This window comes from Pseudopipra pipra, chromosome 1 (genome assembly GCF_036250125.1).
Source record: "Pseudopipra pipra isolate bDixPip1 chromosome 1, bDixPip1.hap1, whole genome shotgun sequence".
Lineage (NCBI taxonomy): Eukaryota > Metazoa > Chordata > Aves > Passeriformes > Pipridae > Pseudopipra > Pseudopipra pipra.
Genome location: NC_087549.1, coordinates 10,696,246 through 10,768,334, shown reverse-complemented (window position 1 = coordinate 10,768,334; position 72,089 = coordinate 10,696,246). Strand labels below are relative to the sequence as shown.

Sequence of the window (72,089 nt, the reverse complement as noted above, 5' to 3'; positions counted from 1 at the left end):
ATCACAGAGTCATCAAGTTTGGAAGAGACCTTCAAGATGATCTCGTGTCCTACTGTCAACCCAGCACCACCATAAACAGCCCTAAACCAACCTAAGTGTCACGTTCAGACACCTCTTGAACACTTCCAGGGACAGTGACATCACCACCTCCCTGCGTTGAACTATTCCAATGTCTGACCACTCTTTTCATGAAAAAAAAGGAAAATATTCTAATATTGAATCTGAACCTCCTCTGATGTAACTTAAGGCCATTTCCTTCTTGTGATTTCACTTGAGACATGGCAGAAGAGACTGACTTACAGCTTGCTACAACCTCCTTTCAGGGAGTTGTAGAGAGTGATAAGATCTTTTAGAGCCTCCTCTTCTACAGACTAAACAACCTCAGTTCCCTCAGCCATTTCTCATAAAAAATATTTTCTAGACCCTTTGCCATTATCATTGCCCTTCTTTGGCCACGCTCCAGCTCCTCCATGAAATAGGAAAGGAACTCATGAGACTGACACTAAGAAGATCCCACTGAAATTACCTACCTCCAAGGTGAAAAGTGTTGTCTGTTAAATGAAAACACTGTGAATCTATAATTTCACGTAAATCCTGCCAATTTAAAAACATCAGTGGAATGAGAAGTGTATTTTAGCGGAGATTGTTGAGAAAGCAAAGTGATAGTTAAAATTAATTTGGAGGAGTAGGATTAACCCATATTTGCTCATAATCATCTTTGCTCTGGGAGCTTCACTGACTGGAGAGCCAGGACATCCCACTTCTTGTTTGCTGGATGGTCACCAAATTATCTGAAGACGGAATTTTATATGATTTGCTGAAGGTGTTCCCAGTTTCTAGTCTGCTTGACTTTTCAAGCTGGTATAAAAATAAATCCCCTCAGGTTTCTTAGCACAGTGGAAAATTATCCAGTTTCGTGCACTAGCCATGTTAATGAGTTTTGTCTGTGTGTTCTAGTTCCTGTTTTCTGGACATAAGCCTGTATCTATTTTCATAGGTTAAGCAGGCAATTTGTGCACAGTGTCATACATTAGATGCAGCTCCTGAAATAAGTGACTATCTATTAATACAGCCCACTGTCAGAAAACCCAAAGAGTTGAAAATACCTAAAATGCTTGACACTGAAAAGGTGCTTGTAGCTTGAGTGGTCGACTGATTTGTTATTTTACTGGGGATTGTCCTTTCCAGGAGGAACTACTTTCTGCCTTTGTGCTACTTATTTCCTTGGTAAATGAAACAAGAACACTGTTCTGCTTGAACTCAGTCATTTTATCATTCCTGAGAAACACGAGCAGATTTATTTGTTAAAAGTGGTGTGACATCATTACATTTTAAAGAGAATGCATTAAAATATTTTTATTTAAGGTCCAACCAAAGCCAATTAGCTTCTTCCTTTTCCTGCATAACAAGATCCAGCATCCTTTACAATTTTGCATTCTTTAAAGTATGGGTTTTTGAAACTACTCACAATTTTCAGTTTATTTGAAAAAAATTAATATTTTCATGTACATTTGATTAAAATTTGAAGAAATTTAAATGGTTGCATGAGGTAGATTTCTGATGGAATAGAAGGTAAGAGAAAAACACCCTCTTAGATGCAGCAGAAATTTTTTTATGTTCCTACAGTTCATACTTTGTTATTAGTTTTGTATTATTTTTAGAAAGTGTTCTCTGGTACATATTTTCTAATTCAGTAATTATTAGAAGTACAGATCTGTTCACGTAAAACCTTAACTAAAGAAGAAGTTAACCATATTGTTCTGATCACTGCCAGCTCTGGGAACAGCTTAGACCCTACACTAGAACTTGTCCTTTAGCTCCACAAACCCCTAAGTTCTGAATATTTTATAATCCATTAATTTATTATATTAAAATACCAAAGCTTGACTTTGCTTCTAGTTTAAAAATTGTCTATAGTGAAAGAAGAATTAGAAATGAAATCTACGGTGTGAGAGACCTGCTCTGTTTCCTCAGCATTAAATCTGTTGATTGCAATGACTGCAGTAGATTTTCACTGCCTTCACATTTAGAGGATTAGTGTATCAACATGAATAAGTGAAAGATCTTATTTTCTTCTTATTAATTTTATTCTTTGCTAAGAATACACTTAGCAAAGAATAAAATTCTACCAACATGGGGTAGTTTGCAGTGACCACTAGTTTCATGATCATCTGCAGTCTGTTATTTTTTAACAGCCAAATCTCTGCATTTTTTAAGAGGGAGTGTCATTTTTAGAGTTCTGTTTCAAACGTGTAGTTTAAAATTGCCTAAATTTTACTTGATATTTCAATATTTTGATTTTTTTAAAAGGAAAATTTGTCTCCTTTTTTTTTTTAATGATACAGTAATGTTTTATGGTTTTAATATAATGAGGGTGAAGCTGAAACAAGACATGCTTGACTGAGGCTGGCTATCAACCTTTCTAACATTTTTAATTTGCAAAAGTTCTACCGTCTTGAATTTTATCATCAACATGTAATAGAAAAAAATATCAGAATTTCAACAATCAGTTCTAAGATAGGAAAAACAGCTAGCCTGGCAGACTGTGCATTGAGCTGACAATGTTAAAAGCTAAGAAATATTGGCTGAGTGGGGATTGTTGATTAAATACTCCTAATCTATGAAAGGACAATAAGTGTGTAATGTTATCATGGTGGCTTTATACACTTCATTTTAAAGGAAAACTGTGGTTTAATGAAATCTTAATTTAGAAAACAGGGAATTAATTCTTCCTTCTTTCCTTCCTAAATTTACAGGAGCCAAATAAAACTAGAGTCTTTCTTTGAACATTTTAAAGATTTTACTACTCTTGGACTGCCTGGATACTTGCCTTTATTAATATTTTATCCTGCCTCTTCCCTTGAATTACATTTTTTGTGGCAATGCTTTAATTAAAGGAAGCTGGGAAGTAGAAGAATTGTTCTTCAAATCTTCAATTGAAATAAAATGATTTTTTGGTGCTGTCAACTTGAGACTGAACAGTTTACTCTTGAGGTTTAATTTATATCAATTATAATGACCATCCTGTGAGTATAACGTAGGTAAATGTTAAGCAGAATATAACTGCTATAATTTTTCACACACAGGAGTGTATAGTTTGCAGAATCTTTAACACTGGGTAGCTAAATAGGTATTAATATGATGTGATAACAGCCACCTATTTGAATTGGGTTGCAACATGCCATCCTTACTAACTCCTGTATGTCCTTCTTGCATGAGAATAAAATGAAGGGAACATAAATATATCTGACAAAGTCATCAGGGATTAGAAAACAGAATCCAGCAATAAATATGGTAATTAGGCAATTTGAGACTTAAAGCACAGGGTTCTTTGAAAATGCAATTTCGGGACTGAGAACCAGCACTGAAATTTTTACCATTAAGGAGAATTATGATAGAACTGAAACTTTTTAATGACATTTAAACATTTTTTATTGGGAATTTAATAACTTTTCTGCTCATGCTAGGGAAATTTTAATGATGAAGCTACGTATAGAGAGTCTTCCGTGCACACCAGTCCTCCCTACTCCATCTAATCTCAAGCAGCTGAATTTAGACTCCTCCAACGTTCCTTCTATTGCAATATGATGATGGGGGACTACTTAGTTAGAAATGAGAATGTGGAGTTTCATGATTAACAGTAACTTTGGACAGATAACACTAGCTAATTTCATGGATTTGATAACCTTAAATAAATTTTGCCATTTTTCATTATTATGTTCCTCATTAATATCTACATACATTTTTGTGGTTGGTGTTTTCCATTATGATAGCACGTCAATAAAGCTAATAGCTTGAGGCTTTGTAAGTAGGTGTTTGCTATTAAAGAAGGCTTGATGACTTTTTAAAGCAGAGTTTGAATAACCAAAGATTCAAAGTCTAAATGCATGATAGCAGCAAAAGTTTCTTTACATCCATGAGATTTTTCTGCCGTGTTCCTCTCCGCTCTCCAGTCTGCTCTCAGCTGCTTAACTGCTCCTCAACCCATGGGGAAATCTCTTGGTCTTTCAAGCAATGGCAAAACTCAAATAAGAGATCTGTGCATGGCACCTTTGGGGAATGTAGATGTTAATTCGGCCTTGGTGATGAACAATAAATTCTCTGTCACACTTGTGGGGACCAAATCAAGAAAATTGCAGACTTACACTCTTTCATTTCTCCAGAGTGTGAAGGGGTGAATTCTCCAGAGTGTGAAGGGGTGGGTGGTGGAGCCTTTTCCAACAGTATTTGCAGCCACGCTATGTTTAATTAGAGACCATTACAGATCACTAATAAAAACATAACTAAGCAAGCCTCACTGGTAGTTGCAAAATTATTAAAACTAGCCTTGAAAACTGAGGCAGAGGGAGCCCTGGGGATTAATGATCTGTGCTGGGCATCAGTTGCATTTTGCCTGGGTTTAGCTAAACATGATGTAAAGTTCTCAGCTTGGCAGGACAGCTATAGTCCCACAAGACCACCTTATTTCTGCAGGAACCCCTTTCTCATACGCTGAATGCAAGTGTTTTGGTGTAAAATGCCTATGTGCAGGCGAGGTGTGCTGTGCTGCTTTTGAAACTGTGCAATTAAAGATAAACACTCTGAACTGATTCCTAGACCCTAAATCTGTACACAGAAAGTATACAGCTACTCAAACAAACAGGTCAGGAAGTTTTCAACCCTTTTGCCAGAGGCAGAGTAACCAATATATCTGTTTCCCGAAAATATCTTTTCTTCCCATCTGATTGCAATGAAGTAGACAGGATGGAGAGAATTATGTGCTGTTAGAAGTTAATGAATACTTTGTGTATGCCTCAGAGAACAACCCCCCTTGATTTTTAAATCTCTTCTATGTCACTTCAGTTCCCTAGACTGATCAGTATCTCTCAGACAAGGTTTTGTCATTGGATTGGGGCCAAAACATATTTTAGCATAGGCAGTACTAACAATCTGCCACTCTGTGGATAAATAAACATTTGCATCATTGTGTGTTTAAAAACTAATCCTGAAAGGCATTAACTTGCATTTGCAAATGTCCTCAGTGCCAGTCTGGGTGTTCCCAATGTCCTCAAGATAGTTATCCACTGAGCTCCCTTTCCTGCATTTCACAGGGGGTGTGATTTCTATCTGAGTACCAGGTGATACTTACTCCTGTTTTTCAACATAAAAAATCCCAAACTGAGTCATGTGAGTGTAATTCAGCTATCACCACTTTGCTGTCACTGCTTTTGTGCAAAGTTCACGCCAAGTTAACAATCATCTCAACTGGAAAGCAAATCTACAGCCCATCTGATATTTTGGGATTGCACCTGCAGTGCAGGTGGAACAATACAGTGATGGGAGAAGATTTTTGTTGTATATATATCTATTGCACCATTACAGTTTTCAAAGGGGTGAACTAACCTTTTCCATGAAAAGGGACCACAGAGCTTGACACCTCAAAACCTTCCAAAGCCCTAAAAAAATCTATACCGAATTCTATCCTGAATTCGTGTACTCCCTTGAAATAATGGTGCCTTTTTTTGATGTTTGATGATGTTTACAGTAAATGTTTTATGGCAAGGATAACAAACCCAGAAAGAAGTGAAACAACATCGATCTCAGAATACACTTGCTTTCCTGGAAAAAATCCTTATAAGCTGGTACACTCTGATCTTGTGTTGCTTTTCGTCCCTCAGTTTTAGCAGCACCACAGTTTGGTTTCCCATATCCTCCTGTCTCTGTGGAACTGCAGGTTCATAAACCAGTGAATGAATTATATTCATCCATTTGTTTAGTTTTATCATCTGTGGCAGATAGGATAAGGAAAATAACTTTGTGTAATAAGGAATCTGTGACTGATGCTGTGTAAGTTGTAAATATATAAGTCATGGATGGACCTGTATGTGCCACTGAGCCTAGTTTGGTGTAAAAAATTGTAGGAATGTACTGATTTATGGCATTTCTGCAGCCTGTAACTGCAGCCACCCTTTATGACTGTTTCCTTGTTCTCAGTGCTTCCTAGTGCTCCCCCCTTCCCTCTGATGCTCTTGGTTCCTACTTACCCTCTGGCCACACATCTGCAGCCGCTTCCTAGCTGTAGGAGAGGGCAGGAGCTGCTGTGGGACCTAAGCACATGTATCCCCAGCCACATGCCTCTTGCCCCAGCTTTCCCAAGGAGCTGGATCCAGGTGCAAATGGCTTTTCTGTGAGCAGCTGCACTCTCCCATGTTTTTCAGAAGAGGTTCTGCAATGGCTTTGTGGTACAGCAAGAATGGCCACAAGTGGTCCCTAGAGAGACCCTGCAGCCCAGGGAGGGCCCTGCACCAGAGCAGGGGGATATTTCCTTCAGGAACTGTGGCTTTGGAGGACTCCAGTGGGAGCAGCTGTCCCTGAAGGGCTGCAGCCTGGGGAAGAACTCTCTTCCCTGCCGCATGCCACAGACTAATTTTGTGTATTCAGTGTCTTGAGAATAATCAGTAGTGACAGGTTATTGTAAAGACCATGATGTCTCCAGTGGGCGCCCCAGTGGCTTCTGGGAAGAGTCTAAGGGATGTCTTGAACTTTCCATTTGGGGCATTTTCATTCTACTTAATATTACTTAATTACCTAATAACAGTTTTTCCATCACAGAGACCAGCTAAGCCAGGGCAATAGCAGAAAACACACAAAGATCTCAAAGTGATGTCAGGAGTTTGGGCCATTTTACATTGAGAGTGGTAAATGCATTGGGAGTATTTGAAGTGGCTTGTTTACACAAGGTGAGATGTTCCCATTTAACCCTGCACACTGGATCTGACAGGAGGTTGTTTATTTCTTTTTTGATTCTATTCTATTCCATAATTCCATGATTCTGTGACATTGTGCCATGACTTTGCTGTTGAGAGCTGGCTCAGTGCTGGAAAGTCAAAACTCAAACTCCAATACTCTAGCTTGAAATAAATGAAAAATGTACAATGCATTTTGTAGCAGTTCTTGGAATATGAGAGCTTGGAAGCTTGGTACCTGCCTGGAGGTCAATATCTGTTTTAGTTCATATAGTATAATTAATCCTGTGCATTTTGCTTAGTCTCCAGGCATTACTCCAGCTGTTTGTCATGAGGAGAGTAACACTATCCCTTCTGAACAAGCCTAAATCATCCAAGATTTTTTAGGCTAAGACAAACACCTTGGTTTCTAACTGGAAGGCAAATGGCAAGCAGTGATGACTGTGAATTTCTAACCTTATCGTGTTCCCCAGTGAACCACTGCATTTAATAACCAAGCTACATCCTGCCTTTGCTCCAGTGCCCAAGCAGTCCCAGAGCAGGGTCCAACGTGGAGATTTCAGCAGCCTCACTAATTTAGTTAAATTGGAGGAGGAGCTGGTCAGTTAAAATAAGAAAAAAACCAACACCCACAAAGTACTGCTGTGTATGACTTGGATGTTAAGGATGGGATTAGAATTTGCAACAGCTAAGACTCTTCAATACATTTGCATATATTATGTAAATGTCCTTGAAATTATATTGACATATATTAAAAACGTGAACTCTGTAATTTATGGTACAATCTCCTACACTGAGGGAGTTTCTGTGTGGAAGCTAGTTAAGTTTAGCTTGAAAGTATGCATGCAAATGTTTATGTAATTAGCCAGACATACAAACTGTAAGGTTAATTATTTTAATTGATTAATTTCAGTTGTGTAGAGCAATTCTTAGAGTAATTACTTGACAATTCTTAATTGATTAGTTTACTTTTTTGGAAGGGATTATTAAAGGTACCATTCCCTGGGGGGATCTTCATTTCCGAGAGAAATATATATCATTTATAGCTAATGTCCCAGGCACTGGCACAGCTCATGCTGTTCAGGGACAAACTTAGCCAGCCCAGGGAGCCTTTCTCACCAGCCAGTGTTAAAGGTGTTCAGATGAACGGTGTGGAAAACACCTGCTCCTGCAGAGAGTAATTCTAAAATATCCAGTGCTTGTCTGAGCCTGGAAATGGCTGAGGAAAGAGCAGGAGTTGCTGCTGCACTGATATGTGTGCAGAGGATGTGGTAGCATGAAAAGCAAAAGCTGTGTTTTCTGCGTAGGAGCAGTCTGAGCTGCATAATTTTACTTGAAATGTAAGGTTTTGGGGAGCTTCACCAAGGAAACAAAACTTTTCCCAGCAAAGTCAACAGGAAAATATTCCAACTATTTTGGTGGTAGTAGCATTTTGCCTGAAATCTTTGGATCATGGCTGCATATCTCTATAAAATAAGGCTGTGATTTGCTCCAGGAGTATTTGTGTGTATGTATGCCTCTACACTAGCTAAAGAGGCAGAATATTAAAGTTTCTGGTTTGCATTTGCTGTGGTTGTATTACTTCCAAATTATTTTATGTCTTTAGGCAAGTTGTTCTAAAAACACAGAACGCAAAAGCCAATTCTACACAGGAAGGTTCATGCTTTGTTCACAGTGGTTTTATTGTTCGTGAGATTATCTTATGGATTAGAAGTTGTGAACCTGTTAATTTAATTCACTCCACCACAGCCTTACTACCAAAATGCAACACCTTTGTGACAAATGCAAAGATTTACAAAAAGGAAATTAACATCAGGAAATATATTTATTTCTGTTTTTATTATTACTGTTTTGCTTTATTCTCAGAAGTAGCAGGATATTTACTGAAAATCAGGGAGAAAAAATTAGTCTCAGGCAAGACACAAGCATGAAATGCTTTAGCCCAAGTGGATAAAATGAGATATAAGCAACTGAAAATAGAGACTTAGCACGGGAAATGTTAAGCAACCTTATCTCTCTGTGTTGCTAGCAGCTCCATCTGTTATATAGTAAAAATACTGAAACCAGAAAAACAAACACATCAACAATCAACTTTATTTATTGAAATAAAGATGCATAAAACAACACTTCTATATCAAAACATCCTAGAGGAAGAAAACCAATCTCACTAGGCAAGGTTTCCCAATACTGAAAGAACTACGAAGGGAGTTACTGGAGGCAAAGAGCTGCATTTTTTGTAAGTAGTGATAGACCCTGAGATACAGAGGACAGAAGGATTTTTAACACAGCAGAGGATTTCTATAAAGTATTCCAGTTTGCATTTTCTACAGCAGTATTAGAGACACTGTCTATTCTACTCTCTTTTATTGAAAGGAGTTGTTCTGAAAGTGTACTGGTCAAAGAGATTTGCCCTTTCCCTAGGAGATTATAAAGAGGGAATCTATTTTGATGGTTAATCATTAAATTGAGTCCTTTCCATTTTCAGGCACAGAATGTTTCCTAAAAGAAACAGTGACTGACGTGAAATGCTCTGTATTAATGCAACTCTGGTTTGCAAATAAGCTGAAAGTTATGCAAGCAATGGCACATATGAGTCAGGTACTGTCTGAATAAGCAACTGGAACCATTTTGTTTGCAAATAGTGAACTGACCCCAATGGCACCTTAGGAAACAGGATGTTGTCATCTGAGATATCTAAAATATGTTTTTTGCTGTGCTTGCTTCAGATGACAACATTTTTTGTTCTATGCATTCCTAGACAACTTGGAAATCCACTTATGATATAAATAATCATCCAAAAGTATAATTTTTTTTTTCTGTAAAGAAGGAGTAGACACTGTAGGTAAACGGACTGATTCAGCTCCCTTCCCCAGCACTGCTGAAAGGAGGCTGCAGAAACTGTACTAAGCATTGATACTTCCATTTGCAGCATCTAGTGCAGATTCCCTCAATCAAGGATTTAAATCAAATGAAAACTCTGCCCAAAGCAAAAATCAGTCCTACAGAGACAAATACATAATTGCATTTGATTCAGGTGATTGCCCATTTTCTGATCAAACACAAAAACCATCTTCTTCCTGTTAACCAGTTCCTTTCTCACCCAGATCTTGTCAGTGATTTTATAATATACTGTACATAGTTATGCTAAATTTTATGGCTGTCTGCTTAGCTGAAGAAAATTTTGTAATTTTTTGTAGAAATACACACTCAAAGAAATGTATATGACTTAAATGTTTCCAGGACTAGTGCTCAGGTGTTGATATTTGTATCTTTGCCCAGAAAGATTTTTAAAAGAGCCCCTGAAAAAGTCTGAGTTCCAATATAACACACCAGAATATGCTGAATTACCTAGCTGCATCAGCAAGTGTGGCTGCTGTGTGTGGATATGTACGTGTTTGTGTGCAGAGAGAGCAATTTCTATTAAATTAAAAACAGGAAATAAAAGAGGCGAGGCTCTGCTCCACCAAACAGCTGCTTTACTTTGATAACCCCAGTGACAACTCTACTGAAGTTTCAATGTAGAACCCAGGTGCAGTCTTTGCCATTGAGTATCAGCTCTCCACACCTGCAGGATGTTACTCTGAAGACACTCTGTGCTTCCTTGATCTTCTGTCACTGGCATGTGGTCATCACACAGAAGACTCAGATACCACGCTGTGGATTAACCCCAACCTGATTTCCTTGTACAGTTTGAAGAAGCTCTAATCTGCCTCAGTGCTGAGAAATAAAGCAGAGCCGTGGCACAGGGCCGTGGTCTGTCCTGCAGATGATGCCTGCACTGTTTAATGATCAGCACAATCCTTAGTGGGGGCCTGGCCCACACCAGTTTGTGGTTGCCCACAGATGGGTCTGGCACTGTTCATGGCCAACACAGGGCAGCTGTTGTGGGCTTGAGCATTTTGTGCTAAGGCCAGGGGCTTGGAGAGGGGAAATCAGCTGTATGGATAAGTCCATAGTACCACTTACTTTGCTTACTAGGACCAGAAAGAATGGTCTCTAGCAGGTTTTATCTAGAGACATGATCTGAAAGATATGAGTCCAGCTTTTTTTTCATTCAGCTTTGGCATCACTAAACTACAAAACCCACTTTTTTCAAGAAAGTTGGGGTTTTGCTTCCATAATATTTCACTTCCTCACTGGCATCAATAAGTCTCCAAATTAGCTTTCACTTTCCATCACATCATTGACACTTGGGCTTCACTTGCTTCTGTCAGAATTCCTGTTCTGTATTTTGGAATGAACACAGCTAATGAACGAGCTGTGTTGCCAGGGTTTCACTAATCATTTTCAGCTCTAGGAAGCTACTGGGAAATGTGAATGTGCCATATTGCTCATAAAGTCTTTATTCTCATAGACTGCTTGTGTCAAGTACTGTGGTTGGTCTCCAGCAGCAAAGATCTGTCTGAGCTTGCATGGATTGTGGAGGTAACTGAAACTGTCACCTTTTCTCCCCATTTCAAATGTGAAAGCATATTTTTCTCATGTCTGCCTGTTATGCCTGAGCTCTACAGACAATCCTGCTGCCCTAACTTTAAGAGTTAGGGTTATTTGTTTGATGAGGTTTTGTTTTCTTTTTCCAGCTACCACTGATGCTTGGTTGTCATAAAAGAGTGAACCAATTTTTTCTGAGATTGGTACTCCTGTAAATCTTCCAGGAGTTCATTTGCTAGAATGATTTACATAATTTCCTGCACTCACTTACGTATAGCCTGCTCCAGTTTTGTAGGGATTGGTTTAAATTCACCTTGTGCATCCATATCATAGGAAAATATTCCTTCAGATATTGATGAAACCATGGTGATAATTTAAGTAGCTTTGGCATGCTAGGAGTGAGGCAGGCAGAGAACTGCTGCTTGTGACTTTGCCCCCTTGTTAAACCTGTAGTGAGGTGCCTGAGGGGAAACATCTCCAGCGCTGAGAAGTGCATGGAATCCTGTCTGTGATGAGGATAATCTCAACCCAAATCAAATTTTAATTAATCTTCCCCGTGTCACTGCAAAATTTTATGATACTCCATTGGTATGAACCCTAGTTAGCATTTGCACAGGCAGACTCTCTCTCCCTAGTTTTTACATCCACCACACTACATTTTCAGAACTTTTAGTATTTACCTTCCATTTCCAGAAAACCTTCAATCTAAATCAGATTATGAATTTGTACCTTTGTAATTCTCACAGAGGTGGAGGGTCTTGAGTTGCTCTGCTCATGAACTTTCCAGGCTTAGGGAGTGGAAAAGGCCTGTAAATTGTTTTCTTTCTTTTCCACTGGGTTTAATTTTGTTTTCCTGAGGACACCATTAGGAGATACAGTATGATTTTGGCTCTTCTGTTGTGATAGGATGAATACTAATGCACAGACAGCATCCACTTGGGCAGGAACAAGCCCGTATCTATAGACGCCTGGTTCAGCTTGGTGCTATTGATAGAAATGGTTACTGGTGAGAGAAACCAGCTCCTTTAGAGTCTTCATTAGAACTAATTAGTTCCACTACTGCTTTGTTGGTTGCGGTTGCTTTTATTTATGATATAGGGTACATTGACCCCTCTGCCTTTCCTCCTCAAAACAAAAAAATTAATTTTTCCCTTTCCTTTGTTATCTGAAGGTACAGATCACCCTCAAGGCAGATGCTAGTTATTGTCTACCACTTATGGTCCTGCTCTTGACCTTGATGTGATACTTATAGATAATTCACACCTACAAGTTTTCGTAAAATGAACCCTTGCACTAGAGACAGAAAAACTCAGGGCATGACTCATGATCTTCAGAGCTGGTTTTATGTTTTGCTTTGTTTATTGAGTCACTTTGTGTGTCCCTGCATTCTGACTACTGCTTCTGGCATTGCTGATCAAATATCTTTTAGTCAAGTTCTGTTTCCCTTTGTCACATAAAACCTTTGAAGTCTTTCATCACTAATACTGCACAGCTGCACTGAAGCATGGTCTCCATGACATTTCTAAGTACTTGTTTATTTTGGTTTTTTTTTCGCTGTGGTATTAATCTCCTTCCTCGTTCTATTATGAAATTTGAAGATATCCACAATGCTGCCTAGCTTTGGGCATACAGTGCTCTGCTGAGAACTTTTACAGCTCTTGTAGACAGACATATGGTTCCTGGTTTCTGAGATTGCAACAAGGCACTTCATAGGGCGTTAACATTTACTGCCATAGATAGTGAGAAAATTGCTTTCTGTTTATCTTTATCTATAATCTTATTTGCGAGAAAATAGTGACTCAACTTTTTTAACCTTCTGAACTTCCGTGCTCTCAGACAGCTGCTATGTTTCACTGTCTTTCTTTTTTATAATCAACCTGTTTATGAAGTGTTATCTTCTGTTCCCAAACAGAATTTCAGTCCTCAAATTACTGTGACTGGATGCAAAATAGGTAATATTTAACCTCTGCTTGTATGAGTAACAGAGTATTCATCTATCACTGGTCACAGTGAGTGCTGGATATGCTACATGAGCATTTCTTTTACACAATGGATCCAGTTTGAGGATGAAATATCTGTTATTTTCTTTTCACTCTGAACTTCTGCTTTGGCTCTTTGGTAAGTGGGTAAGTAAATCATCTTCACAGATTGAATGATGGAAATACCAATAAAATTAAAAAGAAAAAAAAGAAAAAGAAAAGCATTGCTGTTCATATATAGAATTTAAAGTAGGCTAGACTTAGGCTAAATGTTTTTAGTGTCCAGCATTTTTTACCCTGTTTTTGCCATTCTGTCTGTTTATTTAGTTATACCTAAAAGGTTAACTAATGCTGCACCATGCTATTGTGGCTTGCATATATCATAGTATATCACAGACCAGATGCTCTACAGATGTAAATCTACAGAGCATTATTGGTTTATTAATCAATATATCAACTGAAGACCTGTCACACATCTTTTATGTATGTAGAAGTACATTCATACATAAAAGAACTATAGATAACCCTACATATCCTATATATCTATGGTCATTGAGTTGTCAAGTTCATGACACTTGACAAGGAGAATTGATAGATGAGGTTTAAGTGTCCTGATGATTTTGTGGAACAGCATTTTTATTTTACAATTGACAGCACAGAGCAACAAATTCTGCAAAGACTCTGCTCCAGACAAAGTTCAATCCTAACAAGGAATATGTGTGTATACATCATATTATGTTTGTGTGTGTATGCACACAAACGTGTCTTTAGAGTGATGTGCATATGCATACATGTGTGCTATGCAATATATACATAATATAAATTAGAGTATCAGCTTCCCCTACAGCAGAACTGGAAACATGAACAGGAGCAGAAAAATGTGTGAAAACAGCTGTCTCCAAAGAATTCCTTGCCTCTCCTGACTGCAGGTTGCCAGTGTTTCCTAGAGACTGTGCACGCTGCAAGGTTGTGCATTATTAAAGAGGAAGGCACATAAATCCCTTATGAGGATTCAACACAAATGTGCTCTTTAAAGAGACAGGTTGATGATGTTTATGCTAAACATGTTATAAAACTGCACGTGTTGAAATCTGGCTTTTTTCTGTGCCAGCAGAGTACATGCACTGAACAGTCATGTGATGCCTCAAAAACATCTGTGGCAAGATACCTCATTCAATGTCATCCTTTACCTTGCCAGGGTTTTTGGAAGGCATTTCCTGATGAACACAACGTACTCTTCAGCTTCCTCCTGAAACCCTCGGCAGCTCTACCAGATACTCCACTGCCCATATTTACTGGAGGATATCAGCAAATGCAGAATTCATGACAAAATGTACTATAATATTCCTAATTATCCACATAAAGGAAATAGAGACTTCGTCTATTAGGAGTCTTTAGCATTTTCTATATGCAAGAACATTCATGGTACTTCCCACGTGGCCTATGGAGGTGGAGGAGGTGACATTGAGGCACCAAATTTAAAGATGCCCAGCACAGCATGTTCACCACAGCCTGTTACAGATGCAGCTCTAGTTTAGCAGCCCTCTTTTATGGTGCTGTTTGACGTGCTGCTGAGAAAATTGCATAGCCATTGTGAGGCTGCTAGAACCCAAACCTTACCTTCAGGGCTGAGAAGTCTCTTGGCTTCCAGGATCTGTTTGTGGCTACTGTCATTGCTTGTCTTGTGTGGGTGCAGTTACAAAGGTGTTTTCTCCCTGGTAGTTACCAAGACAGTGGTTCCACTGACTAATCAGTGAGTTTCTGTAAATGTTTTTTTTTGTACATTTTCTGCTTGGAGATCAAGCCAAGCAGAATGACAGCCCTTGATCTGCTCTCTGTTCAACATGAGGGAGGTAAATTAACACAGAGGTGGGTGGAAGAATCAAGAACTGAAGTCTAAATCAAGAGGAAAGGCAGGTTTTGAGATGAGCTGATAAGTGATACAGCAGGTTATGAGCAGCTAGGGAAGGAGGATGAAGCAGCACAAGAAAGGCCATCTCAGAACAATTGGTGAGTGCTCACTTTTTTCTTTTTTTTTTTTTTTTTTTTTGCTAGTTATGAGCTCCCCTCTCTGCTGACTTGCTAGGACATCTCAGAACAGACATGCAGTTCACTATCACCTCCACTACTAGATTTGATGTAACAAAGCCACTGAGCACCTCTGCATGTCATATCCTGTTTATGTGCTGGACTAAATATCCCCATGCTTCCTAAAAACTGATTCATCCTCAAGGGGAGAAGAAAAAAAGTTCATCAACCCTGCAAAGGTATTAATGGGCTGCAGAAATAAATATCAACAGAGTGAAAGTGGATAAAGTTTGGACAAACTGAAATACTACAGCAATGAGTTTGAAACATTAACAAAGACAGAGGGAAACACGTGAAACTAGCTTTATGGAGTGAGAGAGTTAACAGAAATAACTCACTAGTGGCACAGAGATAAGCCATTTAGACTGTCAGCACATGATGTATTCACCAAGCCATCTTAGCTTAGATATGCTCAGTAAACCTTTACCATCATAGAGATTTACCATCTCTGCAGTTTGTTTTGGCTATTTTTTCAGCACCTCCTGATTTCAGAGGAGTTACAGAGAAGAATCTACTCCAGTCTCTGGCCTGGCTGTTTATACTGCAGCTAGAGGTTAGCTTTTTGCCTGAACAGAATCCTCATCAAGCTAAATGCTCTTTTTTTGTTTGTTTGTTTGGTTTTTTTTCCCTCAGGCATCAAAGCTTTGGCATGAGACAACCTGAGTTGAAAGTTCATATTGAGGACAATGACATAATGAGCAACATACAAGCATGAAAAATAAGTTATATCTATTGTTTTACCAAGACTAAAACCCCATTTTTTTATGGACACTGGAAGTAACCAGCTCCACTCAGTAGTAATGGTGATAGCTCTTCAAACATTCAACCATAGCTATTAGAGTGTAAATATAAATGTACACACCAGGTTGAATTTTGTTGTAGTGTCTATAGATTTCCACAGCATATGTAGGCTTACCCTGCAGTAAGAGTAAGCAAATAATTAATAACCTAGAGTTATCTCCTTCTGGTAGACTATTAAAAGAATGAGGAGAACTGCAACTACTATTAGTGGAAGTAGTATCTGCCCATATTCCAATATTTACTCCTTGTTCTTTATGTGACTCTTCAAATGGAGGATTGGACATAATCTCTGAGGCCCAGCAGTCTCATTTATATGGAAAGATGAGGGAGTTAATTTTGGTCAGTGATGCTGTGGCTTTGTTGTATTCTGACTCTCTGTTAAAGTCACCCAGTGACAGCAGTGCATGCAGAGCTGCTTAAAAATCACTGGCTGCCACATGAAAACTAGGGACTATGGTCGGGATTTGGAACTGCCACTTCAGGGATATATGTATCACCTAAATTCTGTGCTCTCCTTTAGCCAAACTGCTTTGGATTTTTAACTAGAAAATGAGGGAAGACAGCAATTGCTCTAATGTAGTATTAACCAATCTTATTGGGATAACATGTTGTGCAGCTACAGAGCCTTTTACTCAAGACTCTCAGCCATCACAATTTAAGGAATTCCCTTAAATCCCAAGAGCTGCATTAGGTAATTGGAGAAGTATTTGCAGTAAGATAAGCCTGGCACTCTTGATATTCATGGTATTTCTTATGTAGGTAAGGACTGCAGAGGCAGAGTTTGCCTGTTATCTCTGGTTATATTTATTAATCTTAAAAGATGGTGAAACTCAATGATAACAGTCACACTATCATAACAATATTGTTACTAAGAAGTAAAACATTTTGTGTTTATCTGATTGAGACAGAGTAGCTCCAGCCCAAGCTTTTCTGTAACTGGAGCAGGATATATATTTACTTTATACCATGTATTGCAGTGACCTCCAAATGAGAGTCACAACATTGTTCTCCTGCATGTGGGAAGCCAAGTCATCTTCCCTGAGCACTGCACAGAGTGCATGTGGCTCAATAATGCTCATGCATTTTACATTGGTATCAGCAGACTTTTGTTTCCCAACTGTGCTAAAAAGAGAACTGAATGCAGCCACCTCTGTGTCAGAGGGAACTGATGTGCCAGGGCACAGCCCAGGATGGAAGGAAGGGATTTGTCTGGTCTAAAAGCGTTGCAGCAGAAAACCCCATGCAAAATGATCCCACAGACACGTGCAGGGAGACCCAAATGCTGATCAAGGGAGGCTCTGACGAGTCCCTCAGCTGGTCTGTGGAGAGCCAGGTCTTGAGTACTGTGATAATTTACATGAGCTGAAGATATGACTACATATCTCCCAGGTATGATATTTAGTTTGCTGAACCATGTATTAACTCTGTAATTACCAGCTTCTATTTAAAGCCATATAAATATTATTCTGGATTTATCCAATGTAAGTGTGGGTGAGGGTCCTGGATTCAGAGTGCATCTTGCAGAGGACTGTTAGGACGTGCACACAAAAATATGCGTGTAACCTGTATGCTCCCACAGACACAGAGTGTATACACATATAATTCTTTCCTTGAGTGTGTGTATGTGTTCCTGTGTGTCTGTGTATACATGTATATTTACTGAGAGAAAAAGAAAAATGAGAAAATAATTCAGTTCTCCTAAGATCTGAAATACCCTCTGGATGCATTTGCCTCTCTTTGCTAAGCACAGAGAAAACCTAGGGAGACTGAAAAAAGGCTATTTTTAGTAATAAATTTCCTATCTTGTGCTGCTAATACTGAGGTAATTTATTACACTGAAAGGTGTTTGGAATTTAATTAACTTGGCTTTTAATTCTGATTGTTTGCTTTGTTGTTTCTTCCACTGTGGGCAACAAAAATGAACTGTGGACTTTCACCTTTATTACCAGTCAGTGCCCAATCACTTTCATGTTTGCATTCTCAGACAGGTACACAGTGCTCTATGCAAGAATACAGACATTTCTCCTGAACTCAACAACTCTTTTTTTAGTAGAAAGAATTGAATAAATAAAAATACAGGGAACCTTTCTGCTTTGTAAAACAATATCTTTTATACTATCTCCGTTGCTCACAATTCAAACCACTCCAGTTCAATTCTGCCTTTAAAACCTGTTGTTTAACACACTGCTGGTCTTACTCTGGGGGAGAGATAGTAGTCTGAGGTCCATGCAGAACACATCATACTTCCTGCACTGAAATGCTTCTTAGGACTGGGACTCAGGGCTGCAAGACTGAGTCAAACAAGTGAATTCACACCACCCAAAGCTCCTTTCAGCTCCAGCCAGTCCGGACTTGTTTTTGTACACTTTGGCAAGACCCAAATGCAGAAGACGTCACAGTGATGCTGAGTACACAACAGAGCACCTTCTATATCTTATTTCTAATATCTATATCTTCACTAATTGTTAACATTTTAACCTCTTAATTTAAAGCCTGTATGTGAGGTGACTGCTTCTTCAAGAAGGAGGAACGTTTCCTCAGTTCTGCCATCAGGTGTTGTTATTTAATACAGGAAAATTGTATTGGTAAAAGACTGGCTAAAATGGCAGTGCCTACCTGTTGATAAATCTATTGCAGCAGTATGTCCTTAAAAGAACAGGAAAACATAATTGCATTTAGTGACTATTTGACACATGAAAATAAGGGTGTTTAGTTGCCCCTTTTCCCTGGTCTTAGGGTAGAATCTCTCAGGGCTACCAACAGCCACAAGAGTTCAGTGCAAGAGGCTGAAGAAAGAACTTAACTCTCTGCTCCTTATTCATAGCACTCAGCTTGTTATTCAGAACCTGGTATGTTTGAGAAAATACCTATCGATTAATGTTTCAATTTTGTGGAGTTTTAGCCAAGTAAATTGTGTTAAATTTTATGACGGTTAATGTTTAACTGAGAAAGTCCAATTTCTCCTGAATCTGAGTGCTGAAACTGCTTCTTGATCTCACATCAACTTTCTGTGCATGAATGGTGCAATGCTGCTGACATCCACAGTGACACTTCCATGCAGCCACTGACCTGCTGTGGAGGACAGCCTGAAACTTCCTCAAACCAAAATTTTATTTCTGTGCACAGGTGTCTGCACCTTATTAGCTCCCCAGTCCACTTTCCAATTCATAGATGAGCCTGCTGGTAGAAACTGGAAAGAAGAAAATCTTAATTTCAAGATTGCACTGGATTTAGTTCACATCACTGTGGGATCTTTGACTCAAAGCGATGAAATAGTGGGCGCTGCTATCAATAAAAAATTGTATCTTCCAAATGCCCTTTCCTTGTAGTAGTAGCTTCCATTTGGCTTTTTTAAAAAGACACCACCTGTCTTTGGTTATACTGTATTTCTGTTTCTCCATCAGAGATACTGAAGTGTATGTTAGTGCCTGAATGGAAATCCCTCTCAGCATTATTTGAAAAATGCTCTGTTTGTTAACTAAACAGTTTGTAGTAGTTATTACAGTCTAAAATTATAACAGACTTTTGAAAATTTATCTAAAGCAAAAATGGCTGCTTGAGATCAAAGTTCAGAGTGCAAACTTCATTCATTTTGTTTTATATACCAGGAATAATGACTCATATTCTCTGTCTCTGTTTCTTTTCATGTACTGAAGTAGTATGCTTCATTTGCAGCCAAAAGAGGACAAAGACTAATGAATGGCAAATTAAATTCTTGAAATTCAGCTTCCTAATCCTTTCCTCAAATTTGCAAAACATTTTTGCTAACACAATCCTTTAAAATCTACAATATATATTTTGGCCCATTTGTAGGTGGGTTTCTTTATTAAATCACAAAACCCGAACGGCAGTATCCTATAATAATAGTCCTAAGAGTGGCAGTAAATTGGCAGGAAAGTACTGTAATTTCCCTTTTTGAAAAAAAAAAAAAACCAAACAAGCAAAACCATCCACAAATTCAAAACAGGTTTGAGTGAAAATACCGAAACTCCCTTTTTTTTTTTTTCCATTCAAGACCTCTATTTCCCATGCTAACATTACACACCACTTATTTGCATTATACTTTTTTTTCAGAAGCTACACAACATTATAGCTTAAAAATATGAACTAAAAGTTTTGTATAAATTTATTAAATTCTCTCTAGAATGACATTCCATAATGTAATGTAATCAATCACCCTATTTTCATCTTTCAAAACAACATTCCAGCTCGCCACAGCATTAGTCTGCAGGAAATATATAGGACATCGGTAGAGCTGTCAGGCTGTTGGAACCATGTTTCCTCAGCCTGCTTCCTTATACTTTAAATGTTCACATTGCTTTAACCTTCATAATTCTCCAAAAGTGCACCAGGGATTTGAAACTTCTCACACCCTCCACAACCACATATTGTCAACACGGTGAAGTCTTTGCCTTTCTGCTTACCAAGCCAGTGGAAGAGGAAAAAGAATGAGGAGTGGGTGAGTGAGCCTTCTGCTCAGATTTGAATAACAGGGAAGAGGAAAATGTCTTGCCTTGGGAAGAGTTAATCCTGACTAGCCTAGCCTAGCATGACTAGCTGCGTCATGGTAACTTCCCTTGCAGGACTGAAAAGTTTGACACCACTGTTTGTTTAGGGCTGTGTCCAAAAGCACAGTCGCACCCTGTCAGGAGCTGGAAGCGTGGACAGCTTTCCCTTGGTGCCAGCTCTTTGTGCAGTCCCACGGGACCAACAGGGAGCACAATCCTCTGGTGAAGCAGAGCTGGAGCAACAGCAAATACTGAGATGAGGTTTTATCACTTAATCGCTCATGTTCAGACTCTTGATTTAGGAGTGTTTTTTCAGGTATAGGCTTACAAAGAAGCAGTAACTTCCACAGAGTGTCAGAGTGTTCTTTCAAGTGCACTTCCCTCTCTAACAGCCTTATGAATTTCCCCGTCAGCTTGGTGCTTACTTCGCTCTGAAATTTGTTTTTTGCTGCAGCAAAGTGGAAAAATTAAATTTGTCAAAAATTAAGCCCTTCCAGGCCTATCCACATTTTTAAGTAAGACCTCTATACTACAAAGCCGTGGCTCTGCTGTTGCAATTTATCTTTATGTGCATGTTTCAGTGTTTGCAGAGCTGAATTCTGTGTCTACAAGTGGCCTGTTTTTCAAAGGCGTGCTGTGAAGACAAAGGTTGAAACTCAAATCACTTCACAGCGGTCTGCAAGTCTGCCTCTCTCTTCAGAAGCTGTAAATGTGTCTAAGCAAAAAGCAACAGTTCTCCCATCGGTAAATAATGGGCTTGGGTGAAATAGCTTGAATACCTGAAAAAGCCTCTTGTTTAAAAACAGAGAAGGAAATTCTGGTTCTGGGCACTAGCCTGGAATACTTTGGGGTTGGATTAGTATGCAGGAAGTAAAGAAATGAAAAGGCAAAGGGTGGCTTAAAAATGTCATTGCACAAACATGCATACATATTCGCTCAGGCCCTGCCTGGTAGTTCAGTAATGCAGGAGGCAATGATAATGATAAAATTTCATAGCTCCTCTAATCCCAGAGGGTGCACAAAATGCTTGACAAACTGATACTCTGTATGAGCAATAGGCTGGGCCTTTCCTTCTCATCTGTAGAGGAGTAGAAAAGATTACAGTACAAATATAACGAAATCTGGTAGCTCAGAAGCAAGGGGAAGCAATACATGTTCCATTTAATGAGCACATTAAAATTTTTAAATAAAAAAATTTTCTTAATAAAGAAATTCAGATGACTTTATGCTTAATTAGCAGACAAGCTAGAATTGTTCCATTTTGATTTTCAGGAAGCAGAGTGATAATAGGAAACCACCTAGAAGACACATAGGCCATTTGTGCACATAAATCTCTGATTCAGAAGAGAATATGGAGGTCTCTGATCTCATTACATATCAGAGAGAGAAAGATCCAGCCCTGGTGAACTTCATTTATGAACCTTATTGTCAAGTTCTAATTTCCCCTACTGTTGTCTTTGCTTGTTGCAGTTTGCTTATTATTTTATGTTATTAAATGACACTTGAGTCATGTAAAAATTTTCCTGAGTATTGAGTCACAATGTGTGAGTGATAGGTTTTATTTATGTGGGAAGTTGAGGTCTAGCAAACTAGATGTTGTTTCTGGTTGAAACCTCTAAAGACAAGCTGTCTTTGAGGGTTTCTTGTTTGGTCAGTTGGATTAATTCTGAGAGAAGTCTGTCCTTTTTCATAGATAAGGAACCTTGTCAGACCAGGTGTATCATTTGCCTGCCTAGCATCAGGCTCACAAAGTACTCTATTGCAACAAAAATTCCTGAATTCAGTGAGCTTCTGGATTTGTATTAGAAAAATCTTAATTCTTAATGCAATGTAAAGTTACATGCTACCAGGTCAAAAGTAGTGTTCGTAAGCTTAATACATTGAGATACATCAGCTACTTAATAAAATATTATTTAATAGGACATCAAAAGCTTGCAGAGAACTTCTTTCTACGCCTCACCATCTCTGGAACAAAGCAGTCCAAAAGGCTAAGAAAGAACATCTTGTGCTTTGAAGATCTTGACACAGACGACACAGCCACTTTGCAATCTGTTGTTTTTCCGTGGCATATTTATGCAAGTATCTTCAAGAGGTGTTTATAATCTCAATGACAATTTCTTGTGGGAAAAAAAAAGAACTCTGAAAGTCTATTGGAGAAATATGAAGCAGCAGCTAATGAGCATCAATATTTTACACAGGAAGGGTGCAGGGGTGGGATGCTGGCACAGATCCCCATGCCCAAGGAATGGTATTTGTGCTGAGGAACCCACAAGACTGTGAGGCTGAGAGTGCCCAACTGAGCAGTGAGCAACATTGGTGCCTGTGCTGGGTAGTGATTCCTCATCTAGCTCTCTCCCAAACGGAGAGCTGAAATCCCAGACAGAACACACATACAACAGCACAGATCGTCAGTCATTTAGTCTCCTACCTCTAAGAAATCAGGCTAAAAATATTCATCATAGGACCACCTGTGGCAGCTGCAATGTCACTGACTATTCAAGGTCTATCAGATGGCAAAGGACAGATGCTGTGGGCATCTGCAGCATTCACAGACTGTTCATCAATGTTATGTATTTATATATCTCCTACAGGTTCTGCTACCACTTGTATTTCATGTTAAATGGCTCAGAGAAGGAAGTACATTCACTAAAGAAATTGCAGTCTCCTATACCTCAAAGTTCAGCCCCAGAGGAAATATCCTATTTTGATGTGGTTCAAGAAGGTGGCAGGGGAAAGAGTAGAAGATTTATAGCAAGACCAGCTTGACTCAGAAGGGGGGCTCTGTGCTGTGAGTTCAAGACTCGTTTGGGTGAAAAAGCCCTAGAGAACAGCAAGGAAATATTCTTGGTCTACAGGTAGAAGTTGTTAAAGGTGCATAGAGTGAGACATTCTGATAATCTCTGTATTATTTGAAGAATGATTCTTTTTATAATGCTTTTATTCCCACAACAATGCTACTGTTCCAATAGCTTTGTCAGAGTTACTGAGTGGCAAGTTAACCCTGCTGTTGCCCTGAGAGAAGTGGAAGCTGCTGAGCTAAAGTAAAGACAGTGGATAGACCTTTTCAAGCTGCAGAAACCATCAGCTCAGCAGAGAGGAAGTGACTAAAAAAGGAGGCTGAGGGAGACCTAATAATGATTCCCTAAGGAAAATTGCTGGTCAGAGAGATTACACAATGAATATAGGAAAGGCCATAATTGAACAGAGAGCAGAGGATTTATTTTAATTCAGTACCTGGGAGCACCTTGCATGGGAAATAAAGGCATACTTTCCCTATCCAAGCAGATCCCTTAAAAAAGGTGGCCAGGGCCACCTTCCAGCCCCAGCTCTTCATTCTTCATTATGGCACATTATGGAACAACTGGAACATTAAGTATGTTACAGTCATTATGCTAGTCACAGCTATGGTCTGCAGATGTGACTGCATGGAATATCTGGTTTCTAACGCAAGCTATGAAGGAATGTCCCTTTTCACCATGGTCAGGAAGGAGCTGATGGGCTCATAGAGACTTCAGAAAACCTCAGCCTTTCAGTTAGCAAGGAGCCCAGTGCTCTCATGTACTCAATTTATTACAAGGGGAATGCCAGGCAATCTTGCATGATAAGGCATTAGCTGCCGTCTGATTTTTTTTTTAAATCACTCTTTGCTGCAGTTCACCAGTGATCAGCTACACACAATAAATCCCTGATCAACTCTCAATGAAATTTTTTTGGTTTTTTTTCCATTGGGCTTTAGATTTAGCTTGTGGGAGGCCAGTTAATAGAGTAATGTACTTGAAAATGAAACATGATTACTAGCAACTATTTTTCTCCATTGAAATTACCAGGTAAATTCATTTAGTTCTTTGTCCTTTAATCAAAGCAGTAAAGCATTTCAACAATCTGTAAATCTGGCCGTATAGAGTTACAAAACAGGGAAAATTCACAATAGTGCCATTTTTCTTTGAAACTCCTTTATCTCAGTGAAAGATATTTGAGCAAACCTGTCACAATGCATACTGCTGTACAATGTTGTATAAATTAACTGATGTTCTTGTTAAGAATTCTTGCCACAGGTTTTGCAGCAGAGGGTAAGGGCAGAGCAGAATCCCGTTGAAAAGCATTGGCACTGGTTGTTAAAAAATCACTGCTCCTTTTTAAAGCCTCAACTTGAGTCTTTACTAGGCTGCACCATGAGACACATACATGCTGTGTTATATTAAAAATTTTAATTAGAAATATGAGTTATGCTTTGCATAATAACAGGAAATCACCATAAAATAATGTATACTCTGATGGTCTCAGACTATCACAGCAGTCATGCGTAAGTTCAAATCCTTTTCAGTGGGACATTGATTAATTCATTCTTTGATGAATCTAGGCCCAGGCATTCAGCAGCTTCTTCCCTTTCTCAGCATGGGATTAGTTATGTGGAGCCAGAAATGGCCTTTGTATGTTTAGACTTTGGGAGCACATTCAGCTGGAATCTAGCCTCACACCTAGGGTTAGACCTCTGCAATAATGCAACTCCGCTAGTTCCAGCTCTGAACAAAGACAAGCAGGGCTATGGAGTTATGTTACTCCCTACAAGTTGAGGAATCAGCTTTCCATGTGGCATTATCCTCTCAAACCCTTTCCCACAGGAATAGCACAATGTAAGTTAAGCTTCTGCCTTTGCCATTATTTTGCTTTAGTGGCTCAGTTCCAACACACAGCCATGTACCACCTCATTATTTATATCCTGCTAGCATCTTATTTAGTACCCTAGATTCCATCACAAACATATTGAGATAACTGGATAAGAGACTCGTTATAATTACAGCTCCTCTGCAGGGGTCAGCACCTCCTCCCCATGAATATGATAAGGTGCTCCAAGTGCCACCTCAACTACAAGTGGTACTTTTCCCTGCAGTCACTTCCCATGGGCTACAAGCTACTATTGAATTTCTGAAGTAATATTTAATAACTTAATTTAAGATTTAACGGCTTTCCTTCCTGTGCTTTGTATTATAATCAATTCATGTGATGGGAACTCATTAGACTTGGGGATCTGAAATGCATCTGGACATGCAAAGGCTGTAACTAGGTAAACCTGAGTTAGAACCTACTGAAGGTGGGAAAATGCAGAGTTGTGCATGGAAAGAATAAACTATTTTATACTTAGGGATAATCAGAAACTACTTTTTTAATAGCTGAGTATGTCTTTTAATCATATCTGTAGTCTGTAGTAGTAATAATGGTAAACCCACCTAAAGTCTGGTCCCCCGACATTTAAGGTGGAATCCTTGACATCCTGGGCCAAGAAGATCTGGCCAAACACCTCCAAACATCATCTGTGTGCATGCACATGAGCTGTGACCACTTCTACCTCTTGGAAACATAGCTCAAACAGACACTACAGAGACCCTTGGAGTCTGACATTGAACAGTCCACCATGGGACTTGTCCTCTCACTTACTTAGAGGTGTGCTGCTGTGTGTATTTCATAGAAAAGTTAAGGACTTTCACTGCCATTGAAAATCTTGAACTTTTGGAATAACTGAAATCTTGGTGTCCCACTTCTCCAGAGAACACTGTAACTGCAAGACTTCTACCTACTTGAAGGTGGAGGTTTCTTGTTCCCTCCTGGTAGTGCTCTTCTGCTTTGACACAATCCAGAGAACATAAATGGGTTCGGCCCTAAGCACTGGTTAGAGCATTTGCTCAAGTTTAGTGTTCAAGACCATGCACTGGATTACTCAGAGCAGAGGTTTGAAACCACCTTCTAGGCAAACTGCTGACTGAGTGTCCATTATCTGCAAGTCTGGGCATGGGTATCTCATTTCTTCAGTCTGCAGTGAGAGCTGCAGAGCCCAGCTCCAGGAGACTGGTTGTAGCACAGAACACCATGGGTAGGTGTACACACAAGTCTGCCCCACCACTGAACATTTCTCTCTTCTGCACATCCCTTTCAAAGGTGCATTGCTTTCATGAGAAACAAGAGCACAGAAAACACAAAGAAGACAACACCTTTGCCACAGTAACACCTTTAGGTGTCAAGGATATACTTCTCATTGTGTATGCAGTGCTGAGGATCCCAGCAAAGCACCTTTTCCCCATTGGACGTGACCAATAGCTCTAATGAAAGCTTTGTAAAGAAGATTGCTGCTGCCAGCTGCCTTCTATGGGGGCTGGACGAGTTGTGCACAGACCTGTTCTCCACAGAGGCAATTTACAAAAGCACTGCACACATTTCTCTGTGTGCTGTCAGGGCGCCTCGATCCTTTCCTCTCTGGAGGCTCATCTTTCTCTGTACAGTTTCTGTGGTGAGCCAGGTACACTTATGTACCTGTTTTGCTCAATTAAACCTTTTTCATGGATGTGAGTCATCTATTTTATGGTCCAGAACATTCTCATTTCATTTCCTCTGCCCTCTGGTGATTGAGTTAATTAATACTTTGTAAACACCTTGAGACCTCATCACACTAACTGCTGTACAAAGAGCAGGCCTTGTCCCAGAACGATTCTTCTGAATAGGACAGGATGGAAGAAGCTCAGGAGCAAGGAAAAAGTAGAGAGCATAGACTTTTATATTATCCTCAATTCTTAACAGTCACAGTCAATTTCTTCTGATTAACTTGATGAAAGCAACAAATTCTGGTTCTGACACAGACTGACCACAGTTCTCAGTGACCCAGAGTGAGACAAATAAGCGTCATTGACCGTGACATGAGTTTCTAGCAAGCTCCAAACTCTTCCAACACACTCTGCTAGATCTTCCTGACCAAAGGGTGTTTTGAGTCCTTCATTTCCATTGGACTCTAGATCAGGTGTTAGGGAGAGACCTATATGGTGGCCAGCCCTAGCACACAGCCAGCAGTGTGTTGTGGCTGACAGGTGCAGTTACTTGCCCAGAAGGGGCCAGAAACTCCACTGTGAGCAACAGAGATGCTCAGCAATGGTGATGTGCCACTGGCATCCAAGAAGGAAGCAGCAGCAGATGGACCCCCTAAAGGGGGCTGGAGAAGGAGGAGGGCAGGAGGGGCTGCAGGCCCAGATCAGGGATCCCCCTCAACAGCCCTGGAGAGACCCAGTTAGAACAGAGACACCCCTGTAGCCCAGGGAAGTGCCTGTACTGGGGCAAGGAGATGGGGAAGGAGGGAGGAGTGGCCTGGAGGGGCTGGGAGGGACCCACCACAGTGCCATCCCCACCCCTGTGCCCCTGGGTGTCGAAGGGGAGAGAGAAAAGGTCTGTTTTAATTTTTGTTTTTCTTTCTCACCATTCAAATCTATTTTAATTGATAATAGATATAATTTTCCCCAATACATGTCTCTTTTGCCTGTGACAGTCATGGGTTACTGATCTCCCAGTCTTTACCTTGACCCACGAGCTTTTCCATGTTCTTGTCTCACTCAGTAGGAGTGAAGGAGCGACTGATGCGGTTGAGCCCTCAGCTGAGGTTGACTCACCACCAAGGACTCAGCTCTGCAGTCTCAGGCTGCAGTGGGTTCCTGGGGCTCCTTTTCTGCAGGTCTGCGCTGGTGAAGCATCCATTGGAACAGGTAAAGGAGCTGCAGCAGGAAGTCAGCAGACTATGGAGCATCACAGATGATAAGAAGGTTGACTGGATGCTCTCCTGGACACAATGGGAGCCTGACCCTCCAGCTGTACTGAAGGAGGGACAGGGAGAATCTCTGCTTATTGGACTGGAAAATAGAGAATGGTCCATTCCTATGTGCAAGAATTCAAGCAGATGATCAAGGAGTCCTTGACAAAACTCAAACACAAAAAACTCTGGCAAATAAGTGGTGGAAGGTTGCTTAGAGAAATTCTCAGTCTCCATCTTTGGAGTTATGGAAAATCTGACTGGATGCAGCCCTTAATAACCTGCTTTAGCTGCATGTGCCTTGAGCAAGGGGGGGTAGATTAGATTCTCTCCAGAGATCCCTCCCACCCATATGGATTTTCCACGGTTCACAAGTCTGCGGCGCCCTGTCCCCTTCCTCTCCACTCTAGTCCTTGGCCACCTTACTCTTGACTACAAGAACACTCTTACTGCCTCCTGGCACAGTGCAGGGCTCTTAGGAAGAGTATAAGGCAACCACTCTTTCAAATTGAAACTTAGGCTATCTTCCTTTGCAAGGATAAGAGGCGGTAGTGGTGGGCAGTAGGTCTTTATACAGTGTCCTAGAGATCTGGGCATGGTTTCAGGATGGAGGAAGACTGAAAATTGATTTTCACTTCTGCCTGGGGATGATGGGGATTCAAACTTCCTATCATTTCCAGATTTTCGTGGGGTGAGGACTTTCATGAATGCTGTATTGGAAGTCATCCAAGTGTATTAAAGAGGGAACTGAAGAAAAAACCTCTCTGCAGAAGTCCTGTAGCTCAGAGCAACCAGTCAGGAGTGCAGAGAGCTCAACACAGTCCACTTCCCTGTACACTCATTTTACACTATCCTATTTCTAGCTCAGGTGCGCTCTGAAATACAAGGGCAGTGAAAATGTCCCTTTCAAGATGCTCCTTTTTGGTATCTAATGTCACATACATTCTGGAAGCAGCCACTGGGATGTGAGCCAGGATCCTACTTGCTGAATATCCCTCCCTGTGGGCACAGGCTGTGAAAGAACTTATGGGCTGCTTTACTTTATGCACTTGGAGAAACTTCAGAGTGAGAAAAAGGCCCAGAACCTCAAGATTACAAAAACACTATGCTAATTAACTAAACACACACACACACACACACACAAATCAAGCTTCAGAGTTCAGCGACCTCAAGCGCCAGGTGACAGCTGAGCAGAGATTTTCAAGTAATGATTCAGTCAACCAGCTTACATTTTTGGTTCTTCATGTTTTCAAATCTAACATCACACATCTGAAAATTCAGGTGCTCTCACAGTCACATTGAGCACAGCTGGGTGCCTCATACATCTTGTTCAAAGTCACCCAAGTCCATGCCAGAGCTACAAATCTGATGTTATGGTAGAGTCACACCTGCAGCCCTGAGCCTTAAAAGCTGCTGTCTCCAATAAAAAATTTGTCTCATACTGTCACACCTAAGAGACAGCTGTCAAGAACAGCTGCAAACCACAGAAGAGAGAAGATCTCCACCCATACTTTCATCAGAAGTCTCATCTTGTTACAACTACATTTCCTCAGGATGGTTTCACTCAAAGAATTCTTACTTAAGCTGACTCAGTGTTTTTGTGCAAGATTCAAATAGCCCTTTCTGGTCAGGATCTCAGGGAGAAGTACAGTTTGTTGGTTCTATCACTGTTTTTGCCATTGTGAATATGCACATAGCGGAAGGCTTTGATGAATTAAGAATGGTTACACTACGGATGTAACATCTTACATGGACTTGTCACCTTGAGTAAGAAACATCTCTACATCTGGTATGGGTAGAACACAGATCCCACACCATCCATGGATCTGCCATGAGACAAAACATCACACAAACTGAACAGTTTTACAGATTTTCCCCAAAACTCCCCTTGAGTTCTGATGTTCTCTCATTTCTCCCTCTAGCAGACACTACATCTGTTCCTTAAGCAGTTGCTGGCAGACAAGACAAGCCTGGGTGCCAGCTAATACTATATGATCTGCCTCTGAATTAATTTTCCACTTAAAAATTTAATTATGGGCCAGATCCTCACTGCATTTAATACAGCTATCACCTATTAAGCATCTCATGGTCTGGCCTTGTATAGAGATTATTCTTCCTCTCTCTTTGTAGCAAGAACACAACCAAAGAGTTAGATTTTCATCTAACATGTGAAGGCAGTGAAAATATTGATTGTTCTGTGTTTGATACATCCATCATGAGAAATTATGAGTTTTCCAAAAAGCTGGAGAAAAACATGCCATTCAAAAAAAAAAACAAAGAAAAGAAAGAAGGTTGTAAAAGATACTATAAATCTTTTATTTCTTTTGAGTTACTATGCAATGCCCTTCATTTTGAAGGAAATGGTACAATCAATGATGTGTACTTCTTTCTCAGGAAAAGAAGATATTTGCACTAACAATTCAACATTTACTGACAGAAGACAGCTTACAGAAAATGCTCATGGTGGAAAAAATCATATTTGTGATTACACTTGTTATAGTGGATGATTTCATGAAGTGTTACAATATCAGGAATTCCAAGTGTGCATTTAAAGAAAGCTTCTAATTCAATATTAATCCAAAGGAACCATCTAAACCACTGGTGTTTGAAATCACCCTGATTTCTTCCCATTCACAGTTTAAAAAAAGTCTAAACTGAAAGTCTAAGCCCATGATAAAATTCTCCTGGCCTTATCACTTCACACTGATTTATAAGAGTAGTCAACACATATTCAATTAACAGTAGATTTCTTACAAATAGAAACTGCTGTTGGAAACAATGTATTTCCTACCTCTACTTAGTTACTAGTCTCTGATCTGTCATACAAAATTAAAATTTTGCTTTAAAAAATATTTGTTCCTACATGGCTGTTAGCTTTACAATTGGTTTTGTTAATTGCCAGAAAAGCACAGGTGGGAAACCGTTCAACAACACACTTCACATACCCAAGGACAGACCTTTGGTAACGCTTAGCCAAAGGAGAAGAGAAACAGAAAACCATTACATTCAAAATCTGAAACAGATTCATCACATAATATTACCTACTTTAGTAGTGAGTGGAATAATGAATTCAAATGAACAAAACTTAAAGAGTTTGCCTAGGGCTTCATTTATACAAAGCAATTTAAAGTTTGCTTCCATAGTCTAGGGTCCTTCAGTCTGAAGAAAGTATTTTTCCAAGTACGAAAATACAGTTTTTGAATTAGCTTTTGGGAATTTTCCCTGCCTACCCTACAATTGCCTACTATATTGGCCAGATGAGATCTAGAGAGTTGCTGTAATCAATATTTTGCATTCACACAGAATCAGAGATAACAAAATAGTCTTCAGTTTATGTCCTTGTTCACTGCCATGGAAGGTGAATGTCTAAATTGTGTTTTAAAAATTACTCGATCAAGGGATAATTGTAGGTTTTACTACAAAGGCTTTTCCAAGATATTATTTGCATGAAACACACGAATACTCCAGGGAAATAAGACTGCTCATCTACATTTCCTAGCTGTAGCTACATTTACACATCTGGGGCTCAGCCTTGACAGCCTTCACATGTGCATACTGATAATCACAGCAGTAGGTATGCCCACATGAGTAAATTCATATAGATGATTAAGTGTTTGCACAATCAAAGGGCTCTTAAAACAAATTATATTAACTTTAAATGTTAAAAACACAAGGGAAAGTTCAAGCATGAGAAGACAAAGATACCAGAGAGCAGTCTGCAGCAGATCATCAGCTTAGCTTACAACTGCTGTGTAACACACCTCTCACCAAATCAGTGCAGCCCCTGGAATTCCAGGGGAAACTGAGGCCAAAGTTTGGGCTGGATTCCGTGACCTTTGTTTGGACAAGAGGCCCTTTGAGGAACAGTTTTCACTGCACTGCTTGTTCTCCCCTATTGATTATGCAACCTCAGATCCTCCATGCTCCCACTAGAGACCTCAGACTGAAATTCCAGACCCTCATTCACTAAGAAATGTAAATATACACTTAAAACATGTGAATAGTCTTACTGATTCTCAAGTGGCTGAAAGTAGGGTCTAGTCAAAACTTTAAACTTCAGTAAAGGCTTAGGACCTTTGCTGAACCACACATTCTGCGGAAGGATCACACCTGCATTCCTTTGTGTTAAAGCAGCAGCTGCAGTGAACAGTACTTTTATCTATTCTTTCCCCCTCTTTTGTGATCTACACAAGAATCCTGAAGTAAACACATACACAAGAGTCAGTTTTTCTGGGATGTCTTTTTCTTTAAAGCTCCAGAATTCCCAGCCCAATCTGCAGACAGTAACTGAGTAAAGTACAGCAAAGACAAGAAACCAAGCAGTTGTGATGTGCTACCACAACAATTCCTGTTCTCACATCCAGCTCATTAGAGGTCCATGGCTTTAAAACCAGACTGCTTAGGAATGTGTGCAGTGGTGTTTAGTAGCACCTATTAAATAACACTGGCTAATCAACAGGTAGGGAAAAAGGAACTGCCTGTTAAAGATTCAACAGCTGCATCTTTATCTGCTGGAATAAGAAATCCCTATGTGGAGGTAGCCCTCTTCCAGACAAAATTTAAAAAGTGCCAAGCTTCCCTTCCTCTTCTACTTTTACACATAATGGAATGCCAGGAGACAGTAAGTCCCCAAACATAGTTTGTAGAGAAATTTAAAAATTCCAGATATCCATGTTTTAAATATCAAACACCTGTATCCCAGGTGTCAGAGGAGCATATGGGTTTTATAACACAGCAGAATTCGTGCCAGACTCTGCTTTGCTATGAGGCAAGCTCTCCCTTCACTCTCTGTCCTAACAAAGCAATTCAAGCTCTGGAATTCTTTGCTAAGGCCCTGTGCCTGTGAGGGAATTTATCCCTAAAGGCATGACCAGTACAGAGAAGCACCAAGATCAGCACAAGACAAGATTTCAGTTGGTCAAAGAAGCTTTGCTCTCCATTCCCAATTAGATTCGGTCCTGTTCTTATTAAAACAAAAAAGTGGAAATAAAGAATTGAAAACATAGCCAGATTACGCAGGATATCTCAGAAGGAGAGAAATAGTTAAGTGTCATAGTTCTGATGTTTCAGACACAAGGGAAAAATATTTTCACAACTAGTTTACTGTTTAGTACCCTGTAGATACATAATATTTGACATTTATAGCAGTTTCTATACTTTATGACCTAGAATATACTTTAGATCACAAATGAAAAATAAACTCATTCGGAGGACTGGAAAATAATGTGCATAACAACTTACTTTCAAATGCAAGGTTATGAAGGGTTTTTTCAAAATTTCAAAAATATCTGTAAGAAAATATTATTTTACATAGCTATATTACACAGTGAAACAAACTTTGTTATGTACAAGGTTTCAGTATGAAAGAAACCACAGCCAGACATTTGTTCATGGTCTAGATAATCTGTTGTCTCATGTCAGTCAGTAGTACAACAGAGAGACTCTCCTTCACTCCTTTTCAGACTATTTCAGTGATCATTTTAGCTTTCAGTAGTTACTAGTAGTTGTATAAAACCTGTGTGCAGATATCCACATATTAACCCTATCACAGTTAGATATGGGTAGTTTTTAAGCTATCAAATCAAGGTTGCACATCTGTTTGACAACCACAGTAACCTGAGTATAACTCAATTGCATATTGGTGAAAAAAACCAACACTTAGTGTAGGCACCTGAGCTATAGCATTTTAAGGAAGCTTGGTGTTAAACTATCCTTTGGATTTGGGTGTTTCACAGGCCAAAGTGAGGGCATGCGAGTCATTAATGGAACAGTATATGATGTATTTGCATAACCCTGAAAATTATTTTTCCTCTGAAGTGAGGATGAAGTAGTCTCTCACAGCTTTTTTCTAGTTTGTGTCTTTTAGACAGAAAACATGACACCACAATCTACTTGGCTCACATTGGCAAAGTTGCTTTTTATAGACATAACTAATCAAAAGCTGGTATCTACCTATTCTTAAACGACAAACTTTGCTCCCTTCTCAGGGGTGGAAAGGACACAGAGTACTTTGCTATTTGTGGTATAACTGTAAACAACTGCGAGGAAGACCGTATTAACCATGCTTCAAGTTTACATCACACTGTTAGCTTCCATTATTTAAATGAACTCGAGCTTATCTTCAAGTTCACATCATCATCTCGTGCTTTAAGGGGAAGGAATTTTGCTTTAGAGACTGTCTCCAAATCACTGCTTGCTCACACAATCCAGATCCCAGGACAAAGATCTGACAGTACTGCTTGTGTGGAAGAGCAGTTCAACAGCTGAAAACAAGTTCAGGGAGCATTCAGGGCAAGTGGCACTGCACTCCCCCTCCCAAAGGACTTGCACAATTTTGGAGGCATGTCCTTTCCTTTTCTCTAATGCTATAGCTCAGCTGCATACCATAAAAATTAGCAAAAAAGGAAACATGAAATTCTTAATGAAGAGGAAACTTCTTTGCAGTAAGGAAAGAAAAAAAGGAACACCCAAAACCCCCTGCCTGTGATATCGTCCAGCATGTGCTCCCTTCCATCACTTTCCATCACAGCTGTGTTTATGGTGATGTAGAACCTGTGACATGCTCACAGCCAGGAGCACCCAGCCAAGAGGTCACCCTCTCGAGGGACAGCTTACTCAAGACACTCTTACACACAAGCAACCTGTTTCTACTGCCTCGATCTGTACTACAGGCATAATCAGGAGCTCTGCCATTTGCTTTAGGAGAAGCCAGGCAGTCTGTAATGAGCACTGGCACAGTTCAGTCTGTAAGAGTCGCAGCACACACCAGTGTGCAGACTCCTTAACTGGGGTGGCAAAGTTTCTCATCCCCTAGGATCCATCACCAATAAAAACATCTTTCTGTCCCCAAAGCCACATGCTGATAGCAAAGGAAAAGGTCCCCCTGCCCACCTGCAAGTTCCTATAACCTGGGAAGGCACCAGGCACACCAAACCCATTTCTTCAAAATTAGTGGAGCTTCCTGCCTTACACCTTTTGGGACACTGGCTCCTAATCCACAAAATTTTGCTCCAGGCAAGCAAGCAAGCTTGTTGTAATACCAACAGAAGCCACGGCTGAAAAGAAACAGTAGCAGAGAAGGGAAAACAATATCCTCATGTTTAGAGCTACATGGTCATGTCCTGAAAATTGTTGGCTCCTTAATAGTATTAAATACTATTAACTTCTGCTGATAAGTAGATGTCAAAGGCATTTAGCATCTTGTAGGGTCAAGCCTACTAGCAGATGGTTGAGGAAAAGGCTATGTGTGAACACAGCAGAGAGGAAGGGAAAGAAGTGGGAGAGGAGAGGGGTAGAATTGCCCTGAGTTTTATCCTCTACAAATAAGTCAGGGGTTTTATCATCAAGCACTGAAGGAGTTAAGCACTAAAGCACAGACACTTAATCAGCTTTCCCCCTTCCTTTCACATGTGATTGGAATGAAGCTGCACCGAAGCAGCCCAAAGGGCTTATAACAGCTCAATTTCGAAGCCTTCAGTTTTAATCCCCATCACCCAGGCTAAGCAGTATGGTGGTGCTGAGGCTGCTATTCCACAGCAGTCTGAGCACCTGGATGATGATGACGGTCTTCCTCCTCCTCTTCCTCCTCCTCTGCAGCCTGCAGGTGGCTGGAGAGCTCCTGGATCACAGCAGCCCTACCGATCTGGTCATTTCTCCTCTTCTCCATAATCAGATCCTCCAGGCTCTGAAATTCCAGCGTGTGACTGCGCTTATCACCCAGCCGGATCTGCAATCGGTAGGGCTGCTTGCCTATGCGCAGCTCCCCGCCGATTTTAAACTCTCGCTTGCCGTACCGGCACCAGGCAGCAAAACACTCAGAGTTTCTCCAGCTCAAGTCCCGATCCTTGCAGCCCACCTGCTCCAGGGCATTGCGCACCACCACGGCTGGGCTGAGGGGTTTGTAGCGGTACAGCTGGTTGGCAATGCGGCCCCGTCTGCCCTGGCTGGCGTCGGTGAGGAAGCTGTTCACCACCTCCAGCCGATGTAGGTGCACAACTTGAAAATCCCCGACATAGACCACCCAGTGCGGATACTGCGCTTGGCACACAAACTCCACCAGGTCACCTGGCTTGCACCTATTCAGCAGGTTCTCCGGGGTGTAGGTGCTCAGATGCCCCCCACCTCCTTCATCACCCTCCTCTGGCTGCATGTCCTCCTCTGAAAAGCTCTTCTGGTAAATACACTCATCCCGGTAATACACTGAGCACTCCACCTCGTGCAGCTGGGGATCGTAGGGCTGCAGGGCAGGGTGCTCACCCCCCAGGTCATGCACTGAATCCTGCTGCTGCTCCAGCTCATCATCGTCGTTCGAAAAAATATAGGAGACCCCGATCCTAGGCCCTTCATCTCTGTCCATACCTGTCGGGTCGGCCGTGGGAACTTCCTTGTAGTTGAGATGGGTCAGCTTCTCCACCTGGTTCCCCATGCCCGCTGCAAAGACAGACACACGGCGGGGCTATGAAGGCAGCGCGGGGTGAGCGGCTCCCAGAGGAGCAGGGGGGGCATAAGCGCGGCTCCCCCCTCAGCCGGCACCCCGGCTCTCCCCGCTCAGCGCAGTCCCTGCCAGAGCCGCCGGGGCTGCGAGAGTCCCTCGGGGCCGGGGGGGAGGGGGAACGGGACACGGCACTTCCCTACCTGCACGGAGGAAGGCGCGGCGGCACCACCACCTGTTAGGCGGCAGCGAGGAGGAGAGAGGCGCAGGAGCCGCCGGGGAGCGGGGCAGGCACCGAGCCACCTGTTAGAGGGGGGCTGCGAGCGCCGGGGAGGCCGGGAGGTCCGAGCTGGGGACGGCCGAGGTGCGCACCTGCCCCGCCGCCCAGGTGAGCCGGGCCGGGCCGCCGGCCAGGGGCGCCTCCCCCCGCCCTCTCCCGGCTCCGGGCGGCCGCGAACTTACCCGGCGGGCCCGGCTGCGCGGCGCCGGGAGCGGCTCTAGGGCGAGCGGGCGGCGGGGCGGCGGCGCGGCTGGATCGCGATCATGGCCCCGGCCCGGCGCGGTCCGCGCTCCCCGCGCAGCGGCAGCGCCCGAGCGCCGCGCCGCCGGCTCCGCGGCTGGGCATGAGCTCCGGAGAGGCACGGCCGAGGGGAGGGACGGAGGCTGGATCCGCTGCGGACGCCCCGGCAAGCACTCAGCCCCCAGCATTTAAAGAGGCAGCTCTTTTTTTTTTCTTTTTTTTTTTTTCCTCCCCCCTCCTTCTCCTCCCTCCGCCCCGCACCTTTTCTCTCTCTTCGCTCCTACATGCCAAGTGCTTTGCTCCTCGCCGAGGCCGCTGGCGGGCGGGGGGCGGGCGCGGGGCTCCGGGCGCAGCTCTGCGCGGCTCCGGGCAGCGGCAGCGGGTGTGCAACGCGCTCACACCGAACTCGCACACGCGCGGCCCCTTTAAGGGAGCGGTGCCAGGAGCAGCCCAGCCCGCCAGTGTGTTCGGGGGGAGTCACCGGGGGTCGGAGTTTGCCCGGGACGGCACCGGGAGGCGATGCTGAGCCTCGGTGGGAACCACCGCGCTGTCCTGCGCCGCTCCGCGCAGCCCCCGCGGGAGCGGCGGGAGGTGCCTCCCTGGGGCCGCGCACAGCGACAGGGGAGTTGTGAAGCGAACAGAACCAAAGCGCCCAGCTCTCCTGGGCTGACTTAGCGCCTTCGATTCCTCCGCGCGTGGAGGGTGTAATTAGTTTAATTTATTTTCTTTCCGACTCCGAAAGATCGCTCTCTTTTTCAGTATAGAAGAATATGATTCCCTCTCCCCTGGAAAGGCATTATCAGAACTGATGGGGATATTTTTCTTTCTTTATGTTTTGGAGAACACAAACCAATATTCTGCTTTTTCATTAATGCCTAGTTAGTCTACGAGGTAGGTTTGTTTCTCATACTATTTTTAACATACACGTAAATTCATGCTGTTAAAATACTGAGAGATAATTTATGGGAGGTAGCAGTAAGGTCTTTAATTTTGTCTTATGTATTCACTTTGTCTGTTGTCTCGTAATTTATAAACCCCACTGCAACGCTGCTGTTTTGAGGATCCACTAAACAGTGGTGAATGAAGGAACAACTAGTGTTCCCGCGGCCCTAGGCACTGCCTGCACACCCCTTTGGGGTGGGGAGAATTGCTGCCTCTGGGGCTGGGGAGGTAAGCACTGTGCTCTGCTTGGGATGGTGGGGCATTGCAAGCAATTGCAGCAGTGACAGACAGTCAGATCAGGACTTTTTTTTGTTTTGGATTCACCTGGTGACTATGTCCATGGGAGCATTTTTGAAATTAATTTCCCAAACACCCACCCCCAATACATATGCACTTCGGTTTGCATCCTGGTGTAGTTTCATGTTCCTCTTGCATCCACCCGAACCAGATGCATTCCAGCTGCAAGGTTGGACCGAGGCTAGTTGAGCAAATGTCCAAAATGTGTTGAATGTAGATGTGATTTTTAGACACTGCCTGTTTCACCCTGCAGTTCCTCTCCTCCAGAGCTGCTGTTGGACAAAAGAGGGCCCTGCTTCATAGTCAGAGCATTGTGAAATTGCCTCAGTAATTAAGGATGTACATGTGTGAAGGTAAGAATATCCTAAAAGGAGGAGCTAGACTGAACACAGAAGTATTTTTTTTATGTTTTCCCATTTGTATTGGAAGTTGTGTCTCAGCACCACACCTTACTATCTTTGAAGCAGTTACATTTCTTGACTAAAATGGTTTGGCAGCCCTATGTTCAAGGCCAACTTTCCTTTTGAATCTGCTGCATGAGTAGAAACTCAGTATGGTCCAGGCAGTCACTCCTGTGCATGCACAGCCACACGGATTTGCAGCTATCGTGTTTTTTCTTTTTTTTCCTTCTCTGCTTTAACTCACCTCAGTGCTTAATTTTCTGCACCTTGTCAGCTGCTTTAATCTCTGATCTCCTTCAGTTACCTTTCCGTGACTACTCCTTGGAATCCACATTCTCTGTTCAGTCTCTGCTTTCTAGGATCAGAAACCATTGGCGAGTATTTTTGTGTCATAAACCACATCCATAATGGATTACTGCACCTGAAGGGTGGAAAATCCATGAAGAATTTACAGTGCCTATATATCACCTGGACTAGTGCCTAAAATTATGATGCTTAAAACTTCTGCATGCTTAACCTCTAAGCATCAAAGCAGCTACATTCTGCAGGCAGAGGGGCTGTGACAGTGGCATGCGACTATGCTTTTAGAGAGGGTATTGACCTCTTGTATAGCTTTTGGGGAGAAAAAAAAAAAAAAGACTTGGTGCTTATCTGCTAAAGATAACGAAGCCTTTGGATATGGAGTGGGGGCAGGAACGGAGCTGGGATCCCAAACTGCAGCAGGGCAGAGTTGAAGGCACACCTCTGACCTTGCAAGGAGACTTCTTGGTTAGGTGACTCCTTGCTCAGCTGCTGGCATTTGTTGCCCAATTTTGATACATTCAGCTTTGCATACATGTCACAGAGGCAACACCATAGATACCACACTTACAGCTGTGCTTGAACACTTTACTAAAGTCAATAGGGATGCCCACATTTTTAAATACAATACCTCCCTGGGGTCACTCCTAGGTTCCAGTCACTTCCTCATCCCGATTGCCCAAGTATTTGTTCTTTGTAAATTCTCTTTTGGAGAGAAAACTCCACCCCAGAAAAAATGCAGTTGTGGTTGTGGGGCTGGTTCACTTCAGGCAACTCCCCATCTGAGTCCCACAAAGATTGCAAGAAGCAGGGGTGAATGAGAACTGGCTCTCTCAGCTCCACACAGCCTTCCAGTGCTTCCAGAGCTGAGTTTCACATCCATGTGCTCTCAGTCTATTGTTGAGTGCAGCAACATATATCTACAAGTTCACAACATAAAAATACCATCGTAGTGTGTTGCAATGTGACTCATATGATATTTAATATGTCTGAAACTTTGATAGCCTCTTTTAAGGAAAAAAAAAACACCATGCTGCAGGGCTCTCTGGGAACCCAAAGCTGCTTGGTTATATTTTTTTCATGGCTAGGCTTCGCAAAAGAAGATTTGGGAAGGGCTCTACCCACATTTGCTACAGGCATGCTGGTGGCTAAAAAGGCCAATATGAGATAGACAAGTCTGATTGCAAAAGGCACAGCAGAAGGACTCCTTAGGTGGGATATTCTGCAAGGCACGATTCTTTCTGCGTTGTCTTTTCTCCTCAAGAGTGATCCTGCGTGCTTTCTCAAAAGAAGCAACAGCGTTATAGATGGTGTGTCTCCAGACCTCCTGATTGGAGGCCAGAGTAGACCAGTTATGAAGATCAATGTGGCCAAGTCTGAGATGTTGTTTCAGGGAGTCCTTGTATCTTCTCTTCGGGGCTCCTCTCTTGCGGCAGCTGGTGGCAAGTTCACCATAAAGCAAGATCTTAGGGAGGTGGTGGTCCTTCATCCTTGAGACATGTTGTGCCCAGCACAGCTATGTTCTCAGCAACATGGCCTCAATACTCATAACTGCTACTTGTTCAAGAAAGATGTATTGGTCACATAATCTGACCAGTGGATGTTTAGGATTGTACAGAGACAGCGTTGATGGAAGCGTTCTAAGAGTTGCAGGTGGTGGCGGTAGATGACCCATGATTCGGAACCATATAAAAGAGTAGACAGCACAATGGCTTTGTAAACACTGATCTTGGTACTTTTCTTCAAGTGTTTATTTCGCCAAACTCTTTTATGAAGTGTTCTGAAAGCACTATATGCCTTTGCTAACCTGTTGTCTATCTCTTCGTCAATCTTACCATCTGAGGAGATGAGACTACCTAGGTAATTAAACTGCTGGACTGATTTGAGCTCTAATTCGCCAATGGTGATGTGGGGATGATGGAAGACTTCTTGAGGTGCAGGTTGATAGAGAACTTCTATCTTCTTTGAGCTGACTTCCAGCCCAAAGAGCTCAGCAGCGTCTGCAAAGCAGGACGTTGAACGCTGCTGAGCTGCTTCTGTGTGGGCAACAAGGGCGGCGTCATCAGCATAAAGCAGCTCCCGGACAAGATGATTTAAGGTCTTAGTGTGGGCCTTCAGTCGCCTTAGGTTGAAAAGGCTTCCATCAGTATGGTATCGAATGTAGATACCATCCTGATCATCGAGGTCTGCCATGGCCCTTTGGAGCATCATGCTGAAAAGATTGTGAATAGGGTTGGTGCAAGAACGCAGCCTTGTTTCATGCCACTGGTTATTAGAAAGGGCTCAGAAAGTGCATCACCATATCTGACTTGGCCGTGCTGATCCTCATGAAGTGAGATGATCATTTTAAGGAACTTGGGGGGACATCCTAAACGTTTCAAAATCTGCCATAGACCTTTTCTGCTCACAGTATCGAAAGCCTTGGTGAGGTCAACAAAGGTTACATAGAGACCTTTGTTCTCTTCCCTACACTTCTCTTGCAGTTGTCTGAGAACAAACACCATGTCTGTGGTAGTCCTGTTGGCCCTGAAACCACATTGACTTTCAGGTAGAATTCCTTCTGCCAGGATTTTGCCAGCAATTGAGAGCAGAGTAATACCCCTGTAGTTTGAACAGTCTGATTTAACTTCTTTCTTCTTACACAAAATGATGATGACTGTATCACGAAGGTCTGATGGTAGTTCACCTAATTCCCAACAGCGCACCACAAACTTGTGAAATTTAGCATGGAGTGCAAGGCCTCCATGTTTCCAGACTTCAGGTGGAATTCTATCAACTCCAGCTGCCTTGCTGATTTTCACCTGCTGTATGGCCTTAAGAGTTTCTCCCAAAGTGGGGGCAATATCCAGTTAATACTCCATTGATGTATACAGAGGGGACTGCACCTCTTGGCTTAGAGATTGTGGAACGTCTATGGAGCAGGTGACTTTTATTAGTTTATGTAGCTGATATGATTCAGGGACCTTTGTAGTGCTAGCTGTGGTTGCTTTAAACTTAAAGCCCTCTAATTTTGAGAATTAGATGTTGCAGTTATTTTGTTGCCCCAGTGCTATATCACCTTGTTGCTCCAATTGTATCTCATCTTTAACCATACACATATCTTACATCCAGAAATTAAAAAGGTGATATTGATTTGAAATCACAATTCATCCTTACTTGGGTGTGAAATGCTGTGTTCCCATTGTTATTGTTAATAAAAGACACCCAGTATGAGAAGAAAAAAGTCTTCTTGTTGTATGTTTATATTTTTTCTTAGCAGCACTTCTGAGTAAGACAGGATTTAGTGTCATGTTCTGTAAGCACATTGTGTTTCACAGATATGCAGCCAGCTGATGGCTATGACACCCTTGAATTATTTAATAGCTTCCATTTCTTTTTTCAGCAGAGTTTTATGAGAATTGAGATAAACTATGCTCCATTTGTCATGTAAGCACTCTACATCATGGAGTTAGTGAACAGGAGTGCTTAAACATCACGGTGGAATTAGGGGCACGGAAGAAATAAACCACTTCCTAGTGAAGTCCATGGAAGTTCTTCCATGGAGTTCTTTAGAAATTTATCATGCTCTTAGCTGGGGGAGGTGTGTGATCTGAGATTCCCTTGATGGATGGTGTCCTTCCGTGACAGCCATAGCTAAGTCCACCAAGGATATTTTGATTCAGAATTGCAGCATTTCTTCTGTTGCCTCTCTGTTCTCCAGTGGAAGCTGCATCCCTGAGTTGGGCACCAAATTCTCATAAAGCCAGGAATACCACCTAAAATGAGATTTATCAAAGCTGGCATGCCTGAGGTATTTGGTGGGGAGTAGCACAGAGAGTCCTGACAGCTGCTGGAATATAGTTCTTCCTTTCAGTCACGTTACACAGCCTAATACTTTCCCAAGGTTAAGTGCTTTAATGAGGTTGGGTTTTCACACACAAGAGGAAATGGTGCCACGTCACTTGATAAAAAGCATTAATATTTCAGATTGCTTCCTTGAGGTATGAAAGACCAAGGTTGAAGTCTCTCATCTCACCAAAGGAACTTGAACCAATATCTCCCAGGAGAGTACTGAAAGCCACCAGACTGTAGGCTCTTTTTCAGCAAGTCTCTGCTCTCTCTGTCCCACTGAAACCGTTCAGCTTTGTATGGGCTCATTAAATACCCATTCAATCAGTCTGGAAAAAAAGAAAAGATTAGATTCAGGTGCTCTTAGATTCAGGTGCAGGAAAGGGATGAGAGTGCTTTGAGGACCTCTCTAATGAACATTCAGATGTTTCACGGTCATGCAGTATCTTCATCAGGAGTCATTCAGATAGATCCACCAGAATCATCTGAAAGTTTTGTTTTTAAGACATGCTCATGACAAAGTTTTCTTCATGTCTGCCCAGGAAGTGATTGGTTTCTGTTGTGTTAGAGCCATACCATGCTGATACCTCTGTTGGACCACACCTTCTGAAAGCAGAAGCATGAATTTGTGACATGTTTGGGCTTATGTGGGAAATAAGCTGGCACTCCTTGGTGGTTCTGCCTGTGTGTCCAGGAGAAATATCAGGACTTTCCAGAACCAGAAAATTGATGCAACTCAAAATGTTGACAAATACCATGAGAATGTTGGTATTTCTGAAACTTGAGATTCATGTTTGATGAAACATAAGAGATACAATGAGCCTTTGTTGTCAGCAAGGCTTTATCTGCATTTAGCCTATAAATCTTTGATGATATCAACAAGAAATTGACATTTCTGTGCTTCTAAACATATGAGCTTTGGTATTCCATATAGTGTAGCATGGCTCACCATATATTCAAGAATTGAAACTGAGGCAAACTGCAGATCAGAGAGAAGCCCACATCAGAGAGCAAATTCTGTTTTTTTCTATGACTGAAAGCTTATGGCTCTGTTATCTACTTTCAACACTGTAATTTGTGACTAAATGTGATCCGTGGCAAAATAAATTGCTGAGATTGCCAAAGCCACAGAGTTTTTGACTGAGATGTCCAAGCTGTATCTCAGAAGCTCTTCTACTGTGAGTTTTTAATTGGTGCATTTCAGCAAATGAAAACGAAGTAATTCACATGTCAGTAGGGGCCGGGATTCTTAGGAATTACTATCAAACTGACTTGAGCAGCAGGAAAAGCTTAATTAAAACGCAGTCCGTTTTTTTTTACCAGAAAATAGCAAATATATTTCAGATGTAACTTAACAAGGAAGGAGATATAGCACATGCATCTTTCCAGCATGAGGACTACTAGTCCCTTGCATCTCTCATCTGTCTCATGCTGAGCATCTCCCCTAGAAGCTCCTCCTGTGATGTGTCTTTTAGCACGTCACTGGACTCCTTGCTGCCTTGGTAGCACAGCATGTCCTTTCTTATGCAGCCAGGAAAGGGTGGAACTGCTGCATCCAGTGGAGAAACCTCTGATGATTGCTCCTGGTGTGCAGTACCTAAGCAGAAGCCATTAGTAAAGGGAAGGCGTAATTTCTTTAGTAGTTGCTATCCTGCTTATAAAACATTAAAATATTAATGTGAGGTAAATGCATCACTCTTTCCAGCAAATCTGTGTTGTAACTGCAGGTTACTCAGAGAAGTTGTGGTTGCCCCATTCCTGCAAGTGTTCATGGCTGGGCTAGTCTTTGAGCAGCCTGATCTATTTGGAAGGTGTCCCTGCCCATGGCAGGAAGGTTGGAAATAGATCTTTAAGGTCCCTTCCAACCCAAACCATTACATGGTTCTGTGTTTCTATGACTATGTGCTCATGCTTCCCTTTTAAATGGGGAAGAACAGAGGAATTACTAAGCAAAGTGTCTTGCTGTGGTCTGTGCCAGAATATGATGCTGGTAAGATCAGACCACGAGGCCATACACAAAGTGGTAACACAGTAGGGAATGTGTGGGGTCTACTGTCTTCACTCCTTCTTTGGTTGCTTGCTAATTTGACTAGAAGGACTGGCCGTGGCTGCTCCCTGCAACCATCTCTGCAGATCAGTGGCAAAGCAGAGGAGCAGTAGTTGGATAGATAATCCACTCACTGACTCATTAGACTGGGAAACAGGTTAATATTTTTCTTCCCCAGCCAATGCAACAGAGAGATACAAAGCCTCAAACCATCTGTGAAGGTGATGTTTAGGGCTTTCTGCTGGACCTATTCCAAATCCAGCAGAGCAGAACTCAGCCCCTTGCTGGTCTCAGTTGCTGAGGCTGCAGTGCTGCAGGGGTAGCATCTGTGGGGTTTGTACACAGCCGCCTCCACCAGGGAGGGCCTTGGGCTAACCTGGCTCACAGTGTGTGGGTGGAGAGTTGAAAGGCTCTCACAAGCCTAGTGTCACATTGCTTATCTCCCACAGTTCTCACCACAGATGGATGTACAGAGTGAACCTGCATCTGCCCCAGGTGTATTATGAGTATGCCTGTGGGAGAGGGATTTGCTGAGCAAGGCAAGGAGGGAACAGGCAGCTGAAGGATCTGCTCTGGGGCATTAGAGTTGAGGTAGGGCTGGGGGAAGCTTGTGGGCTGCAGTTTACATCAGTCTGAGGCAGCTTTGCACACCCCCAGCAGACTGAGTCACCAGTGAATTTGGGTGTGAGCAGTAAGATACCCTTGAGAACACCAAGTGATCTTTAGCTATATGAATTTGGACTTCTAATGAAATTAAATGGAAGGATCAATGCTTTCAGGCCTCTGGTCTCCATTTATGAATAGGAGCTACTCCTACCTGTTGTACTGAAGTGCTGCAATGATAAACAAAACCATCAAGGTCCTGAGGTGCTCAGAGTGCCTGCTAACACAGCCCATGGAGACAGAGAGGAAAATCGCAAGGTTAGTGATACATTTTTCCAGGGAGTAGGAGTGTCCGAATTTGAATCAGCCTGCTGATATCCACAGTGTTCAGGAGGTCCCTGACTCCTTACCCAGGCCTGACTGTGGAAACCACATGAAGCAAACTACCTACGTCATACACATCAAATGAGTTCCAGGGAGGTGGTTCTCGCTCAGCTGCAAGCAGCCCTCTCTCATAACTCACTAACGATGCTGCTGAGTTCTTGTGGCTGCAGGGGACCAGCCAAGCCTAGTCAGGCTGAAGTCACTTCTGTGGATTCATTCATTACTGCCCGCTACCAAGAACCATTTTCTACCTTAAATGCACACCTTGAGACAACATCCTCAGCTTGCAGACAAATAGCAGGTACAGTGGCTGCTGTGTTAAACAATTGCTTCCCCTTTGTGGAAGGTGCATAAGCATGAGGAAATGCCAGTGTTCTTCTTGTTTAAGAAAGCATCAATATCATTCTTGCCTTCCACTAAGCCCTTTCTGATAGTGCCTGTGGAGGAGAGCAAGGAGCAGATGGTTATTCCTTCAATCCTGTGAACTAGTTAGATGAAAACCATGTTCCTAGTAGAATCTACTGTCAAGGAAGCTTCTGGCATGCTGGATGGGAGTGCTGGGTTGGATTTATAAAGTGGTCTCTGGATAATGCTGTGTGTGTTCATAATAATGACTTTTATACCTGCTAGAACTGACAGCCTTATGCATTTGCCTTTCTGGAGACAGATGTTCTCCCTCCTGGTTATGTGGGTTGATTCCAACCAGGGAAAGAGTACAGCATAAGCAATGTTCTCTTCATTGGTGTTTCATTCCCTTTTTTATTCCTTTCCCTCCCTCCTTCCCTGGGCTGTCTTTTAGGCAGGAGCCTGACCGATCACATCGGCTGCTGCAGGGAAGCCCTGTGGCCATCCCAGTTCATCCTCCTCTGCCATCTGTCAGAGCATAGGAGGAGGCTCAGGGCAGGGCTCTGAACTCCTCTCAGCCCAGTAGCACTCAAAGCAGTTTGATGATACTTTCCATCCTCACATGTGATACCAGCTGCAGACTGAGCTTGATGCTCATACTTACGGGAGGTGCTTCGTTTCAGACAACCCCTGTATATGTTAAAATTGTCAGCTCCACACCAAATCCCTTTTCTTGGCTCTTTCTGTGCAACATGGTGTTCTACTCTGATTCAAGTGTTTTATGGTTCCACATGAAGGAGATAACAGCATGAGCAAAGCTGAGGGTAAAGATAAATCATCTGTAGGGAAAAATAAGAACATTATTTTCTGGAAGGCAGCAAGACCACCATGCCAAGGGACAAAAACACTTACTGTAGCAACTGTAAGTTGCAACAATCAGCTTAAATCTATACTGCCTTAAATTCAAAGTGATTTCAATACAAAGCCATTTTGCAGTGCACTTTTTTATCAGAATGAGCAGTAAAAAAACAGTCCTCTGTGAAAGATTCACATTCCCATTTTTCACCTGACATGTCCTTCATTTGTTGCTATAAACTAAATCCAGTTCATAGTTAACTTGAGGGAAAGACTCCAAATGACTCTAAGGGGAGAAGAATGAGTTGTGTGCATTGTGTTCTTCTAGGAATGCACTGATTCAAGGGCCTAATTCTACTGGGTGTCCTCCCTTTTTAACATCTACAGTCTACTGATCATAAGAGTAATCAGAAACAGGACAGTGTTATTTTGCTTCTATAGAATAGAACAGGCAAAATAATTCCTACAGAGTATGCCATTTCTTTGTTCAAAATCTAACAATAAAATCCATGTGAAGGTGATGTCTTTGGGCTAGATTAATGAACTGTACTTTGATTACAACAGGAAAAATGATAAATTAGTCTGATTTTACATCCTTTAAAGATGACTCTGCAATACAGAACAATTTTGTGTATTCATGAAACTCAGCAAGATTTACCAAGTCTTGTGAAATGTCTTGCCTTTTATGCCTTTTTCTTTTTTTTTGTTTATTTCACTCTTCATCCATGAAGAACTCTGAACAATTCTTGGCCTTTTAGAATCTCTGTTGCACCTTCTTTTATAAGTGCAGAAGGGAGACATTGCCAGTTCTAGGTTTCCAGTACAGACTAATTAAAGTCATGTAATAGCCAGATTTCAAGCATGTCCTCCGAGGCAAACTCTGTCCTGGGCTGTATTTATGAGAGTGTAGCCAGCAGATCCAGCGAACTGACCTTTCCCCTTTGTTCAACACTTACGAGATTGCATCTGGAGTGCTGCTTCAGTTTTGGGCTCCCCAGCATGAGAAGGACAATGACAGAGCCAACAGACAGAAGTGGAAATAGGGAAAATTCCATTTGAAATATTAAATGGTTTATTTTTGTTCATTTGTTTGTTTTACCAAGAAGGTGGTCTAATTTTGACATAAGTTGCCCAGAGATGCTGTGTAATCTCCACCTTGGAAGCATTAAAGACTGGTCTAGGTCCATACCAGAAAAACCTGATTTAAGTAGACCTACTTTGCTCAGGGTTGAATAAGATGACCTCTGCAGGTCTCTTTCAACCCAAATTATGATTCTGTGGTTTCCACAGGACACAACAGATCTGCTCATTAATAATACCTACTAGATGCAGCGAATATCATTTACAGCTTCTTTCAATTCCGTCCTGGAGTCTGATTCAGAAAGAACTAGATAAAATCTTCTACTCAATTTAAAACTCCGTGAAGAGAAAAAAACCCTCAAGGCTTTCCTTGTCTAAATACTTAAGTTATGATTTTCCTGGACTTCAAAGGCAGAAACACTTTTCTGCCTGGAAATGTCTCTGTCTATGGATGTATGAGAATATAACTTTCCTTATCCTTGCAGATATACCAGGTCATCTGAACAGATGAAAAATCCCCAGACTGCTTCCCTGATTCTCCCCTGGCTGTTTGTACTTTGTAGGACTGTGTGTACACTCTACTCATGGTGAACAGCACTCTCTTAGTTACCTTGTGGTTGTACCCAGGGGACCTTGTCACTGCCCCATGATGGGGCTCAAAGGCTTGAGCAGTGATGCTCTAATGGTCAAGGGTTTCATGAATTCCCTTCCACATTAGAAATTCTGACATATGGGCTTTAGTCCAAAATCCAAGCTCAACATAGTACTAAAATGACTGCAGTGTCAGGTCTTGTGAAAGACAGGCATTACAAATCCCAAATAAATTCCTACCTTAAGGCAATAGGTTGCTGCCATTCTTTACCAATCTAAACAGGCTTGTGAGAAGGTGCTACCCTTGCAAGCAGGGCCGTGAGAACTTGGCTCTGAAAGAGTATGGTCTCTTTGGTACTGCTGTATTCAGTGCTTGGGATGAAGGACAGCCGGGTGGCTTCTTGTGTGCTGGAATGAAGTCACCGAGAGCCATGCATGTCTGGGCTCCTCTAGCTTGGAGCTAGCCTTATTCATTCCACAAAAGAGGCTTTGAAAAGTTGATTGCTTAGGTTTTAACTTTTCCAAAAAGGTTTCTCTGTTAAGAGCTTCTGGTTGGAAATACCAAACCCTGTTGTTGCTAAGATTAAGGTATTTGTTTCTTAGAAATGGCTTATAAGTAGAGACCAGCACATGGATTATTTCTCCTTCTTTAGCCAAGTGGAGCGAAGGTGCTTCAAGTAAATTGTGCTTCCAGTAGGATCAGTTTTGCATATGATTTTGGTAATGGCCTTGGGGAAAGAAAGGTCAGATCTAATTTTTTATATTTGTAACTCATATGGAAAAAAAAAATGAAAAGAAAAGCAGTACTTACCACTAACATATTGGACATTTAGACTGTTTTAAATGCAGATAGCAAAACCAACTACTGTGTTTCAGTAAAATTTAGAATGTGTTTAATTTTTGCATACTAATGAAAAAATGGAACATGGTCACATTTATGGGTTTTGCTTTTCTGAAATAGGATTTTTTCCCCACTTTATTTCTGTGTTGTTTTTTCTTCCCAAGGCTAATGTCACAAGCAAAATAAAATCTGCCTAATTAACTGGGCCTTGGGAAGATTACGAATACCTGTCAGGAAACAGAAGATTTTGTGTGGTTGCTAAAAATGACCTTAACTGTGACCTGGAAAGACTGTGCTTGTAGTTTGTGAATGAAGTCAGTAACCGTGCTGTGGTACTTCTGGCCTTATTATGAAATGCCCATCACAGATTGTGTCTAATTGCACATGGTGATTTTATGGTATCTGTAGCTACTGAGCCAAGACTCAGATGTCAGATATCAGCATTCTTGCTATAGTTAAATGATGCTGCCATCTAATAGGTTCTGTTTATCTCTCTTACAGCTTCCAAATTGCTGTGTCTTGGGTCAGTGGCTTAAGTTCAATTTTTGTAAATTCCTGACCAAAGTTATTAGCTCTTCCCTTTAAAAACTAGGACGAATTAATGCTGCATTATGGCCCATTCTGGGAAGTGTGGTCCCAGCTTTTATCACTGTCACTGGGCTCAATTCTGCTAGGTTTCAGCAGAAGGAGTTTGGTGGAATTCCTTCAGGAATCCATCCCTTTGCTTAAATGAAGAGAGAAGTCTTATGCTGATGTTCACAGAGATTGCAGGATTGCTTCATCCCTCTGGAAGCCTGGAAGAAGGTAGAACCATGTGGTGGAGAACAAATACCTCCTCACTTCCCCCAGCCTCAAATGCACATCCTTGACTTGAGCTTCAGATGTATTTACAAACAAAATGTATGATAAAAAAATGGATACTCATGTTCCTAAAGTTCAAGGGTGCAGTGTTGATTCCTCAGTCAGCATCACCATTAGCATACTATCCTGAGTCCTCTTGGCCAATCCTCCCTGTTCCTACCAGATTCCAAACACCACAATCTGCTTCGGTATGGCAAAAGGGCTCTCATGGTGCCTGTGCCTGGATGGAGCCTACTGTAATGGCCTCTCTCTTTCCCTCTCCACTTCAGCTTTATCAGGTCATGCATGATGCTGACAAAAAGCAATATTTTTCTAAGATCTTTCCACCAGTGACACTGAGAGAAGATACTGCTGAGATAAATTTTGTGGCTCTCTGTCCCATATCTGTTTTTCAGACAGTCACCACTGTGTAGAGACACTTTCAGTCTTTGTCATATATGGTGTCAGCTGCCAGCAAAAGAACTAAAATACTGATCTCCTCTCTGTATTTCGTTTTCATGCTGCCCTGTACTGCTCCCACTTTCCAGTTTCATAACAGTTTTTGCAGCATGCTTTCTTTCTCTCTTATGCACTTGGTAGTGGCAGTAAAATGTGGATTGTTCTCAATGTTTACAATCAAGTCCTACATATGGAAGTGATTTATCAACAAGATTACAGGCTGGAGTCCTGTGGAAATTGGACTCCAAGGTGCCATAATTCTTTAGAAAATGGCAGCCATAGTAGGTTTTGCCTCCCAGCAGCGGTCCATTATTGATAGCTTTATTCAAATATTATATTCAGAGTGTAAACAATGACCAGCTTCACAAATTTATACTTATACAGGTGCAGCTAATGCAAGTCTTGCCTATCATACTCATCTCTGTTCTTTCATACCTGTCCCCTCTTTCTTTACTCTCACAGTCTTTGTTTCTTTCATTTTGTGCAAGAAAGGTGATATATCTTCCCAAAAAACTTTTCCATGCAAAGTAGTGCCATAAGAAGTCATAATCACTAAGATATTCTCCTGGAAACATGGAAATGTCAATTCCTGGAACATTCTGATGTGACAGATGAGATAGACAGGCACTTTGGCCAGTTGCACAGTACAACTGAAGCTCCACATCATTTATAGCCTGTCCCGCTGCTCAGTGGCAGAGAGAAAATAATGCTGTAGTTCTCCTGGGACACTTTTTAATTACTGGACCTATGGCAAGGGAAAGGAATAATTAGCACAAATGCCCACTGTAAGATATCCAGCCATTGCATATTTCTTTCAAGGGAGGGCTGTGGGCTACATTACAAAATATGCTCAGTGGGATGATGTGGCTGTTTCTGAGCAAGGAATGAAGTGGTATTTTGGTCTGTCTAACTGCCAGTGTTGCCTTCTCTTATCTTCTTACCTCCACACCAGAGCATGCTGTCCCACTAACATTGGTGATGCTCTTAGTTGCTACACAGCCAGCCCACTGAACCAAGGGACCCTAAACTCCCCTGGGCAACGTCAAAGGTCTCGAAGACAAAGTCAGCTGGAAGAACAAAGAAACTGAGAAACTTGAGATATGTCTCCCATGACCGTATGAAGCTTAGAGAACTGCCAGACTAAAGTGCTCTTTACATTTATTGTTTTATATCCCATTTTATCTGCCTCTCAGGGCATTGTCTCTTTCCCTGAGAAAGGGAAGAACAGCAGGCACTGAAAAAAATCAAAGTGTTTGAGGCTGCAGTGTCCCAGTAAAGCTGGCTTGTGGGGAGGGAGGTATGGACACTTCTAAGATAGGTGGTTGTCTAAAAGCTGGAATAAAATACCTGAGAAGTAATCATATGTAAAGTTTAGCTCTAACTGTGCCAGCCTGTTTTATACTGGAATTCTTTGATATGAAGATCGGCATCACAAAGTATCCATAAATATTTTGGAACCAGCAAATTTAGGAGGCAACTGTGATATAAATAAAAGAAATTTTGAGGGTTATGAAGCAAGTGAAATTAGCAGAACTCCTACCGACTTCAGTGAGAACAACTTTGGGCCTTGAATTATTTGACTCATAACTCTTCAGGAAGATTGAAAGAAGAATGATCTAGGATTTTCTTGATCTAAGATTTTATTAATGCCCAGGCAGGATGTTGTTTAATCTTTGAAATAAATGCCAGCACTCAGAACACATCAATTGTTTGGATTCTGAGCTCTGTGTTACACTTATTCATGGACAGGCAAATTACAATGAGAATAATCATTGTCAGAATACTAATGTGATGTAAACTAGTGTAGAGATATTTATTCAATGGAATGCAATTACCAGCAATACTCTATTTTCTGAACAGTGTGACTGTAATCCAATTTAGGCTGTTTAACCCCTGGTGATTTGTTTCTGTTTGTATTGTGATAGGTTGAAAACAGGCAGGATTGCTGGGGGCAGCAAAAGGGAGAGTGAGGGGAAATAGCACCCCATGTAATCTGAGATCTTAATGACTTTACTAAATCTACATCACCACAGGGCTGTTCTTCATGGTTGTGCTGCTAATTGAATTTTAAAATAAGGGTAGATCCCACATTCACTTTCTCCCAACATCATTTCGTTTTCTGACAAATGCTTAGTCACCAGTTTAAAAAATCCTTTATGGCTTTAACCTGAAGTTACCTCAGGACCTCGAATTTCATACAAGACAGGATTCTCATGTACATGGTAGCGAGTGATTACGAAGATGTACAAGGTGACTTTCATGACCAACTTCTCTTGCAGAAGTGTTCTGCAAGTGACTGCAGAAGTTGCAGCAGGATCCCATGGGTAGAGGGCAGCTTCTCTCCTTCGCAGAGAGGGGCATCACGGGAAGGACAGTGTGGGGACCTTGCTGCAGGCAATTTCTGAAGACTAAAAATCTTCAGCTGTATATTGGTGCACTCATTAGCACAGAGGAGTCCCCCAGAAACTAGCACAGTTTCTGTGCTTCTGAAACTAGCACAGGATATGTTATCAGCACAGATAGAAGTCTCGGGATCTGGTCTTTAAATAAAATAATTGCCTGGGCAATCTTGTTTTAGCTGCAGGGGAATATTTTTTAAACACACATAAATAGGTAGGGAAGACCTCAGTGTCCATCTGGTACAGAGTTTGTTAATGGTGATGGCAATTTTGACACTGAGCTGAGTGCAAGCACACAGATCCTGAAGGGTGGAGCTGGATCCAGTAAGGGAGACTATGGGTCTGAAATATTCTACCTCTTCCCAAACACCAGAAAAAAAGTATTGAGGAATGAGGATAATCGTCACTGGCAGGAGGATAGGCCTATTTTCCAGAAAGCTACATAGACCTCTGAAGACTGTTGAAATTGGAAGAGTTTTTCATAGTACCACATCTTTCCCCTCACCTAAACACCTATGGTGAAATTAGTCCCTTTAATTGCAAAACTCAAACTGGCCAGAGATACAAGGTTTCATCACAGCGGTAGGTCAGTATGGAATGGACTAGGAAATGTACACTGCCAACCCTGCCTAACTGCACCAGACAGGGCTCTGGGTGGGTTTTCAGCTCTGCCTCCCTGGCCACCATAGCTGAATATCTCAGTGGTGGACTGCAAACAAAGTGGGAGGAATGAGATAGGAGAGAGACTTTGCTAATGGTTTTGGATATGCATTTCTTGAAGACTTGGTGATAAGATATATCAACATTTCATTGCCTAGTTTGTTCTATACAGAAGGCTGTTTCATCCTGTGGCAGGCTTAGGAAGGCTGGGATCCAGTATATCCCCTGGGAGGATGTTAGCAAAGGAGTTATGCTTTACGTCCCCTGCGCCTGGCCCCTGCCAGTGAGATGATGCCAGGTCTTGAAGGCTGATATAACCACCCATAGCTGTGGAAGTCTTAGCTTCCTAGCAACTGATCTGAAAGTTCAGTATTATTAATGATGTGTGTTGCTGCAGAGACCTGGATTTACCACGCTTAGCACAGCGTAAATACAGCTTAAGAATGCTATTCATGGCCAAAGGAATGCATGACTAAGGCCCTAGCTATCCAAAGGTTATTTCCCCAAGACAGGAAACCTTCAACCAGAAACCACTGCATAACTGCTTCCAGACTAGAAAGCACAGAAAACCAATTCTCTGCAGAGAAATGGTATCCGGATGGGAACCTGAGTAAGATTTCCAGCTTTAGGGCATTTGCACTTTCATTCAGGTTTTTGTGTCACTTAAGCACCTGTCTCGGGGAAAAGATGCCAGCTGGGGCTTGCCCACATATGCTGTTGATATATCTTCCAATGGTAAGAGGAAAGCAGAAATGAGCAGGTAAGAATATCACAGTTAGGACAGAGCAGTTCTGTCTCCCAGAGATTCCACATGTGAGAGATTTGCCAGATCAAACTCTTAGTATTTCCAACAGCCATTCAGCCGTAAGAACTTAAGCTGTGAGTGAAAAGCTATTGCACACAGTGCAACTATTATTCTTTCACGTCCCAGTCGAGCTGTTTGCTTTTCCACTTTTAATTTTTAATATCGTTTGTCTTGTGAGTTTGCATGAGACGTCCCTCCCAAGTCATTTACCAGGAATGCTGCAGGGACTCCTGACAATGCAACCAGGGCTCACCACATCAGTGAGCTAAGGAAGAAGGCAGTTGTGTTTCTTACAACAGTCCTTACTTGGACCCGATTGGATTCAAACTACATGCCACTGGGGGCTTTGTACATCTGTAACAGCAGAAACACCTGCAGAGCAGACTTTCAGGATGACAAATTTTCTCTCTCTCTGGACTTTCATCCATTTCTCTCTTCCAGCTCTCATCTAAGCTGGATTCTCTTTGCCAGTGTGCACAGTCCATGTTATTTATACTGGTGTACATGAGAATCAGAGCCTTTCTTTCCTTCGCTGCAAAGCTAAACTTGCTGTACACTGCCCAGCCACCTCCTCTTTGAAGTACCATTCCCTCTAAGCTGTCTGCTCACTTTAACAAATTGCAGCATATAGCCTCTGTGAAAAGCCAGAGCCCCTTGGCCACTTCTCATACCACCATGTTTTGAAAGGCTGATGTTTTACAGTGAAACTGAGTGTTCATTTCTATTCAATACATATGAGGTTTGAAATGAATCATGGTTCCACCTAAGCCACTTTCCACTGTGTTTCCAAAGTGTTATTCTCGACTTAGTACTTAATATACAAGAATGCTGACTTCATTTGATTTCTACCTCCTCTTCCACTAGTTCCAACATGAAGTTTGGTCCTGACCTTTGACTGTAAGATAGAAGTGGGCAGAACCTATGATTTAGCATCTTTCATGTTTGTGTATCAGTTACCTGACTACAAGGTGTTGTTCCTTGTGTAGCAACCATAACCTCTATGACTTCAGACTGTATCCTGCGGTGACTGGCACTGCTTTACATGTTGTTGCAGCTATGTAACTTTTTGTCAGCTGGAGCCCTTGACTATGATTGCCATTAAATGAACAGGAACAGATTACTGTATGCAAGGGAAGAGGGACTTCAGGCTCATGTTCAGCTGATCAACCAACACCCCCAGTTCCTTTTCTGCTGCGGCAGCTTTCCAGACACTCTTCCCCCAACCTGCAGCGCTGTCTGGGGTTGTTGTGGCCCAAGTGCAGGACGTGACACTTTGTTTTGTTAAACCTCATACAACTTGCCTTGGATCATCAATCCAGCCTGTCCAGCCTGTTCAGATCTCTCTGCAGATCATTCCTACCCTCCAGCAGATCAACACTCCCCCCCAGCTTGGTGTCATCTGTGGACTTGCTGAGAATGCCTTTGATCCCCTTGTGATTGCTGCCAAATATATCAAACAGGACTGACCCCAAAACTGAGCTCTGGGGAAGATCGTTAGTGACTGACCACCAGCTGGATGTAGCACTGTTCACTCTCCCTCTCTGGGCCTGACCATCCAGTCAGTTTTTTTACCCATTTAACAGTGCTCCCATCCGAGCCATGAGCAGCCAGTTTCTCCAGGAGAATGCTGTGGGAGATGATGCCAAAAGCTTCACTAGAGTCCAGGTAGACAATATCCACATTCTTTCCCTCATCCACTAAGTGGGTCACCTAGTCGTAGAAGGAGATGAGATTAGTCAAACAGGGTCTGCCGTTCATAAACCCATGCTGGCTGGGCACAACTTGTCTTACTATTAAAGACTGACATAAAGAAGGCATGAAGTACCTCTGCTTCTTCCTCATCCTTTGTCGTGATGTTTCTTCCCACATCCAATAATGATGGAGATTTTCCTTAGCCCTAATTATGTTGCTAATGTACTTACAGAAACATTTTTTATTGTTATTTTTGGCAGTAGTCAAATTGAGTTCTAGTTTAGCTTTAGCTCTTCTAATTTTCTCCCTGCATAACTCACAATATCCTTGTAGTCCTTCTGAGTTCCCTTCTTCCAAAGGTCATATACTGTCTTTTGCTTCCCGAGGTCCAGCCAAAGCTGACTGTTCAGCCAGGCTGATCATCTTCCCCACCAGCTTGTTTTTTCAGCACACAAGAATTGCCTGTTCCTGTGTGTTTAAGCTTTCCTTCTTAAAGAATGTCCAGCCTTCCTGGACTGCTTTGACCTTCAGGACTGCCTCTCAAGGGGCTTTCTCAACCAGGCTCCTAAACAGTCCAAAGTCTACCTTCCCTAAGTGCAAGGAAGCAATTCTGATGAACCCCCTCCTTACTTCTCTGAAAATCAAAAATTCAATTATTTCATGATCAATCCAGGAACTTTCTGGACTGTTTCCTCTCTGCCGTTTTCTATTTCAGCAGACATCTGTTAAGTCGTCGTTCCCTACAAGAACAAGGATTAGCAATCTTGAGACTTCTCCCAGATGCTTTTGTCTGCCTCTTGGTCCTGATTGGGTGGTCTGTAACAGATTCCCACCATGGTATTATCTGCCTTGCTGGCCTTTCCCCTGATTCTTTCCCATAAACACTGAGCCCTTTTGTCACCATCTTTAAGCCCAGGCAGTCAGAACACTCTCCAACATACAGGGCTACCCCTGTATTGCCTCACCTTCCTTGCCTGTCCCTTCTGAAAAATTTATAGTTATCCAGTGCAGCACTCCAGTTGTGTGTGTCTTCCAATCATGTTTCTATATCATAGAAACTATATCATAGTTTTCCAGCTGCACAATGATGTCAATTCCTCCTGTTGCCCATGCTGCAGGCATTGATGTGGATGCCTTTCATTTGGGCGATGAATCCCACCATCTTTTTGGGTGGGAAGCCATAATTCCTATGTGACCATTCTCAGGCACTTCTGTGGTTTCTGACACATCAATAACCCTTGTGTCTTTGCTGACGCATGGATCTCCCTCTCCACCTCCACTGAGACAGCAGACTGAAGAACCTTGCTGGTACACTGTTCCTCAAACACTGATGTGCTGCCCCTGGGCTTATCTCTAGCAAGCCTGGTTTTATCCCTTTTCCCCTTCAAATGTAGCTTAAAGCTCTTTCAATGAGCCCTGCTATCTCCTGTGCAAAGTTCCTTTTCCCCCTTTGACTCAGGCATACCCAATCTGTTGTCAGCAAGCCTGGTGTCATGTAGATCAACTCATGATCAGAAAAAACAAAATTCTGCCGGTGACACCAGGTTCAGAGTCAGGTATTGGTCAGCTGTTCTTCCTGTTTCTTCCCACATCATTTCCTGCAACTGGAAGGATAGAGGAGAACACTACTTGTGCTTCAGATTTTCAGCTGCAACCTTACTGTAATTTGCAGTGATGAATTCCTATTTTTAGAAGTAAACGTAGAGGCTAAAGTCCTCATTTGAGGAGATAGTAGACCCAAAGAGCCACATTTTTCACCCAGTCAGATCTCAAAGTTTTGCAGTCCTAGCAAATTTTACATCTGGGAAAGCCAGGTGCTCTGCAGAGGCTTAAATGGGAATGTGTGACAAAGAGTTTATAGAGAAAATGGTTACTACATAGAAGGGAAAAGAAAAAGAAATATATTATTAACATTTTGGGTTGTCCATGCAGAAGCAAAATAAGGTGGGAGATGAAGTTTTTGTATACTGTTCACCACTGGCATGATCTGAAATGTCCCAGTGTGTGCTCCAGGCCATATGAGGGAGCTCTCTTCACCTGCACCCAATATACCTGTTCCAGGAACAGCTCCTCCTCATTCTTTCCCTTGTTGCTGATGGGTGTAATGCTGCAGAAACAGCTGCAGGGGAAGTGTTTGCCACTCCTTTGCTGACCAGGTTGAACATGGAAGGATCCCATACTTTTGCACCCAAAAGATTAAAGAAATACCCCTCAACTCCTCCTCCTTCAGCAAAAGGAGTAGCTGAGAATGATTGAGGAGGGACATAAAGATGAGGATCTACTCAGAATTTGTGCGCATCTATGCCTTGATGCACACCTATTTGTGGGTCATGTGGCCATGAGCTTTGAATCTTTGCTGCTGGTGCACTTTTCATCAAACTTCCCTTTAAGGCTCCATTCAGAAATCACTTTTAGAGTGTGAATAAGCCATGGGGATGCTTTAATAAATGGTTCTTCACATAAAGTTTTATTCCCCAATAATGATTAGGTTATTAGTAAATCCCTAATGGCATTACTAAGGAGGTCATTATCATTATCCCTGTTTTATATCTGTAGGAACTGAACCAGAGAAAGGGAAAGTCACCCACTAAGTAACATTTGTAGATGCAAACTCCTGAGTCAAGGTAAATGCTTTATTTAGTAGGTCACAGGACTTACAGGTACTTAACATAAATGGTTAATCAAATCATTACAACAGAATGTAATAGGACAGTGATGTCTTCTTAGAAGATGTTTAAAACCATAAAAGAATAGTTATTTGCATGTGTGACAACATTTAGTAGCACTAACTGTTCATAGAAGCTGACTTAAAATACACATAGCAAATTGCTGTAGAGTTCATCTTTAGGAACCTGCAGAGTGTGTGTACTGTCAGAATTTGTGCCATCATCTCCCGATTTGTTAAAAATAAACTGGCATGTCATTTATTAATTTTTTTGCTGAAAGATATCTTTTTTTTCAGCTTATTCCTGATAATTTTGAAAATTGTTCTAGTATACTTGATTGTTTTAACAATCCATTACTGGCCATAGAAAAATCTTCTGCTGTCTCAATATTCAGGACAAGAAGATGCAAAGTGGAATTAAATCAAAATAGATGTCACCAAGGCTGCTGCAATGATTGCATTGTAGAAAGCAGCCTGCAAATTCAGTGCCTTTTTTCTGACAGCAGCGAGGATTTCCAATATATAAGGATTCTTCTAGAAATGAAAACCTACCATGCTCAGCTATACATGCGGGGCCTAAATACTCCTTAAGGTGGTGAGAGGGGTTTAGTCAGAGAGTGCTTGATGTCTGCAATGTATGCAATGTAGAATTGTTAAGGTTGGAACAGATCTCTGAGATCATCAGTCCAACAGTTAGCTGAGCACCACTGTGTCCACCACTAACCCGTATCTGCCACTAACCCATATCCCCAAGTGCCACATCACATGTTTTTTGAACACTTCCAGGGACAGTAATTCCATCACTTCCTTAAGCAGTCTATTTCAATGCTTGGCAACCCTTTCCATGCGGAAATTTTCCTAATATCCAATCTAAACCTCTCCTGATGAAGCTTGAGGCCATTTCCTCTTTTCCTGTCACTTGTTACTTGAGAGAAGAGAGCAACACCCACCTGGCTATACCCTCCTTTCAGGTAGCTGTAGAGGGCAATAAGGTCCCCCCTCAGCCTCTTATTCTCCAGTCTAAACACCCCCAGCTTTCTCAGCTGCTCCTCATAGGACTTGTACTCCACACCTTTCACCATCTTCTTTGCCCTTCTTTGGGCATGATCATACTGAAACTGCAGCTCTTCCAAGCTGGCTCGGGTTCTGGGAATTGACACTGCTTTCAATTTAGTACAGTAAAATTAGTGTGAATTTAGTACATTACTGAGCAACTCCCCAATTCCTTTTGTAATGAATGGTGGGGAAAATTGTTACTTGTGACAGGTGCTCTGTGATTTACACCATCTAATGTGCTGAACCAACCATTCAAGTGGCAAACCAATAAAGAAGTTTTCAAGACTTTCATCTGGGCTTATCTGTCCTGCAACTCAGAGTCTGAAATCTCAAACTAAGATCATATATTTGGAGGCTCTTAAAATACTTCTGCCCCTGTTTTACCTATTGGTGTAGTGGTGAAAGCACCCACTCAGGAGGTGAAAATTGAAGAAGTTTGGCTCTGTGACTTCTGCACTCCATGAAAAAACCTTGAACATCAGGGTGTGAGAGAGCCAAGAGAGCAGTGGAGTAAGCAAAGGTGCACTTTCTGCATCACCAAGTCACAGGGTAGCCAGGCATTTATTGATGCAATGGAAACACAAGTGCAAGAAAGGCAACCTCCACAGCAGACTGTGCCAAAGCTCCTGTCTGATTCGTGGAGCTCTGCTTGCTGTTCCTAGACTTTTTTCTTGGTTACTGTTTTTATTCTTTCAATCCAGACTCTCTAATGAGGAATGTGTAAAGCGTTGTGGGAGCAGTGTAGATTCCTCAGGCTGTCTCTTGCCAGCTGAATATGCAGAAAGCTCACACACCGTCCGTATTGCTCAGGGGAGCTGGCTAAGGTAGGATTGTGTGTACGAAATGGGCATAGTTAATGCCTGTGAAGTAGTTTAAAACATCTGAGGACAACTCAGACTCAAAGCCTCCTGCTCCAATGTGCTGCAGAAACCTGCAAGACCCTCTGGGGGAATTGTTATCCCATTTGGTCCAAAGACTGCCTGTAAATTGGTCCCTTCAGTTAAATTTTGCATGTGTGGGTAGCTGGCCATCCCCTGCAACACCGAACAAAGAAGTGCAAGGCAAATTCCAGTGCTTGGAGTGTGACATGAAGAGTTTGACATGCTGCTAAAGAAGCCACACATCCCCATAATGACTTAAAATTCCATGCCTGGCAACCAGGTGCAGGGGGTTAATTAGGCTCATAAACTGGGAGAGCAGGGAGACCTTTGGGAGAACCTTGTAGACAAGCAGCAAAGCATATGACCTCATTTGAATTTTCCTATTAGATTTCCTGCAGAGATCTCAAAAACATCCTCCAATCACTGCCTGGAACTTTATTTAGGTTTCATGTTTGCAAACACAAGGCATCTCCATTAGATTTCGAGGCTGCTGCCATGTTTTAAAAGATCAAACTGATGATTATTACGAGCAAATAGGTCTGCCCACTTCCTTTTGTTTGTTAGGACTAACGACTCTTCTGACTCTTGTGGCAAACAATCTGTTATTTCTTTAGAGCTTTTGTGGTGCTGCAGGTTGGAGCTGAAATGGGTAAAATTGGCACTGCTGGACATAAGGCCATTCTTATGTGAGGCTTTTTTTCTCCGAAAAGGCTGCAATAGTAGCCTGACCTGTGTCTCTGTAATCTGCAGCTCCTTTGGTTGGTTTCAGTGGGCTTTTGCACAAGTTCTCAGTGTATTATTTTTCTCCTCCCCCACTAGTTTTCTTCCCAAGTCATAGCTGTGATGCCAGTACAGTACATTTCAGTCCTACAGCATGTTGATCAGGGTAAGGGAGATTTCCCCAGACTATGACGAGACTAAAGGGCTGCTGGTCTGTGCCTATTGGCCTGTAAATGTCTTTGCTAGAGAAGAAAAAGGAAAAGACAAGAAGGAGTCATAACCTGAAATCCAGCACCAGGCCATCTCATGACCTCCCCTCAGTCCTTTCTCCAGCTGATGCAAGCCCACTAGTGCTCATGGGGGTCTTTCTGCTGGCCATAGCATCAACACATCAACAGCAGCTCTAGGGGAGAGCGGACACGTGCTGTGTCCAGTTGCAGCACATCACAAAAGAAGTGTGAGGGCAGTCATCGGAGTGCCTCAATCCCTCCCACCTCAGATGCATGTTTTGTGTAGGGCTGGGAGTTAAACTCAATGATCCTGATGGGTCCCTATCAACTCAGCATATTCTATGATTCTGCATACTAAAGAAGTCCTTGCTTTCAAAGGGAGAGGATCCCTGGTGTCAAGACAGGAGCAAATAATAACTTTTATATCCATCCAGGCAGAAATCATGCTTGGAATAACTCCCTCTGAGGGTTACAGTGAGTTTGTTATTACCACGGTACCTGTTCCTTGTGACAACGGCATTAAGAAATTCACCTTCAGCCTTTTGGACATTGCTGTGATCCCAAGGAGCAAGCTTAACCACGGGCTGCATGCAGCCCCCATGGAGCAGAAACCTCACCTCGCCACGCGCTGCCATTTTTCCATTAGTTGTGTGTAAGTGAAATAAAACCTGGGGGATTTCTTCCCAGCACTCCAGACACGCATCTGCATCACAGAATACAAATGTGAGAGCTGGGCTGGTTCAGACGCGAGGAGTTCAGCTCTCAGCCTCAGGGACCAGCAACAGGCAGGCAAACCTTGGAGGGTAGGAGAGCTTGTTAACTCAGTGCTTTAAATAATAGGCAGTGGTGGGGGTGCTGGTGATGTGTGTCTCTGTAGTGTGTATATGTGTGTGTGTGTGTGTGGTTTGACAACAGGCGGGAAGCAGCACTTGCTGCTCAGGCAGCAGCCCTGTGGAATAGCATCAAGGAGGCCGTAGGAAAGAGGTTATTTATTTTTTTCTTCTCCTTGGAGATTTTGGACTGATTAAAAAGCTATTTTTGCTAGGAAGGCAACAAGGAAAAAAAACCCCAGCCATACGTGGCTGGGATAAAAGTATGTTTGACTCTTCCGATAAGTACAATAACATTTAATATCTTTGCTGCTCTGCCCAATATTGTATCACAGGCATCACCAGTGTTGTGCTTCCCAGCATGCCCTAGCATTCCTTCAAACAAGCATTCACAGTAGCAGAAAGTCCAAGAAAAGGCTTGCTCCCTTGAGGATCAAGAAGAAAGCAACAGCAAAGAAAGGTACAGTAGCTATTAATATTAATGTTAAAAGAAGAGGGGGGAGAGAGGACATAGGAGCAACGAAAAGCTACTACTTATAGCTTTGATGTGTTCATTTCCACAGGACCAATAGAAACATGGAGAATACGGAAAGCTGATAAAGAGGAAAATGAGGAAGTGGAGGTGAGCAGAAGGCAGCTCAGAAAATAACAAGCTGTGGGGAGATTTTTTTCTATCTAGACACTCACACACAGCAAAGGGAGCGACTGCCATCTGCATCTCCTCCAGAATAAGGAAAGGAGAAAAGGGACAGAGCTGAGACTAAAAAGGAAATCCACCTGTGTGCCTCTCATTTTGGCCGTGGAATGGCTCATCCACACTGAATGCCTGCTGTGGGAGGGGAGAGAAAGCTAAGGGTGCTATTGTTGTGTCTAAGGAGGCACAACATTAGGGAGTGTGTGAATCCTCATGCAGGGCTCTGTCCTACTGACACAGTGGGAACAGGAGGGAGGGAATTATTTTAGTCCTGTTGAGGCTGCTGAAGAGTAAAAATAGAAGTAATTAAAGGCCTATTCTAGTCTCACTTAAATCTCTGAGTCTTCAGGCCAGAGTTATTTTCACTACATTGCTTTAATGGTGTTACATTGATGTTTAGACTGTCGGATTTTTTTTTTCTACTCTGAATTTAGGAAATGAGCCAGCACTTTTCTGTGGCAGTGCACTCGCTTCACTGAAATTTTGCCTGTGAAGTGTTATTCAGGTCCCAGGAGGACTTTTGCTAAATTCTAAACAGCCCCAGCATAACCAGTGTTTGGGCACCTGGGTTACTACCTTACATTGTGAAAAGGGCAGGCTTGAATCCCAGCATTAGCTGATCCAAAGCTAGGTTGGAAATAAGAATGACTTCTACACCTTAGGTAAGGTACTTGATGAATAATGACCATTAAGTCTTATTGTTCCTTATTTTTTCACTGAGAAAAAAACCTAAAACTTCACTGGTTATGAAAAAGAACAAAATTTAGAGTAAGGCCAAGACAGGTTTCTTGTAACAGCACCACTACTTGCTGCCCACCTTGTCCTGAGTGATGGCTGCAGTGGCTGTAAGAAGTGACAGGAACTTCTCTCTCTGCCAAGTTCATCCCCAATGAAACTCATCTCATCTCATCTCATCTCATCTCATCTCATCTCATCTCAGCATCACTTTTAATCTTTCTGCTCTCAGGATCCCCTGAGCAGCCACTGTAAGCTGAGCCTGTGAATGTGTCCGTGTCTCCTTGGCTGGCATCTCCCATGTGGGACTTAGCCCACATCTGCATCCTTGTTTGGCCTCCCAACAGTGCAGGGTGTCATCAGGAAGAGATTGGTTTCTTCCTCAGCACAGATATTTGTCCTGTGCAGGCTGCCTGGATTTCACAGGTCCTGCAGGCAAGTCAATGTAAAGAGCAAAGAACTTGATGCTTTGTTTTCAAAAAAAACCCCAGCAAAATCAATGTTGCTATCCTCTTGCATTAGACCTCACACGGCTTTAACAGTTCAGAAAAGCAGATACAAAGTCCTCTCTTTTTGGAGGCTGAAGGAGGACTCTCAGCCCCGTGTGTGTTGGCTCCCAGTGGTCACAGAAAGCTGAGCATGGCAGGAGCTCGGTAGGGGACAACTGCTATGGGAAAGTCCTTTGCTTCCCTTGCAAGTGGGGATGAACATCACATCCCAGCAGAATCCGGCAGCCTGCCCAAAACCTCTCAATCCTTTGCTCCAGAATAACCATTGAGGATCATTCCTCACAGAGCAATTACCCCAAGGAGGGAAAGGATACATTTAACCAGCCCCAGCGAGAGGTACTGGCTCTATTCCTGTGCTCACTGAAAATGCCCGTGGTAGATGTGCCCTGGTATGGGTACCACACAGTCACTTAGCAATGGGGAAAAAGCCTCTCCCTGTCTTCTCAGAAACAAGCAATAAACCACTGAACCATTGGAGCACTGGCTCAGGTCAACAGAAAAGAAATTGCTTGGGCACAGTGTGACATAATGAGGGGGAGGATAATTTTCTGGTGTGTAGGCGGGGAAATCAGGTCAGGCACTTTGAACCCCAGTGTACATTTTTTCACCTGTAAGTGTTATTAACTGGCCATACTCATTTGCAGAGACTGACTAAATGCTGCAGGTGTATTTTAAAGCTTAAATCATTCTTGTTACTCCACTCTGAAGTTTCTAAAATTCTTGTTTAGGATCCTGAAAGCTGCTTTTACAACTGGACACAGGAAAACTGCTGAACTCTCCTGGCTCTGAGCAGAGCAAGAGAATTACAGACAATGTGTTTTATGAGTAATTCATCCCTTTATTCATCTCGGCAGGGGAGTGGATTATGTTACATCTCAACATCCCTTCTGAGCCTATTTTTTACAGTCATATAATTCCTGTAACCCCTCCAAAGATACCAGTCACTATCATGTAAGCTCATCAGACTTAGTTTCTTAGTGTTACCACTCTGTGCGCCTCACACTTCCATAGGTGTGTTAGAAATAAATGACCTTGCTCTTTTCCCATAGCCACAGTCTACCTACCAGCTCGATTTAATTCATCTTTATAAGCACTTCCCCTGCAAACAATGCCACCAAATTCCCATGGCTGCCCATGTTCAGGTTCTCTTTTCTCTTGTATGTGAGTGTACATCCATGGAGGTGGGAGCTTTCCTGGGCCATGGATGCCCCCCATGACCCCAGAGTCCACAGAAGGCAAGCGGGGCTGCTCGCTGTCTCTCAGCAGTCACTCATTCCAGCAGATTAAGGCTGATTATTCCCTGTTTTGGCTTGTGGCATTACTATCCTGTTCTTCCAAAAATGGGTATTTATAACAAGTTAAGCAAGAGTTTGAAAAAAGAGGGCAGCCAGGGCACTTCTCCTGGTCCAGGGAGCTGCTGGCGTCAGTTTATTACTAATGAGCAGTTAGTGTCAGTATCCAGTGACGAGCACACCTGAAGTCTCCCTTCGGGCTTGCTGCTTGCCATGGCTTGTCCTTTCTGTAGGATGAGATTCAGCAAGAAGTTTAACCAAAGCAGGTGAGTAATCATGTGCGTCTGTAGTCTGGGATGAATGATGAAGGCATTTCAGCGTGAGTGCTGAAATACTTTTCTGAATCAGACCTACAGCTACGTTTGAGACCGTCTTTAAAATTCACCTCTGGCTACGTTCAGCTGTACGGCTGATAAAAAGTGGTCTGTTTTTCATTACTTTGCATTAAAAGTGATCCTTCTGCCCTGCCACCAGGAAACTAAGACACAATACACAATCATCTCTTTTTTGTAAAAAGTCATTTTAGATCCCCAAACGTGTTAACACCAGCACCTTGTTGTCATCAAAAGCCAATTAACATAACTGACGAGTGACAGAAAATCAAAATATAGTCAGATTTAACAGCCCCAGAGTCAGGAATGTAAATTACGTGGTTACACATACTTCTGTAAGATGACTTGGTTTGTTCTCTTTCCATTGTAATCAAAAAGTGAATTACGATCCTGAAAGGTTCTATCTCTCCCAGATAACTGAAAACAGCTAATTAAAAACAAAAGCCACAGATGTAATCATTACTTAATGCTGTAAGCAAAATATGACCTAATGCTATTATGAGTTCTGAACAAATTTCAATTAGGACTCCAGCTGGTAAACAGATAAATATGATAACGGTATTTTAATATTACATGATCACTTGTTAATAAAAGTAATTTTTATTTCAGACATTCTTAAGTATATAAAATGGTTATAGATTTAGATGTGTTTTTCAGCACAGTTAGAGGATAAAAAGCATTTAAATGAGTAGCATTTGAAAAGATCCTCCTCAGGGGTGTGTTCTATTTTTTTAAGTTAAACAATTTTGGTTTTTTGTTGTTTTGTTTTTTTTTTTTTAGATACAGTCATCATCACTTTGTAGCTTGCTAATGATTTACGCTATTACCAGATCAGAAGAATGATTCAAACACATACTTAGTACTCTGCAATGGGAGGAATCACTTCTTTTGTTGCTCAAAGTGCTTTGTTATTTCTGTCTCATTGAGCCTTAGGGAATGCAGAAAGTCATGGCTGTGATGGGGTGTCAATGGCATTTCAGAACATGTGGAAAAACTGAGGTGCAAAACTGTAAGCTCTTTGCAGCAGGGTGTGTAGCTCTGAGAAGAGAACAACCACGAGTCTGACTGGATCCTTGTGATATGTAAGGGTGGTCCATGACCAGAATGGTTTTGGAGAGCCAGGACCAGTTCCTTACTCTGTCAGACTCATAGTGCAAGTTGAATAAAATACTCAACTTACTCGTGTCTCAGTTTCCCTAAATAGAAAAAGTACCGGGATAACGACTTGAATTGACACTCTTGGCAACCAGGAGTGCATGGGGAAATCAGAGTCAAACTGCTGCCTCTTTTTTTTTTTTGAGAGGCGAAGGTGAAAGGCAATGGCACTGGAAGGATTGTTTCTCCTGCCATTCCACATCTCTGCTGCAAACAGTGCTCAGGACCAGCATTTGGTTTCAAGACAGGTGTGAAGTAGCTGCCCGGTAGGATGGTGACAGCTTATTGCCTAATCAGCATACAATTCCTCTCTCTTGTGACTTAAAACACAGCTAAAATAAATTCCGCCACTGGAGGAGCATAGTGGCCTGACAGCACCGAAGCAGGAAATCCATTCTAAAATTAAGACAGTGAACGAAAAGTGCAATGCAAGGCTCTCCCTCTTGTGCCATTAACCAGTCTTAATCTTGTCGTCACAGGACCACTCCTAATGTGGGAGCAGTCAGTATTCACTGCTTGGCCTCTGTGCTGAGGGGACCCATCTGCCACTTGGATGAAGATGATTCGCATCATGTGGACACCTATATTTCATTTGCCTTCATTTGCATGCAGCAGCCTTCCTGAGTTCAGAGTTATTTGATGGCAGAGACAAAAGAACATGTCATTACCCTGAAATAAAATTCGTGCTATCCCTCTGTGACATGATTTTTTTCCCCTTCCTCCTTCAATTTATCCATTTTAAATATTTATTATATACCCTGTAGGGTTACATTTACTCTTGAAAGAGCAAGGGTTAAGCTTCTGTTTTTTAAACAAGAGGAAACATTGAAATAAATCAGATTTCTCAGCAGTAATAACACACACACAAAAGAAAGAAATCCAGTATGAAAACATACTATTCTTAGTTAAAAGTGCAATCACTTGGGACTGAAAGCTCCCCTGACCAGCTGTCGTGGCTTCTCCATTATTTACTCATATCACAGTAGAAACTAGAGCTTTGAAATAAAATACAAGTTTGCAAGTGCTAAGCCCTGTAACATGCAGTAGGAGCTCATTGTCTATGTAGGCAACAGAACAGTCTGGGATGTGGAATGTCACTATGTCTATGTGAGAGGCAAAGGTGTAGAGAGACAAAGTGACTTGGAGGAGGTGGCAGATGCAGTTTGTAGCGAGGTCAGGACTGAAATGCTGCTCTTGGAGCATTTGTATAGCTGTGAGTTCCTCATTCCTCATGGAAATTAATGTGAACCTCGTAAGACCTGGGTTAGCACTCTGACCCCCAAGCGACACCTTACTCCTCCTTATTAGGGGTATGTGACACAGACCCGTCAGTGGGATCCTGTTTTCTAACTTGACATTTCTAAAATGTAAGTACTTACCTTTGAGTCATTTATGTGGCATTCAACTATGTTTATGGAGAACCAGTCAATACTATCCATAATACCTAGGGCATGTTTCGTCTGACCTAAATGTGGGTGTCTGCTTTAGAATAAACTGACTGATGGCTTATGGCTGTATTGACCAGATCTCCAGTGACTGTAACGGGAATTCAACCAACAGACAACCTAATTTAAAGAGATGGATATCACCCCTTTCCAGTCTGTGCTCAGCAATGCCTTTGCAAAAGCTGTCCTGTCTTGACAAATGCTGACACGTATGCCTGATACACTTCAGGAAGTTGGGCAACCATGATGTTGAGATCCTAAGTGGATGTAGGATCTGAGTAGACTGTAACAAAGTTAGTTAATGAGAGACACATTTCATAGAATCATAGAATCATAAAATCATAGAATCATAGAATCATAAAATCATAGAATCAACCAGGTTGGAAAAGACCTCTGAGATCATCAAGTCCAACCCTTGATCCAACACTGCCATGGTTACTAGACCATGGCACTAAGTGCCACATCCAGTCTCATCTTAAAAACCTCCAGGGACGGTGAATCCACCACCTCCCTGGGCAGCCCATTTCAATGTCTGATTACTCTTTCTGTAAAAAATTTCTTCCTAATATCCAATCTAAACGTCCCCTGGAACAGCTTAAGACCATGCCCTCTTGTCCTACTTCTGGTTGCCTGGGAGAAGAGACCAACCCCCACCTGGCTACAATGTCCTTTCAGGGAGTTGTAGAGAGTGATGTCTCCCCTGAGCCTCCTCTTCTCCAGGTTAAACAACCCCAGCTCCCTCAGCCTCTCCTCATAGGACTTGTGCTCCAGTCCCTTCACCAGCCTTGTTGCTCTTCTCTAGACCTGTTCCAGCAACTCAATATCCTTCCTGGACTGAGGGGCCCAGAACTGGACACAGTACTTGAGGTGTGGCCTCACCAGTGCTGAGTACAGGGGAAGAATCACTTCCTTGGACCTGCTGGCCACACTGTTCCTGATCCAGGCCAGGATACCATTGGCCTTCTTGGCCACCTGGGCACACTGCTGGCTCACGTTCTGCTTCCTGTCAATCCAAACTCCCAGGTCCCTTTCTGCCTGGCTGCTCTCCAGCCACTCTGTGCCCAGCCTGTAGCACTGGAGCGGGTTGTTGTGGCGAAAGTTCAGGACCCGGCACTTGGCCTTGTTGAACCTCATCCCGCTGGAATCAAACCATCTCTCCAGCTTGTCCAGGTCCCTATGAAGAGCCCTCCTACCTTCCAGCAGATCAATACTCCCCCCAGCTTAGTGTCATGTGCAAATTTGCTGATGGCCAGAGCCAACATAAAATTGGCAAAACAGCCTTTAGGCTGCTGCAGTCTGCATCTGAAAAGGGGCTTGGCTGTCTTAGAGCATGCCCTAGTGAAGCAGGCTGTCCAGACAGCCAGAAGAAATTCAGGAGAGGTTAAGGGTCAATGGCGAGTGGAGGGTGTCCATAATTTTGACCATCTGGCCTGCCTGTGCCAATCTTGCATGGCTTCAGGTAAAATAAGGCCCATCTCTGCTGAACGTCAATGTGACTCCAGTGTTTTGAACGCCTGAAGGAGATGCTTGCAACAAATCATGATGTCCCCTCAGATAAAGAGATGCAGCCCAATGGCCTCAGCCATGGGAACTGAATCTGGTCTTTGGCATTGCCCAGAGCACAGGACAGGCAAGATCATTCATGGGGGTTTCAGAGAGAGAGGTAGCTCCAGCACAGCTCTCCCAGCAGCAGTTTAAATAGGGTCCCATAGAGGTTTCCTTCTTCAGCTCTGAGTTTAATTCTTCTGGTGTTTATCCTTGCCTTCCTTCTCTGCTGAAGCCTACCGAGGTTAATTCATATACAGTATATTACACATTCCAGGAGGCAGGTCATTTCTTAAGCCCTCTTTTCCAATTTCCTCTCCACACCAGATTTCACTGATTGCACTCCAGATCAGATATTGCATATCAGATAAAATATAATGAGCAGTTCCTTCCTTCAGGAACCTTTATTTTACCTGATCCCTACTTCTTTGTTTACTGTCACCATCCCCACCTATTGCCTGTTTTCCTTTTACCCTATTCTCATTACCTGCTTCATGCTCCTCCTCTCAGAGCACATATTTTTCTAAAATATAACCCTGCTTTGTTTTTAATTTATCAGAAAACATTGCTTTCAACCCTACACATGCTAAATGTAGTACTTAGAGTACTTTGATGTTCCCAGACCCTTTCTAATCCCTTCCTTCAGCTTCTTTGGCACTGCACCAACCATAATGACCTTTTCCAAACCAGCCCTCTACCCTAAGTTCTCTTTGACACCATCAACCTATTTATATGACCTAATTCTCTCATACTTTTTTCCCCATCTATAACTCTTTCTTTTCCATATTTCTCTTTATTCCCTGAAGTGATAATTCTGTTCTAGAAATGAAATACTTGTGGCTCTCCTCCTGCCTTATTCATTTACCATAGAGGTACAGAAAGAAATCCATTTTAGTAGAATAGAAAATATACAATAGATGTAAGAATATAGAGTATATTATTGTATAGAATATATACTCGGCTGCAGTGGCTGTATTTGACCTCACAAGCATAGCTGTGGCTTGAATATTCTAGAAATTTTTTTTGTTTTGTGGGCTTCTTCAAACACTTTTATGCCTCATAAACACCCTGAGTACCTGTGTAATCACTCAAAGACCACAAATCACAGACAGGAAAATTCAGCACAATCCCTTATTCATTGAAGCCATCCTACTACAGATTAGCTTTCTTAGTTCAATATTTATTATGGGGGTTTTTTCCTATCTTCAGATTGGTTTCTGCAAACCCTAATTAACTGGATCTCCTTTAAACACTGTTTTATTTCCAGGGTATTCAGACAGTCCTGAAAACATCATATTAATTGATATTGTTGAAAAGCTGCATTTTAATGGTCAGCAATCCTTTCTCCAATTCATCTTTCCAATCTTTCAACAAGGACATTTTTATACGCTGGCAAACAGAATAGATTTATCAGTATTCCTGTTGCTAAATTGCTCTGACATCAACTGGTCCCCACATCAAATGTGGAGGTAGGCAATTATTACCATCCTTCTTTATCAAGGAGGAAAGAAAGGGCAGTATTCATAGAGCACTGAGCATCTCCCTTAGGTTAGTCTCCCCAGGCTCTCTGTACAGAGACAAGCT

General features: G+C 42.2%; 1 protein-coding gene and 1 long non-coding RNA gene across 4 annotated transcripts; one reads left to right on the top strand and one right to left on the bottom strand.

The window, feature by feature from the left end:
- Nucleotides 1-30,388: 30,388 nt before the first annotated feature.
- LRATD2 (LRAT domain containing 2) lies at nt 30,389-37,431 on the bottom strand. Of its 3 annotated transcripts, none has more exons than XM_064645032.1 (2): nt 37,309-37,431; nt 30,389-36,526 (listed from the first exon to the last, which is right to left on the bottom strand). In XM_064645032.1, the coding sequence occupies exon 2, from the start codon at nt 36,519-36,521 to the stop codon at nt 35,622-35,624; it is 900 nt and encodes a 299-aa protein (XP_064501102.1). In that variant the 5' UTR covers nt 36,522-36,526; nt 37,309-37,431; the 3' UTR covers nt 30,389-35,621. The 3 variants fall into 3 exon arrangements, with proteins under 3 accessions (XP_064501102.1, XP_064501082.1, XP_064501093.1); XM_064645012.1 differs by lacking the exon at nt 37,309-37,431 and adding an exon at nt 36,731-37,235; XM_064645023.1 differs by lacking the exon at nt 37,309-37,431 and adding an exon at nt 36,990-37,235.
- Nucleotides 37,432-37,512: 81 nt separating this feature from the next.
- Nucleotides 37,513-68,215, top strand: LOC135409463 (uncharacterized). The gene is made up of 5 exons (XR_010428222.1): nt 37,513-37,938; nt 38,540-38,639; nt 63,134-63,258; nt 63,362-63,420; nt 67,848-68,215. It is a non-coding gene; the product is annotated as an uncharacterized LOC135409463 (long non-coding RNA).
- The last annotated feature ends 3,874 nt before the right edge of the window (nt 68,216-72,089 follow it).

Excerpts from the sequence above, each read along its gene's own strand:
- LRATD2 (XM_064645032.1), bottom strand. The coding sequence starts at position 36,521 with ATGGGGAACCAGGTGGAGAAGCTGACCCATCTCAACTACAAGGAAGTT.